General features: G+C 34.1%; 3 protein-coding genes and 1 long non-coding RNA gene across 4 annotated transcripts; 2 read left to right on the forward strand and 2 right to left on the reverse strand.

Moving 5' to 3' along the window:
• Nucleotides 1-7,796: 7,796 nt before the first annotated feature.
• Nucleotides 7,797-8,179, reverse strand: LOC110896477. The gene is made up of 2 exons (XR_002567932.2): nucleotides 8,114-8,179; nucleotides 7,797-8,031 (listed from the first exon to the last, which is right to left on the reverse strand). It is a non-coding gene; the product is annotated as an uncharacterized LOC110896477 (long non-coding RNA).
• Nucleotides 8,180-12,258: 4,079 nt separating this feature from the next.
• On the forward strand, nucleotides 12,259-14,125 carry LOC110894333 (NAC domain-containing protein 83). Its single transcript, XM_022141545.2, has 3 exons — nucleotides 12,259-12,632; nucleotides 13,147-13,409; nucleotides 13,726-14,125. Exons 1-3 carry the CDS (start codon nucleotides 12,452-12,454, stop codon nucleotides 14,026-14,028), a joined length of 747 nt encoding a protein of 248 aa, XP_021997237.1. The 5' UTR covers nucleotides 12,259-12,451; the 3' UTR covers nucleotides 14,029-14,125.
• A 17,687-nt stretch (nucleotides 14,126-31,812) lies between these two features.
• LOC110894330 (pyruvate dehydrogenase E1 component subunit beta-1, mitochondrial) lies at nucleotides 31,813-39,124 on the forward strand. The gene is made up of 15 exons (XM_022141541.2): nucleotides 31,813-31,968; nucleotides 32,759-32,835; nucleotides 32,921-32,995; nucleotides 33,690-33,770; nucleotides 33,847-33,873; nucleotides 34,347-34,409; nucleotides 34,498-34,584; nucleotides 34,743-34,868; nucleotides 35,194-35,327; nucleotides 35,747-35,819; nucleotides 35,900-35,965; nucleotides 36,214-36,252; nucleotides 36,346-36,470; nucleotides 36,827-36,941; nucleotides 38,796-39,124. Exons 2-15 carry the CDS (start codon nucleotides 32,782-32,784, stop codon nucleotides 38,862-38,864), a joined length of 1,134 nt encoding a protein of 377 aa, XP_021997233.1. The 5' UTR covers nucleotides 31,813-31,968; nucleotides 32,759-32,781; the 3' UTR covers nucleotides 38,865-39,124.
• A 250-nt stretch (nucleotides 39,125-39,374) lies between these two features.
• LOC110894331 (leucine-rich repeat protein 1) lies at nucleotides 39,375-43,332 on the reverse strand. The gene is made up of 7 exons (XM_022141543.2): nucleotides 43,169-43,332; nucleotides 42,322-42,454; nucleotides 42,177-42,248; nucleotides 41,234-41,377; nucleotides 40,600-40,671; nucleotides 40,452-40,523; nucleotides 39,375-39,696 (listed from the first exon to the last, which is right to left on the reverse strand). Exons 1-7 carry the CDS (start codon nucleotides 43,245-43,247, stop codon nucleotides 39,621-39,623), a joined length of 648 nt encoding a protein of 215 aa, XP_021997235.1. The 5' UTR covers nucleotides 43,248-43,332; the 3' UTR covers nucleotides 39,375-39,620.
• Nucleotides 43,333-72,089: the final 28,757 nt, after the last annotated feature.

Below are 72,089 nucleotides of genomic sequence, written 5' to 3' on the forward strand. Positions count from 1 at the left end.
TGTATAAAAGAAAAAACGGCAAATTTAGACCTTTTATTGACCCGTTTGTTAATTAAATACAATTTTAAAAAATTAAAAAAAACACCAAAACGCCCCGCTATGGCCAAAACGGAGCGTTTTGGGCCCAAAGCGCCGCGCTTTGGCCATAGCGGGGCGCTTTGGTCCCTCGTTATACCCTGAAGCGGGGCATCTCCCCCCTCACTTCACCCAAACAACATCACACACACAAACAGTGCGATTTCACACACTCGAGCCATTTTCGTTGATTTTCCGAGCTTTTCAGCGGCTAAAAGGTTAGATCTAAAGCCCTTAGTCTTCGTGTATCATTTAGTGTATATTTTAGAGCATGTTTGTGTTGATTTGAGGTTAGATTGCTGCTGTGTTCGCTGCTGTTCTTCAAAATGAAGAACCAAAGCGCCGCGCCGAGGCCATAGCGGGGCGCTTTGGTTCAAGTTTATTTTTTTTTTTTATTTAATTATCTATTTAATTATTATTATTTAATTATTATTTGTTTAATATTATTATTAGTTTATTATTATTAATAATTATTTGTTTATTTATAATTAATTGTTTAATAATTATTATTAGTTTATTAATATTAATAATTATTTGTTTATTTATTATGTTTATTAATATTTGTTTAATAATTATTATTTGTTTAATAATTATTATTAGTTTATTTATTATTATTTAATTATTATTTGTTTATTTATTATTATTTGTTTAATAATTATTATTTGTTTATTTATTATGTTTATTAATATTTGTTTAATAATTATTATTTGTTTAATAATTATTATTAGTTTATTTATTATTATTTAATTATTATTTGTTTAATATTATTATTAGTTTATTATTATTAATAATTATTTGTTTATTTATAATTATTTGTTTAATAATTATTATTTGTTTAATAATTATTAATATTATTATTAGTTTATTTATTATTATTTAGTTATTATTTGTTTAATAATTATTAATATTTGTTTAATTGATCAACGTGCAGGGATGGATTTATCCGATGAGGAGATTGAGCATATTGATGAGGGATTGGAGGGGGGCGAGGAGGAGCCGGAGTGTCCGTATCTTCAGTTTCCGGTGGGGTCACGAGCGAGGGGGAGATGCGCTAGGTTGCGCACTATACCGATTGGGGAGCACGTTGGGATAGACTGGGAGCTGCTAGCTACCGTGGGGGAGATCGAGCGGGCGCGAGATATAGTTGGGCTAGATACTCCTTGGTCGCGCCTATTTCAGATGGCGATGGAGGACTCGTACCCGGAGCTTACGTACGAGTTTTGCTCTACGTTTACATACGCGCCGCATCCGGCCGATTACGTGGAGGACCCTTTATTTCCGGTACACGAGGTTACATTCCGGCTGGCCGGTCAGCAGTTTGAGATGAGCGTGCGGGAGTTTGCTGTCCACACAGGTTTGTACACTGAGCCTGAGCTTGATACTGATTTATATACGCAGGCTGTTACGATGTTGGACAGGCAGACTCTTATTAGTTTCTGGAGGGCCATTTCCAGGGTTCCCTTTGGGAAATCCTGGCAAAAGGCCACCACCATCAGAGATCCCTTGTTCCGATACCTGCACCAGGTGATTGCGTCTACTATCGTGCCGCGAGGTTCCAGCAAGGAGAAGGTCAACCTTAGTGACCTTTTCTTTCTTTACTGCCTACTACGCGGCCAGCCCTGCGATCTAGCAGCCAGCCTGGCAGATTACTTTGCTACTGCATACCATCGGCAGCTCCGCGGGTTTCTTCACACTGGCTCGTTTATCACCGCCATTGCACGATCGCTAGGGATCGTGCCCGAGCTAGATCCGCTGCTGTCCGATCCGGTCCCGTCATCCAGGTTGGGCCGCGCGTCAGTATCCGCTATGCAGATCACCCGTACCTATGATGTCGGGCTCCGGTTCAGGGGTCCTGACGGGCTGATTTGGCAGCCAGAGGTGTTGCCGGAGGTCATCCCGGTTGTTATCGAGCTGAGGCCTGGGGTGTTAGCCCCTCCTGAGGTTCAGCGGGAGGCTCGGCGGGCTCAGCGACAGGCTCTGGGCATCGATGAGCCTGAGGATCAGCCTGAGGGTCAGCCTCAGCCTCAGGCTCAGGCTCAGGCTCAGGCTCAGGCTCAGGCTCAGGATGATCCGGCGCAGGAGGAGCCTGTCGAGGAGGTTCACGTACCACCAGTTCAGCCAGCTCCTGAGCCGCCACAGTACCCGCAGCACGTTTACGCTGACCTACCTCCGGTAGCGCGTGAGGTGGCTCGGGATTTCGACCGGCGCCTCAGACGTCAGGGCGCACGCATTGACTGGATCGTCCAGACGCTCGTTGAGCTACGAGAGCTCGCTGCGTTGCCTCCACTTCCCCTCCCACCGTCCCCACCGCACGAGGATTAGTACATTAGTTTGTTTGTTTAGTGTTTTGTTATGTATTATTATTGACTCAGTTGTACCTTTTTGTTGTGTATTGTATGTACAAACTGATATATATATATATATATTGCAGTTAATCTTTTATTTAAATCACGTTGGTTCTGGATTGTTTACGTTTAATGCTTTCTGTATATTTTATTTAACGTGTTCGCTTTATTTAACGCTCGTTCAACTTATTATATACACATTCTGTAAAAATAACGACGTAACGACGTAATTATAAAACAACGTTAATTTAATAAAATAACGACATTTTAATTCAAAAAAGGCAACATTCAATCATTCAAAAACAAATTCCCATTCATAACGGCAAATATCACATAAAAATTTTTTACTTCAAAAATATCTACCATACTATTTCAACCAAAAATCCCTACAAAACTAACCAAAATCAACCCAAATAATCCCCACCCCAAGCCCCAAGCCGTTTGTCTTTTTGCACTCTCAAAGCGCCCCGCTATGGCCAAAGCGGGGCGCTTTGGCTTAGTCAACAGACAAGGACTGACAGAAGTCAGTCCTTGTCTGTTGACCAAAGCCAAAGCGCCCCGCTTTGGCCATAGCGGGGCGCTTTGAGTGTGCAAAAAGACAAAGGCCGTGTGCGAATAGACCCAGCCTTTTCATCTAAGGTTTTGTCATAAAATTTGGCAACATATTGCAAATGGTGGTAAATGTTAATGAAGTACTAGAGGATGTGTCAAAATGTACGGATCAAGTACAAAGTACCGAGTAATACGACTAAAGAAAAAGAAAAACAAGTCGAGTTTGTTAGGTTGAACCGTCAACATTTTATCTATTTTTTAATAAAAATCACTATACTCTATTTTGGTGAAGGAAATAAAACAAAATGAAAATTACTTAGACTATATTAGAGAATGATAAGATCATAACCGTCTTTTAGGTGTGTTTACATATTACTTTTTCATATTCAACTAGTAAATTTTTCCCGCGCGTTAGTAGCATTGAAACATAAAGTAAAATGAAGTTATATTGTCTAATGAAAACATATTATATTTAACCCAACTTGTTTCTGAACAAAATTTACTTCAAAACGTATACCAACTGAAAACGTAAATAAAAATAAGCACGTAAACATTTTATATATCCAAAAAAATATAGTTGAAAGGTAAGAAAATAGTGTGTTTTTAAGTTAAAGAATGGTATCGTGTTATGGCGGCGGCGAAACGTAAAGTAACTCAAATTTATACCGTCTTATGAAAACATATTATATTTGACTCAACTTTACGAACAACATTTACGTAAAAACGTTGACTAACTGAAAACGTACATGAACATATGCATGAAAACGTATTTTATTTGACCTGACAAAATTTATGTCAAAAAGTAAACAACTTGAATTTATACCAACATGTACATATATAAAAATAAGCACTTAAAACTCAAGAGAGTTAAAATAATATTTCATGAAGTTTTTAGAAACTTAAGAGACTCTAAGTATAAAATCTAAAAGTTAAAAGAGCTAAAATATAATAAAAAAACAAATAATAGAAAGAAGAAAAAAATAATTACTGTAGCTTCAATGTAATGGACCTACAGTAACTCAACTTATGTTCTAATAATATTTATAATTATAATACTATATATAACCAAATATTACGTACTAACTTGAAATGCCGTTCTAAAAAAAGTAACCATCTGAAGTATGTGGACAAAAGGATTCAGGTGATTAAGTTGTGTACTACATAATCAAAGATTGAAAGATTGAATTTTGCATGTTGTGATGTATATATTATACAACCTCTAGCACTTGCTATTAAAACAAAGTAACCATTTGAAATACAACGTATAACTAAAACAAAGTAACCATTTGAAATACAACGTATAACAAACATTGTTTTTCTTTCAAGTTTGTATTTTTTTTTTTTTGTGAACTATTTCTTCGAGGATCTTGATGTTTCGTGTACAAGTGAAATACAACGTAAATCATGTTTATGTATTAAAATATACTTTATATTATGATAATTCAAAAATATACAATGGATATGCAAAAATATTCATATATTTAATGACCAAAAATAAAAATTAGAAAATGAGCAGGTATTTCAGATATGATATAGTGAATATAGTCATGATAGCATTAATTACGCGTATAGTCAGACATTATGTGACGTAACGGTCGCAAATTTGTTTTAACTCGTGCATTCAACTTTATTTTAACACATACATGTTTAAAAAGGATTACACGAATTACAGTGGATATGAAGCCATGTTGTCACATAACTGTTTTTTTTTTTTTTTTTTTTTTTGAAAAAAGGCGATTTTATTGAAAAGAAAAAGTAAAATAACCAACCGTAGCAAGGTGCTACGGCATAGTTACCAGTACATCACAGCAAACAAAAGGAAAACAGTGAAACTAAAAACATGCACATCATACGAAACATCTAAACTCGCCCCATTCTTTCCAATCTAGATCCTTTTTATCGGTCCGTGCTTTGACTCATAGAAACGAAAGCGCTTTGATGTCACCAACCGCCCTTGAAATCTGCGATGTTTTGCTTCTGAAATTCGCATCATTCCTGATTCGCCATATTGTCCAACATGTTGCCGCTATGATTAGATAAACCGCCTTTTTCCTGTTGTAAGTTATTATTAATATACGTGTTAGATGATGCAAAATTCTAGTTTCACGACTTTTAAGCATCATCCATCACGCACAATTATAAAATACACATAATATGCTAAGAGAATAAATAAAAATATGATTTCTCATAATTGAGTTCAAGAAGTGGTCAATTGGAATGATTGAATGGTTAGCGTTTGGATTTTTCGTATTTCATTGTAAAACTCAACCCAAGTGAAACATACCCAACCGCTAATCTCTCTTACAACTTTATTTTAAACTAACAACAATGTATAATCTAATAATCCGTAGTTTATTTGTTTCACTCAATATTATTTTATAAATTTTAATCCAATCAGCTAATAAACTTTCAAAGATATTATGTTTCAATCCTTTATTTGTTTCACTCATTAGTTTTGAAAAGAAGACTGAGATTCCTTGTTCGATATTAAAATTATGAATTTACATCGAGATAGATGGTAAATGAGCAACAAACTGCATCATTACCCCATTTTGAATGGTAAAATTAAGTCTTTTAAAAACTACGTCCATAGATCTCAGGGTCATAACATTACTATGCATGACCCTTTGAACTCGACTAAGTAGGTTCACAACATCTGACTGCAAAAGTACCAAAATAAAATGAAATAAATACGTGCCGATTGTCAAGACACACTTTCTTGTGTTTGAATCCTACGAAAGTTTACCAAATAAATAAGCTACAATGTAATTTGTTTCCCTCATTATTATTTTATACACTAACAAAATCAAATGTTAACAGTTTTAATATATTATTGATCAGTGTGAGTTATTGTTTCTTCTTTTCTTTTAATTTTAATTAACTAGGGGGAACACCCGTGTGATGCACGACATGCATAATAGTTATTGTTTTTTCCTGGAACGACGACTGATATAGATAGTGCGTGACACGGTACGAAAGTGCGAATATAGTATAGATTTTTAAAACAAAAACCGGTTTTTTTTTAAAGTTAGCCGTTTGACCGTGGTTATTTTGACCAAAGTCCACTCCTCGTTCGGCGCTTTGTGGTAGCACTACCAGTCAAAAAAAGGCCCAAAACGCCCGAGGGTACAGTGTTCCCCCGCGTTTTTAAGACGCTTTGAGAGAGGTTTGCGCCCCACCACATGTGGTCTCACAAAACTTCAATTCTATGGACGTGTGGTTTCTCAACCCTCTTCAAAAGACGTCACAGTTTTCAAATTTTTTTATTTTTATTTTTTCTTTTTCATTGTTTTAGATGGTGTAAAATAGATGTTAAATATATATATATTATACTACATACACATATACATATAAATTCAGTTTTGACATCTAAAAGTCAAATTGCAGGTTTTGTTCCCTTTTATAGATAAGAAAGCAGTTTATTATTTATTACTAAAATGTTGTATTAACTTTATTTTGCAACATATTCTTTATAAACTATGCTTACCTTGACATAACCTAATAGCTATATTTCCTTATTAGAAGTCTCTTATAATTGAAAATTAGTACATATTATTACCTTGCTGGTGAACACATTTACTCTATGTTTAGGGAACAATTTGATTAGGTTGCTGATATTGAATTGAATATCACACCAAATTACAATAGCAGTTTATATTGCTACTATTCACCCAAATCAAGCACCTTAAATAAGTCAGTGTTTCTCTATATTCAAAAAACGAACTATAACTGACGATTATTAAATTGCAACAGTCAATTCAATCCAAATACTGCAATCGAAACATAAAATCTACCACAATTCGTTGGTTAATCACGTATAGTTCTTAATCGATTAGAATCAGAAAAAAGGAAATTGACTCACCGTAACTTAAAATCAGGAAGAAGGCGAACAAAGGGGCGGAGTTTTTCGAAATCAATGACCCCCGTCTTTCATTGTTATTCCTTGAATGAGGTAAGCAAGACCCCATACTACACACTACATACACATACATAAAAATTGGGTTCTATATTATTTGTATAAACACCGATTGGAAACCCTCACATTGCATTTGATGAAACCCTAATCAATATAAACACACACACTAACACTCACGAATCGAATCGAATTTATAAAAGGAAAAATTCGGGCTGTTTTTACCTCTTGCTGCTCCAAATCTTCATTACCATACATTATCTTCATCTTAGATATATAGATATTGCACTTAAAGGTCTCAACCATCAAAATACGATCCAAGGGCTAAAAAGTGGTTCCTAATTATGCAATGGTTATCATTTGAACCTTATTCCATGAGACTTGAGGTAAGATGCAAAGAGCATTCTTTTGAGTTTTAAACCATCTGTAATTAAGTTCATTATTTAATCATTATTGTTGCAATTATTAGGTATTATAGATAATAATACCCCATGAAATTACCTTTTAGTAATTTTCGTTTCTAATTGGTTAGCATCTTTTAAGTTTTAAAACCATTTATAGTTATAATTAAATTCATAATAACGTTGATTAAGTTTTTTTATATTTAATTATTATTATTATTATTTTTATTTTTATTTCATATGATGTTCATCAACTATCTGATAAAATTGCAAAAAAGGTTGTAACCTTATTTGTATGATGTTTAGCAATTACTAAACCAAATAATAATGACTTAATTATAAAATTCAATCAAGTAATCGGTTACGGAGAACTTGAAATGGAAAAGCAATGTAAATATGAGGAAGGTGATGATGTTCAACTAAGTCAAATGATTTAATTCTTTATCAAGTATTTAACAATACTTAATTTATAAAGTTATCAATTTAATTGTATTTATCAATTTATACTCATGTAGAAAGACTAATTCCCTTTACTAACTTCATTGAGTTGTTGTACTATAAGCATAATATGTTGCAATTATTTAAATTTGGTTGGAACCCTTGTGAAATGCTTTATACGATAGTATAGATAAACGCAATCAATTTAAATCTTTTGCGCGGGTTGAAAACATCCGAGCCCTTAAAGTTTGCTGCCCAATCCTGTCAAACAATACCTCCTCAAATATTTCCTCTGCATCTATATTGCCTATATATAGTATCAATTAAATCACAAAAAAGCATCATATGTTTAAAAAAAATAGTAAAGTAGAAATTAAAAAAGGAAATACCAATAGGCCAAATAAATGTCTATCTCCAAATGAATAACTTTTCTCGTACCCACCCTTTTACACCTCTATATACATGAAGCTGCAAAAAGGAAAAAGACTATAAATTTATGAACAATTAAACAATACATTGGTAAATGGTTCCAGATACTATAGTCATGCAAGGGTACCTTGATGAAGTATGAAGTGTCTGTCTTTTTGTATCCAATAACCTGTGTGTATACTTTATATGTAATATAAAATCATAATTTGAAAAAAAAAACCACTAAATCACCAAAAAAATAATAAAACATCAATATAAACTCATAGATTATGTAAAAGAAAACTGTTATCCCATTTGAATATTTTAAGAAACAAACCAAAGTTTTTTCGAATAAATGTTGAAATGGGTATAAAAGAACACACCTTTCCACCAAGATAAATAAATTTCATATCAACTTATCTCTTTCTTATCTCTTTCTTTTCGACTCTAACTCGCACAATAGTAGACAAAGGAGTTGATGTTGAGTGAAATGGTGAATTTATAGCAATGATAGGAGATTCCTTAATCGGTCAAATTTATTACATATTGATTGAAATTGGACCTTTGGAGTGCTTTTGCGGTTTATCCCAATAGGTTTCGTTTATTAATTGCATTTAAGAACCGAACTTATTATTGTATTATTATAATTAATTGTGATTATATTCTGATTTAATTATTTTTTTATTTTTTAATATTAATGTAGAAAGATCATTTCGCCCCTTACTAACATCATTAAGTTGTTGTACCATAAGTATAAAAGATTGTAATAACTTAAATTTGGTTGGTATCCTTATGAAATGCTTTATAATATACTATAGATAGATAGATATAGATATAGATAATTATTTTTTTTTATTTTTTAATATTAATGTAGAAAGACCATTTCACCCCTTACTAACATCATTAAGTTGTTGTACCATAAGTATAAAAGATTGTAATTACTTAAATTTGGTTGGTATCCTTATGAAATGTTTTATAATATAGTATAGATTAGGTTCTAGCATTAATGTACTGTACTATATGTTAATATGGTGTTTCATGCATTGCTTTATTGCAAATTGTGTTGTTTTATTTGTAAATTATTATTATTATTTATAATAATCTAATTAATTTAGCCAAAATTTTGTTAATAATATATTAGAATATATATATATATATATAGTTATTTTAATACTTTTATTATTTTAATATTATAATAATAATTCCTTTTTTTTACTGTTTAACTTTAATTTAATGATTTTTTAGTATCACGGGGTGGGATAAGCTTGGTGTCAACCGGTACTGGTATCGAAAATACCGGTACGGTCTTGTTTGGTATCGGTACAAATAGTAATTTTAATATTTTAATAATATATATAGTTTTTTATATATTTTTATTATTTTAATATTATAATAATAATTCTTTTCTTTACTTTTTAACTTTAATTTAATGATATTTTTATGATACTTATGATCTTTCGGTTTAAATTTTATCTTAATCTATTAAATTCTGATACTAATATCATGGATAAGTTCTTAATATTTGATATCATTTGGATCCCTTTACCTATTTTTTTATTATATGTTTTCTTTGAAAATATATTGTTGTGTTTTTATTACGAATTATATTTGAGCTACTTTTAATATATTAGTTACTTCGAAATTTAAATTTATGGTTACCTTGTCAAAGATCATTTTATAGAATAATCATAAGTTTGGAATAATTATCTTTAAACCAATTATTAAAACAAATTAAGATCAAAGTTAACTTTAAACTAATCTACCTTTATCTATAATATATTATTTAGTATAATGTGTTATTGATGATATTAATTTTAATGATTATTGATATATAATTATTTTATTTTATTTTTTATCTTATCTCTTATTTATTTAATATAAATTAAATGCAATTAATAGGATTTTTATAGGATGATGCATTTAAAACAACCATAAATTTTGGTTTTAAAATAGAACATATAACTAAACTTTAGAATATATATAGATTTACATTTTTAACGTTGAACTTTAATAGACACCCTAAATTTAATATATTTATCTAAATTTAATATATTTATCATACGGAAGTTTAATGATAATTCTTTTTATATAAATGATTTACGTTTCGACCCACGAACTTTAATAGAGTTATTATATGACCCTTGAAGTTTAGTAGAGTTAATTATTTCTTTTTCTTTTTAACAAATATTTGTTTTTTTTTATCTTTTTTAAAAGTTAATTCTTTTTTATTTTACTTATTATACTTACAACTTACCTTTAATATAGATTAGTTATTTAATTGTGTTGCTTGCTTATTTTTACCGTCAATATACAATGCAACAGATTTTAATTATTAACCCTTCAATATACTATGTAACAAATTTAATTTTTTTTTCATTTACCTTATTATAGTTAAAACTTACTTTTAATTCTAGACATGTTTACTTAACCATGTTGATTGCTTATTATTGTCATCCTTTTAGATTAAAGTCTCCATCGTCTATCATAAGTCATCGATATATTATGTAATAAATAAATCCTCGGTAGCATTCTCGTACGACTCCACCGTGAAGCACGGGCTCCAATACTAGTTTTATAAATATTAGCTAATATACTTTCAAATATGTTATGTTTGAATCCTTAATTTATTATCACCAAATAAATAAGCTACAACGTAAAGTAAATGAATTTTTCTGAAACAAATAAAAAAATTCTCTCTATTTACACACAATTGTCACTTTATATTTTTCAAATGACAAACTCATACATCCATTTGATCAACTTCAAAATAACACACCAATGTCCATCACAGGCTAGAACCGCACTAATTAGGACATAATACCTTACTACACTCCTTGATACCATATATTGTTATTAAAAAAAATATATATATAATATAATTTTTACGATTATATTTTGAATGTTAATTAAAGTTTAGAGATCACTCAATTTAAATGTTAATGGATCTTTCTAACCCAAATGTCATCCATAACTCTAATTCTCAAAGTGTTTACGTGATCTTTCATCTTAAATATTAGAGAGCATTTGATTTAATTACTTGGAATTTGTAAAAAGAAAAATAGACTTGAAGAAATTACATTTACAATTGAAATTTTAAATAAAATGGAGCTTGAATAAATCATAATATGTTGAAATAAAAATTAATTTTATGAAGCATTCAATTAACAATATAAATTATATTTATTAAAGAAGATAGAATATGACGATGAAGAGGATGGTTTAGAGGCGTAAAAAACGGTTTTAGAACTGTAACCGAAAAAAAAACCGAAACCGTTTTTTAACCGGTTTTAGGACCCAACCGAACCGGCGGTTTGTGACCGATTACTATTCTTGATCTTTGCAACTGGTTTAAAACCGAAACCGGTTAAAAACCGGTCTTTTGGCAAAAACCAGTTAAAAACCGATCCAAACCGGTTACTGTTTTGGGTTTGAAAAACGGGTAATAACTGAAACCGGTTATAAAAACGATTTTTGATTTGGATAAAAAAAAACTGGTTCTGTTAAAAACCGGACCGATTAAAAAAACGATTTGTACACCTCTAGGGTGGTTGCATCTACGACAATGGCGTTGCTGTTAAAAAGATCGACGACCATGAGAATAGGAAACTTGAATTCTTACATCATTCAAAAGAAATAATGCATCCCTATACCAAAGAAAACTAACATATTACAATTACTATTCTTTCACTCTACAATCGTTTATTCATTTACCAGTCCTAATAAATTCTACAATCCAAACACGTAAAATTAACATTTAATTCCACCGTACCAAACCTCCTTAAAGCCATAAGTATAGGAAAATCAATTTCCATAACTCTCGAGTCAATTAATCGTAGAAGTAACGAAAAGAAACACCAAAAGACTTCCAACCTACTAGTATAAGTATACCGGTGTATAAAGTGTAAAATGATGTCATTTCCTACTAAGTTACCTCTTCAAATCTCACAATAAACACAAGTATAGAACCATAACTAATCTCAAAGGGTATACCACCTCTAATAACCACCATCTTATTAAAATACCATTACTATAACATTCAAAAAATAAATAAATAATTAAAAAAAAAAACAAAACAAAACAAAACATTTTCGTCAAAGGAGAGAAGGCTATTGAATCTTGTTTACGCCAAACACAGTTTTCGTCCTCATTCAAGTCTTCTTATACTATAAAACAACCCTTACTTTCCTTCAAACACCCCCACCTCTCCCCCACTACTCTTCCATCTTCATACAAATTTTTAAACATGAACTTGTAATAATTCCCATAAATCAACCGTTTCAAACAACCCCCCCTTGTTGAAAAAACTGAACAATTGGGATATGGAAAAACTCAATTTTGTCAAGAATGGTGTTCTGAGATTACCCCCTGGGTTCAGATTTCATCCAACCGATGAAGAATTGGTTGTACAATATTTAAAGCGGAAAGTACAAGCTTTCCCTTTGCCTGCATCTATTATCCCTGAAGTTGATGTTTGCAAGTCTGATCCGTGGGAGTTACCGGGTACGGTTTTTTATTCGCATTTGTTTAGTCTGGGTTGGACCGGTTAAATAGTTTTGGGTTAAAAGTTAAAAACGGTTGGATTGGTTAAATGGGTATGGGTTAAAAGTTGAAAAACGGTTGGATCGGGTAAATAAGTTCGGGTTAAAAGTTACGGGTTTGGGTTAAAAGTTAAAAGCGGTCAAAACTGACAGCTTTTATGGGTGTTCATTGAATTGGGTTTCGGGTCGTTTGGTTTTAAAATTTTAAAAGTTAATAAATTGAATTGGAATAAGGTTTAAATAAAGATTATTCGAATAAACCGAATTACAAAAAAATAATAAATAAAACTAAAATAGTTGTTATAGAAAAAGAAATAAGTATATTATATAAAAAAAAAGTAAAAAACAAATTACTACAAATTTTTCTGTTTTGGTTTATCCGAGTCACTTTGGAGATACATGAATTTGGTTTGAATTTTGGGTTATTGGAGTTTGATTCGTTGTAATAATTTTCATTTTTCTTTGTGTTGATTTAGGTGATTGTGGGCAAGAAAGGTTCTTTTTTAGCACAAAAGAAGTGAAATACCCGAATGGGAACCGATCGAATCGGGCTACTGTATCCGGGTATTGGAAAGCAACCGGGTTAGATAAACAAATTGTGACTTCAAAGAACAATCAAGTTGTGGGTATGAAGAAAACGCTCGTGTTTTATAGAGGAAAACCCCCAAACGGCTCGCGAACTGATTGGATCATGCACGAGTACCGACTCGCAACCCCACAACTCAACAACCCCGCCCAGGTTTCTTTCGATCTTTCAAATTTATACGATTTTAGAAGTGGTTGAAGGTTTTAGTCTCACGATAAACATTTGTGTAAATTTATAAGTTAGCAATTTTAAAAAGTAATTAGATAATGTATATTAGGTATTAGGGTGAAGCCCATTTGAGTTAAGCCCATTAGTTTTTTTTTTTTTTTTGGGTACAAGTGTTAGGTTTTTACTATTTATAGCCATGTGTATAATAGAATAAAGACACATAATTATAAGTTAAAATTAAACTCAAATTAAATTTAATTTTGCGAATCGATTTGGCTAACGATTCGATTTTGTTGAACAGGGTATGGAAAAATGGGTGATTTGCAGAATTTTCTTAAAGAAAAGAGGAAGTAATGCTAACAAGATCGACGACGAGAAAGAAAGAGAGACAATTGGGATTGTTAGCGATTGTAAACCGGTAAAATCAAAGCCAATTTTCTACGATTTCATGGCGGCAAGCAAGAAAAGAAGAACGGATCTGAATTTGATGCCGGTTTCATCATCTTCGGGCTCGAGTGGGATCACAGATGATGGTTCTTGTGAGGAACATGAGGAGGATAGCAGTAATGTGGATGATGTTTCAAATTTAAGGAAAAAACAGTAGTTATAAATTAATAATCTTTTTTCTTAATTAAATATTATTATTCTCTATTTAGTTATCTTATTTTAATCTCATTGGTAATCAATCATCTCTAATGCAATTAGTGTATTTCAAAAGTAGAAAATAATGAGATAATGACTAGGGGGTGTTTGGATGCCAGTTTAAACATCAATTTTGAGTGTTTCTTAAAGTTTAAATTATTTATGGTTAAAACTTAATATGATAAAATATCATGTGAAACGTTGGTTCAAAAATAGGAGTTTGATTGCGTAGGGTGTTTATCGTATCGAGTTTCAATTTTCTTTAATTGGAATTTCGGGTTGTTCGAGTTTGAAAATTTTCAAGCTTAATTTGAAAGTCTTGGTCAGATTTGTATACAAACTCTTAACCGAATTTGGTTTAACCGGTTTCAACCAATTTGATTAGGTTGGTTCAAAAGTCTAAGCTTAATTTTAACAAAGAAATTATGTGGTTTGTGTACCGTGTACGTACGTGCATGTACATTTTTTAACTCATGTTTAAGTTCTGGTCAATCTTAAAACAGAGATGGGAATGTTATTTTTTAGAGTAAGTTGCAATTTTGATTCATGAGGTTTTATTTAATTAGAACACATGTATAAATTTAACACAATAACTAGTTTAAATGTAACACAATAACTAGTTTAAATGTAACAAATAATAAGAGATCAGTTGAGTGGGAAGATGAATCGCCCCCCCCCCCCCCCCCAATTAAAGCATACCCTTATTCTATTGGAAGTTCGAAAACGGATGAATCGACTGAAGCAAAACCCTGACATCTTGGCGAGTGGCGCTGGAACTTGAGTATCAATGGGCGCTTCATATTCCAGTATTTGACATTTTGACTCAATTACTTAATAAAAAATAAATCGAGCCAAACGGGCCGAACCAAACCGATCTGAACCAAGTGCTTTTTTTCAATCGAGCTGAATCAAACGAACAAATTCCAAACATTTTTCGAGCGAGCATCAAACGAATTTCGAGCGTTGAGCAATTTGAACAACACTAGATATAATAGTGTTGGAGTTAAAAAAACAACATATTTAGTTTGAAGAAAAGAATTTATGAAAAAAATGTTATTTATTTATTTTTTAATTGCTAGAAGTTCTTTTAAGGAATATAAAACCTAACCCACGTTGTACTTTTGAAGTTATAAAAGGTTCATTTTACAGAAAGTCGATTTCAAGATTTTTCAAAAAAGCAGGTCAGATTTTGTAGGTCATATTTTATAGTTTTTAAAAAGAATTATGAGAAAATATCATGACCAATTTTCACGATATAAAGTTATACATATGTGTCGCTCATAATTATAGCATAATAACATGTTCATAAAAAAAACTAAATTTATGTTTATCTGAAACTCTGAAAGCAACCAAACATCAATTCTCGTAGAATATGACTGACTATGTTTTGATACTCAGTATCTATATAATAGAGAGAATCCTGGAGAAGATAACGTCTTTATTTAGTACATTTGCGCCATGAAATTGATGGCTTATGTGATTCCGAAAGGTTTATCCCTCCATGGAATATGAATTCATATGATTTAGTTTGAAATTGGTGATTAGTTGGTAAGTATACATGTTGGAAAAATGCAACCATCCATGGGCCATAGATTCCTAAAAGTCATACATAGATTCCTTCCAAAAGAATTAAAATAACCTTTGAGAAGAAATTCTAGAGACAATTAGAAGGGTTTCACCACCACCAAACCTTTTTCGACTTATTTAGACTTTAGAGATATGTTTTGTCTCTATAATAATTTGATTTGCATATAAATATATTTGATTTGCATATAAATATATTTGATTGAAATATGTAAGAATTGAGAAGGGTGGATAGAAACAAGTGAAAGGTGGAGTTTTCATAAATTAATATGAAATTTGCCGACCAAAGTTTCTTGTGGATTTAAAAATTGTGTATGGTTCTTGGAGTTTTTCACGTCACTCACTCTTTAAATATTGTGGTTGCTATATATACGTATCAATTATCAATTATATGAGTACACATGAGTTGAATTAGTTGTGAGCTAAATAATATTGGTCTTTAAAATTAGAATCGAGTTGAGCTTCAATGAACAAAAATTAGACTCCTTTAATGAACGAGCTCGAGCCCCCGAGCTCCGCATACTAAGCTCGACTAGGCTTATGAGCTTCATATATCAAGCTTGAGCTGGACTCGTTTACACTTAGAATACTAGGTAATTTTATGTACTCATACAATTTTACACCGATACGAGATTTATCTAGAATAAAACTTTAGTATAAAAATATACAAATTAAAACTAAAAAATTAATTGTGTATTCCTTTCATCGTATAAGATTTATCCTTATGACAATCATAAGGGGCGGACCCACTCCCAGCCTAAGGTGGGCGGGCGCACCCCCGAAAAAAAATTTAATGCTATTTTCCATCGAAAATCCCGTCTGCACCCCATGGAATTTTTCGTCCGCACACATTAAGTAAAAAATGTTATCGATTTATATTTTAAATTTTTTTAGTAAACTCGTTTTTTTTAAAAAACTACCTAAATTATATAAACTTATACTACCCAACTTAACCCAAATACCAATACCTTAACTCACTATTTCATTAAACACAACTAGCCCACTAATTCCTAGCCCATTAACCAAACCCAATCTAAGTTCAAACTATAATAATTAAAATAAGCCCAATAGTCCCTTAGAATTCCTCCCGCCCACCCTCTCTTGCGTCGTCTCCTGCCAGCGATCAACGAACACAACAGCACGTCATCAGCAACAGTGAACCACCGCCGTCCGACACCAAACCAACCGGAATCCGATAAAGGGTAAGTTTTTGTTTTGTTTTTTTGTTTTATGATTTTAGTTGATATTATAGGAGAAAAAAGGTAATAAAATTCTTAAATAGGTTTGAAATTTCGTGTGTTTTGACGTTGTTTAGATGATTTTTAGGGTGATTACTATGTTTAGATGATTTTTAGGTGATTACACACGATTTCTAGGGCTTGAATAGTTGAAAATTAAAATTGAAACATTATGTTATAGAGCGATCAACTTAGATTTTAAAAAATGAAAACCCGTAGCGCGAAGTTTTAATTATGTTTGTAACAAGGTTTGACGTGTTTTTGATGATTATATAAATATAATTTGATGTTCTTTTGTTTTACATGACCCGACCTGACCCGATACGAACCGTTTTTTTTTTACTTATATTTCTAGGAGCCTAAAATTTTGAAAAATATTCCGCACCCCAATAAAAAAATTCCTGAATCCACCACTGAAATCATACTATTATTTTTCTTCATTATGACAATTGTACTATTATTTTTCTCCATATTGATTTCCGTATAATAACATATATAGAGAGCACTTCAAAGTTCAAACCTTAAAATCATAACCCAATGGAAGATGTAACATTAACAGATTATTTAGTTTTTTTTTTCTTTTTAACTGTAAACTTCATTACGAAAACACTGGCCCAAGACGGACCGGCACGAACAAACAGACAGCAAAAAGATTACATATTCACAAACGAGCACCACTCCTTCCAATCTATACCTTTATATTTAGACCTATTCGAAAACCACAGGAAACCCAACGCCTTCACCTCGTTAGAGGGATAGAAAAGAGTATAACACCAGCCTATTAAACCATTTAAATTGCTAGTAGTATTAAATGTTACAGTTTTCCATTTTATAAGTTAAATTGCTACTAGTAACATTTAATATCAAACAAATATATACCTGGGTAACTGGGCTATGAAGAGGCATTCCGCTGAGCCTGAATACGCTGTCGTTTAAAAAATATGACTATAAAACTAACAACGCATACACCTTAAGTTCAAGAACCAATAAAATTACACACAGGACATGCAACTATCTACGATAGTTAAGTATAATAAAAATGGGGTATGTTTGATATTTTAGTTTTCATTAATAAATATGGTGTTATAGAAATTTTAATATTATTTATATGTAATTATTACTTTTCTAAAAGCATATTCTATAAAAATATTTCTCTCAATTTTATAACGAGTGTGAAAGCAAAGAAGAAAAACGGATGAACCATCTAAAATACATACGAAAATGAAAAATGTGAAGAAACGATGATGGTGTAATTAAATCACGTGGGAGGTCCCATTTGATGGGCCCCAAATATATATACACCAAATACGACCTCGTCTTATCAGGTCAAACACGCATACTCCACAAAATTCCAACCACGCCACCAAATATTATAAATACCTCCATTAATAAAAACAAATTCAACTCCTTTGTATAAACTTTTTCTCTATATAAATGAATTAATTGAGTAAAATATAAATCAATATATGTAGAATAGTAAAACGGGTAGAAATGTTATATGGATTCAAGACCAGTTTTTTAACAGAGAAATTCATGGTCACCTTTTTTTATGGTCTAAGGGGTTGTTTGGCAACCCATGCAGCAATAAACGTTCAACCATTAAGAAGTTAATTGGGTAAGAGACTTTGAAGCAATAACAATCTGAGTTGGCTCAGCCTTAATAGTTGGTAGTGGAGGATGTGGTGGTGGGTCAAGGAGTTGGTGCGTGAGTGGCTGATTGAGGGTTATGAACACATGTGAATAGATAAAGGGTAAAATTTTCATTCAACATCATTTTCGAACTTAATGGATAAGAGGCTTACTAACTGATTCATAGGTGTTTTATAAGTAAATCAAACACACTTAATGCTGCCTAATTCAAATGTAGTCTCTTAACAAAATTATTAAGAGAATATAAAACAACTCCTAACTCTATAAAATGTTATCGCTTGGTAGTTAATACAGATGTAAAAATTATCTATTATCTATTATCGCTTAACATAATTGACAGCTTTTGATTGTGTCACTATATAAGTTAGAACAAGTTTAACTTGTATTGAAATGTATACAAATATAAGCAGTGACGAAACTTGATCCGAATGACGAGTGGGTCGAAAACGTATATACCCAAAAAAATTTATAGAACCGGGGAGTCGAAAACGTATATACCAAAAATTTTCTATACTAAAACTACATATATAACACTACTAAGAGAAAAGTTCGGGGGCTTTCTATACTTCGCCCCTGAATATTGGTCATTAAATTATACACTGGTATGAGCCTATGAGGGGACAGTGAGTCATTGACGATACACGATGATGGTGGTGGGTGGTGCTCGTCCATTTGAATTGGTTAAATTCGCAACTTTTATAATATAAATTTATTTTGACTTGTATAATTTGAGTTAACTCAAAATGTCTGGTTGTATAAATTTGATAAGCACAAATAAACTCATAAGGAATTTTTATAACACAAATCAACCAATTTTTTTTTAATTCATAATTACCGGGTGTTGTCGGGTTTAGCTACACCCGCCCAATGTATATATATTTTTTTACATTAAGAGAAATTATACTCAATTTTAACACAAATAAAGTAAGACCTTCAACATAAATTCAAAGGTGGAAAGTTGGGTGATGAATTGATTTATAGAAAGTAACCCCGTAAGGTAATTGAGTAGGCTAAGTTCATAGCTAACTCATTAACCATCCATCTTAATTATTCCTTACTAGTCAAGTTTTAACAAACTTTTTTTCACCTTAATCCAACAACCACCCATCATCAAAGTAGTCCTTGCATCCATATCCACCAACTCGGCAACTCCCTTCTTTCTTCATCATCTTCAAATGTCCCAAGTCTTTTCGATGCATACACGTTGTAATCACTTCCCCTTTTTTTATATTTCCAACATAATCAAACCAGCTTATATACCAATAGACTTTATACATAAGATAAGATAAGTATTTGGTTTATTAATAAAGTAACTGGTTATATTTTTTTCGTAAAAGTGAGACCAGAGCCACCGAATAAGTGGTTTTGGCAAGAAAAACTCATGAGATCACACCCACTAACTAAGCGGGCACAAGAATATGAGACCTTTACACAGACACTTACCATTACACAACCTCTGATGAGATATAAGAGTAACTATACCAAAAATGACTCGAAGCATGATGCATGCCTGACATAATAATAAGAAGGTTTTGGGTTGATTAGTCTAGCCCGTTTAATAAGTAAATTGACTCTCGGTTGACCTATCTAACCAACTAATAAACATGTGTCGGGTTATGCTACAATTAAGCATGTCCACATGTTTATCCCTTTACTAGAATACAAAAGTACAATAAAACTTATTAACCCAATCAACCAACCATTTTACCACATGTTTACGACCGCTTATAACTTGGTTACAAACCATCAACTTGTTTAGAATTGCCACTTATTTGACCCCTTTCATGGTCCCCATTTATTACATAATTCTAACTATGGTCATGTTAGGGTTAATACATATAACACGATCAAACATATGATTCGTGTTTGGCCTTATAAATCCCAATCTGCCAACCTAACACAATTCCGCCAGTTATAAACTAACTGAATTTCATATATCTTTGTGGTAAGTGACAACACCTATGAAATCGTATAGATAATATACGTATGATATTCAAGTAACATGGTATATTCAAACCGTACTACAATAAAAATTGCTTTAACTTTAAGACAAAGTTAATGTCCAATCCAAAATGTAAAAATGGTAAAGAAAGTAAGCTCAAAAAAAATCATACAAGTCGTCCAATGTCATAACCAACCACCTTAAATGCTATTTATTGGGACATATTTATTTTTTTAATAGGATGGGTTGCTTATAATCTCTGCAACAGGGACATGACCCAATTGTATACTAGTTTCAAACAAAATGGGGTCTATGAATTAAATAAAATAACAAGCCTTTGGTTCTATTGAAAGAACTAAAACTAGCCATGACAAAGCCAATAAATGTACAAGCTTTAATGCATGATGTACACCTCACATAGCATGTTTGGTTTTTGTTGGCCTTTGGGGGTTAGTTGTTTATTATGTGGAGAGAACAATTTACGTAAGAAGGTATCAATTACTGGATATTTGTCGGGTATCACGAGCCCCACCTTTATCACCAACCTATCACATGCAATTTATTGAACTACATTTATATCCTCATTTAACCACTTTCTTCTTGTTCACAATGATCACGATACTAGTGATCGTTTCATATTATTTGATGTCACATATTCAACTCATATAACCTTAACATTTAGTCGATAACGTGCAATATCGTCCAAGACGTATTCATAATTTAATAAAATATTTAGCTACATAAGGAACAGTTTAACGCGTTAAAAGTCACTAAAAATACTATAAGTCTATAAGTCTACAACTGCCTATTTTTTTTAAATAAACTTTGTTATACAATTTTCTTTTTCTTAGTCATATGATCAAACTTAGTAAGTTCTTAAAAAATCTAAAAAAGTGACAAATATGTTTGCAAGTAAAGAGATCCGAATCATCCGGTTTGGCCCAAACCAATGCGTTCAGACATGTCCGTCTCGACTTTTGTAGGCTACAGGTATGATAGTATCCATAAAGGGGAGCGACAACCAACGAATGGTATACTTTTGGTTAGTAGTTCAACGAATAACATTGGACAATTTAATCACGCAAAGTCTTAACAACTTGAGAGGGGGGACCTTACTCTCCCACTTGGGGGCACAGAAGCAAAAAAACAAAAAATGATCAATCAAGTGTTAAAAGACTCCTAACTTTACAAGTAACTAACCTCCTGTCAATGAATTGTTAAGCACCGTTAGGTTTTACCTCGTAACCAAAAGATTCGGTTATTGGAAACGCCTAACCCTGTCGCGGTTCAGTTATAATCGGTTAAATACACAAAATGATTCGGTTAACCGATTTGACCACTTAGCGCCCCTTTCAGACATTAGTTTTAACACAGATTGTTAATTTTAGCGAAAATAAAATATTTCAACAAATTTATTCAATTTTGGACTTTGTCAAAATTTCCTCCCTTGGTTGTTGTATCTTAATTTTTTACCAAGTCTGTTGTTTAATACTTTTGTTCAATTAATTCGGTTTTGTGGATGTTTGTATCTACAACTAGTGTTGTAGTAATCACTAGTCGCTAGTCAGGTAGTGAGGTGGGGGCTAGCGATTAATCAGAGATTAATCGGAATTAATTGAATTAATCAGGATTAATTGTGATTAGTCAGCAACTCTACAACTGAGTCATCAATCATTCATGTGATTCGTTTTATTATTAATTCTTTAATAGTTTTGTTTTTTTTTCTTCTTATGGTTCCGTTAATTAGTTTTTATGCTCACCCCTTACGACTTATGTTGACGTTTGTTTGTCGTGTTATATTCCAACAAATCTAAGACGGATCTTCATTATCTTGTTTCGATATTTAGAATCACACCCTTTTCTGATTTATTACTAGCACCAATAGATTTTTGATGTTATTTCATAGGAACCCGATCCTGATTTTTCTCAAAAGAGTGGCATTGAATGAATACAATGACGGGCCACCCAATCAACAGTTTACAAACCAACCAAACCTCATGTCACACAAAAGCAATTTATGAACCATGACATATGTGAATATGACCTGATTATAACATATTATCTTCACTATTTTTTGATGCCACTATCGTAAAGATATATACAGGATTCGGTTAAGGATACATACGTTATTGTAACATCCCAAATGTGATGGTCATAAATGGTAGAGATTCTTAATGTGTGACATATGTGATTTGTAACATCCCAAATGTGATGATCTAAATGGTAGAAATTCGTGTGACATACATGACAACTGGCAGTGGCGGATCTAGAAAAAATGGCGGATACATACGTCAAATTTTTCCAAAATTTACACCACTGCTGGAACGTCAAGGGGTAATAGGGGCTACCCCCTGTCTCAAACTATATCCGCCCCTGACAACTGGCAAACTTGTAAGTATTTACGAGCCCTCAAAGGAAAACGTGTCGAATAAATGAAAGTTTACTGTAGTCTATTTTAGTGCATACGACCTTAGTCTATTTTACTGTAGCCTATTTTGGTGTATACAACCTTCTAAGCCGTTTTTTTTTTAAGATTTAGTTTGCTATGATTTTAAATCAGATGGTATTTATTGGTAAGAGGGATTAGATATTACAAATATTGTCAACAAAAAGATTCTTAATTGAGGATAGGTGGAAGGAAATTGACATGGGGTAATAAAAGAAATTTTATAATATCCTTTTTGGAATAGTATGGGGATGATAGCAATAATGTTGGAGAAGCAAAAGCAAAGTTAAAAAGCTATGAAATCATGTATAATGTGGGGCCTAAAGTATTGAAAACGAACTTGACTAATTGTTGTTGCTACTATAAACAAAATCTAGAAAAGATACTGCAATATTAATACTTGGGTCAACAAAATTAATATATATTTTTGTTAAATGCAAATATAAAAGTAAAACATCACTTTTGAGAGGATAAACTGGTTAGATGGTGTGAATGTTGAAGCCTACCTTCACAAAGACAGCATATATTAAAAAGTACAAAACTCATCTGATAAGACATGCGGAGGTTAAATGCGTTGTTGTTTAGCAGGGTATTGGTGGGGTTTCGTAAGTCTATTGTTCACGAGTTCTTGCGATGAAAAAAAACATCATGAAGAAATAGTTTAGAGAATTTTGTATAGTCAAACATTTTAAACATCCCTATTACTCAAGTTGTTAGTATTATTTATTACACGGATATGTAACGTAACTTTAGAGAATCCTAGTTCTATATAGAAAGTAAGGTATGCTTACAACTTTGTTTCAACACACATATATGTACAAAGAGAGAGAAGCGTAACAATTAAAAAGTACAAAGCATGCGCCTAGACGCCCAGGCGATGCCATTGCCCCTCACGTAGATGTAAACAAGGTTCTTTTTGCATGCGTGAGGGAGGCACATGCCTCCGACCAGTCGCATGAGGCGAGATCCAGGTTTTTTTAGGTTTGAAATGTTTGGTCAGTTACGATGAACAATGAATGTTGATGAATTTTGTGAATTATTATTGGTTATGTACTTTTTGTTTTTGTTGCATGATTCTAATTGCTAATCTCATTATGTTTTATGATATTTGTGGAATGATATTGTTGCGCCTTAAATATGCGTGGACAAGGTTTGCACCTTGAGGCTTGAGTGGATCCCCACTACCATGTATAGAAATTAACGTTAATTAGAAAAGGCAAAGAACGTACTTCTAAATACTCATGTACTCGTACCTTGCAGGATTAAACACTCCATCTCTTTAATAGAGTGGAGGCACTTTACCACTACACCATGTCCCTTAACTATTCTAACAATACTTGACTCCTAACTTTGTGAAATAGCAATTTTATCATTGAAAAGATATTGATAATACATTACTACACACTAATCTTTTTGAACAACAAAATGTGGGGACAAGCACTATATCACTAAACTACTAGGTCTTGGGTTAATTACTAATACATTGCATCTTATACATCCTACCAATAATGTCCGGATTCATGTTTAAGGGTGTTATAATAATGGATGGCATCATCTTTGTTTTATTGTCATGGTTCATGTGTATCTATCAGGAAACCTCCAAGGCTCCAAAGTCCAAACAGCTATTGGGCCATGGATACAATACAAGTGGGCTGCAATTCAAAGTGTTGCGAAGGAATGAATTGTTTCTTGGGCCCAGATTGGGACATGGGGTGTTTAGTGTTAGCCTGTTGGGAATTTCTTATAGTTTATAGTAAGGATTCACTGTGGTTAATTAGTAACTCGTTAAATTGTTTAGGATCCCGCTTAAAATTGGTAAAACTGAAACCAAATTTGATTCTCGGACAGGTTTAAAAACAAGTTGGTATCAAATCACATTATTCAACTGATTGTATCAACGTAACAAAATCAATAATATGTTATAATTTATGCATTAAAATACAAAGGATAAAATAAATAAGAAGAGTAAGAAGATTCTAGTCCACTAATCTTAGATTTGAAGGGTTGAGAATAGTTTTAGAGAAAAGAAGATAATTGAAGAGAATAAAGGGATTCCTACAATTATGGATTTTCTCTCTGCACATGCAAAGTCACATGCCAATTCCCCCGTCTATTTAAAATTTCCATAACTTCATACGACATTTTTTTTAAATTTCACCATAATAACGAGTGTTTTTTATTTTTAATATGAAAGAGAGAGAGTGATAGAGATCTGGTGATGAGATGTGTTGAATATTTCCAGTTCCAGATCTGAATTTGTCTAGATCAGAATATATGGGTTGGGGTTGGGGGATGGCGGTGGTGGGGGTTGTGCAACGGTTGTCGGCTGACGGTGATGGAGGTGCAGGGGTGGTAGGGGTTGTGCAGCAGGGTTGGAGGTGTTTACAGTGGTGGCGGAGGTGCAATAGTGAGGTGTTGGGGCGGTGATGGTGGTGGTGTGGTGGGAAGAAAGAGAGATTTGAAGGAGAGAGAAAAACTAATCAGAAAAACTAATTTATTTTCTTTGTTTATTAAAATACTTAAAATAAATGAGTAAAATACTGATTTGCTCTCAGATGGGCCCTACTTGTTTAGATTTAACCATGAAAACTAACTGAGTTAGGGTTAAAGGACAGAACTTTAAGGATTTGCAAACATCGAGTACACCTTTTTGTACTTTTAAAGACAAAAGACATAGTTTGCAATTTGGTGTCAAACATAAAGGACGATTTTTATAATTTACTCTAACTAAAATTCAAGATTGATGATTGATGAATAAAAAAGGGTTATTGGATTTTATCACCCTTAACTATTGGCCATTGGCCGCTGCCACCCCCAACTATCACTTTGACTCCCCTCACCCCCAACTTAACACTTAGTGTGTTCTGTCACCAGATCACTAACTTTTGATCATGTTATTATACTTTTGGGGTGTTCTAAGATCCCTAAAACCTTGCCAAGATCCCTATCACACCCCAAAAAGTGTAGTAACAGGTTCAAAAGTTAGGGATCGGTTAACGACGTGGTGACAGAACACATTAAGTGTTAAGTTGGGGGTGACGGGCGTCAAAGTGATAGTTGTGTGTGGCAACGGCCAATAGACAATAGTTGAGGGTGATAAAATCTAATAACCCAATAAAAAAATACTTAAAGTTTTCATTAAAAGAATACTTCTAACTTTTTTCTAAAACTATTTTGTAAACAGTAATTATCTATAATTTTAAAAGCTATGATCTTAATACTTTTTAAAATGATTAATTATGCATAAGTTTTTCATATGGTTTCATATTCTACATATTAGTTGTGGTTTCCGATGTACTCTTGTATTTCACAATAATTTATACTTAAGGTGAATATTATGAACTACTCAGGCCAATCACATATTTGTAAGACCATGTGTAGTCGTTTAGTGAATAATGGCCCCACCCTTGGCCATTTTTCGCCATGTGGCAGTCCAGTCAACAAGGGGACGTTATTGGACGTTTTTACAAAATGGACGTAGTGAAATAATGCCAAATAATGCCCAAAAGAATCATTACACCATTATTATTTTTTTTAAAATTAAAAACTAATAATATTTAACTAAATAAAAAAATTACAATACTAGTATTAAAAAATAAAAACGATCATACTTAAAAAAAACACATTAATTTTCAAGTTTTTAGTTTTGTAACTCTTCAATTTCAAGTTTTTAGTATTAAACTTATTTTAGAAATAACTAAAAACCACAGGGGCATAATGTAACAACCGACCAAACTTTCAAATCAAACCAACCCGCCTCCCAACCCCTTCTTCTTCGTTTGACCGGCGCCAATTCTGACAAAAAAACCTGCTAACCACAAAACCCAAACCCACTCCAATTATTATTTTCTTGTTTTTTTTAATTTAAAATTAATTGTATTTGACATGGAATAACCTCATTGGCCAAACAAATTGAAGATAGCGTGTTTCAAATCACGCTGGATGGGGGTTTATTGCGAAATAACGCCGGAAAACGCCGGCGGGGGTGGTGATCGGGCGTTTTCAGGCGTGATGGGGGGGGGGGACGTTGAGATCATGCCTACTACGCATGGTCTAATAGGATTTTTGTTTTTTAATGGGAAGTGTTTGAATTTATCCTTCTTTTCCAGGTTGTAATGGTTTCATGTCAAAACTAGGGACGACAATGGGTCGGGTTTGGGACGGGTTTAGGTAATCCCAACCCCAAACCCGATTAGATATGCTTGTCCTAAACCCGTCTCAAAACCCGTCGGGTTTCTAGCGGGTAAATACCCATCGGGTATCGGGTATACCCACGGGTTTCGGGTAACCCGTTAATTTTAAAAAGTTTACCCGTTGGGTATACCCGTCCCAAAACCCATCGAGTAACTACTAATCAATCACATTTAGTATTATCACTAAAGAAATATATCAAATAACTATAATATATACGAGATAAAATACCTATGTGTATAGAAAAAAGATGTATTATATATTTACATATTTAAAAATATAAAAGAAATTATATCGAGTGTACAATCGGGTAAACGGGTTTACTTTATCGGGTAATTGGGTCGGGTAAACGGGTATATCACCAAATCCCAAACCCGCGAAAAAAATAAAAACTAGTCTCAAACCCGATTAACCAACCCCAAACCCGTCCCAGATGTGTCGGGATTCGGGTTTACCCATCGGGTTCGGGTTCGATTGCCATCCGTAGTCAAAACGGGTGATTTTTTACGGGTCAAAAGGATTTGAGTTATGTTAGGCCAACGTTTCAACACCTTTTGTGCATTTTTTATATATATACATTTTGTAATCTTAGATGTATTTTTTTATGAGCAGGGAAAATATATTATCAAAAGTATGATATAAGATTTATTTTTAATAAAATGATTAAGAACATTTTAAGCATTCAAATACTTTTGACACATTTCGTCATTTCACTTTTTTGCATTTTTAAAAATGAAACATGTTATTTAGTTGAATCTTTCCGATAAAATACGACTTTAATTGATCGTTTCCACTATCATATGTAAAAATGTAATTTCAGTCCTATGATGTATTATACACACACACACACAACCCGTGTACTACGCGGGTCTATAACCTAATTGGGTTATAAAATGAAAGCTTGACGTTTAATACGTGATATTTAATATATTAAGACAATATGATATCTTGGTTATAAAGTGAAACCGTCATTCTAGCCTAAAGATCAATCACATCCTTCCCTTCAATAGCCGATGTTTAACTTCCTAATAACCCACTCATTCATCTTGTTTTTTTTTTTTTTTTCATTTTTTGAACCTTATTTAAATCCCTTCAATAGCGGATGTTTAACATCCTGATAACTTAGCTGACACATTCGTCTTATTTTTTTCATTTTTTATTATTGTAGTAAAATTGACCACACCGCCGCATCGCACGGGTTCCCTCTATTATTGTCAAATGATGTTTGAATTTTGATAATTTTTTTTAGTAGCAATATAAATTTTAATGACATTTTGTAAGAAAAAAAACATTTTTTTTTTCATTTTACATCTAAACCCAAAAACCGAACAACTCGAACCCGAGTCCCAACTAACCCAAACTTTAAATGGATCGGTTATCGAGTCATTTTTAACCAAAAACACGAAACCCTAAAAAGTACCCGAAGAACACCCCTATACACACTATATATGAATACCGACATAGATCCATAAAAGTACCCGAAGAACACCCCTATACACGACTATATATGAATACCGACATAGATCCATACATGTTACCATCGCAGATAAGATTATTTTCGTAAACAAAAACACTATTTTGTAAATTGTTCATAAAACACTTTTTTAGTGTGCTAGATTTAAGTGGAACATGAATCACTTATCACTGGAAACATAATTTTGCTTGCATAAAAAGTGATCAATGAAAAGGCCCATTTTGCATCCCTAAAATCATGGGTGGTACAGTTGGGGTTTTGAATGGAATAATTTTATTCCTAACAAGGTCAATGTGTTCGGGTGGTGCTTGGTCTTGAATAAACTGCCGAGGACGGGACGACGAGGTATCTCTTTACGGCCTGCTACCAAATCCAAGCCTCAATTGTTTGGCAACATGTTAGCATTTGGTGCAAAGTGCAGCCCATTTTTGTGTTTTCAATTCAAGATGTTTTTTGACTTCCACAAACAAATAAATGGGAGTGAAAGCAATAGGAAACGTGTGAATATGATTATGGTGTTAGCTTGCTGGAGCATATGGAAAGAGCAAGGAATAAAGCGTGTTGAGCCGATGAATCTGGAGAAAATTCTAGGGGAGAAAAAGTCTTTAAGCTTTCTGTGGGTTAAAAACCGCTCAAAGATCGGCGCCATTGATTGGAAGAAATGGTTGTCTTTTAATGTGTAATGTTTTGTTTTAAACGAAGTAGTCATGTTAATCAATTTACGATCCGCTTGTATGACTATTGCTATTGATGTCCATAACTATAAACAACTCCGGACATTTCATAAAACTAAATTTGTACACTAATTAAAAAGGGTGGGTTTGTGTTCGTTGTGAGTGCATGAACAAGCTGTCATAAACTAAAAAACAAGCACATCTAATTACTAAGAGGCTAATTTCTAAAAGTTTTAAACAACAACATACATAATACATTCCATATCTTCAATATGCTTGATTGCTTTCTATAATGTTCGCTAATAATTCTATCAAACTAGTTCATTTTCTAACCCGAAACCCGAACACCGAAGAACCCGAACCTAGAATAATTTGGTTATCGGGTTAAATATTTAGCTTTGAAAACCCGAAGAACACCCCTACTTATGAGCTCTATATGTGAATAATAACATCATATTTTGATACATTTTGGTAGTTATGGACTTATGGTAGTTATATGGTCTTAACACAATTTATTATTTCAATAGTAGATGAACGTAACCATATTCTTCTATTAGTTATTTAAAATATCAACGCATATATGATAGCGACATAATATGAGTTTCTAAGAATCATAACTAACATTGTTTGAATTTTTCTTGCAGTTTTTAATACGACTGTTTGAATTTTTCTTACAATTTTTAATACGAGTCACTTATATTATTTCTTGCAGTTTTTAATATGATAGAATCGGTCACTTATTTTATAGCTATTTTTTGAACCTTAATTCATGTAGTTACTATTTAGTATTTTAGTGTCTTAAATATCAAAATCTATCAAATGAAACATGTTAACATATCATAACATAAAACAAAACAAACAAACATATCTAAATATCTAGTACTAACATAACATAATATTTAAAAACTTAATACATCAAATCTTTACATATACCAATGGGGTGGTGGTCCATTGACAAAGGCAAAGTCTTTAAAACACCTAGGTTGAGAAGGGGAAGGTCTTGGGTTCAAGTCCCATAGACGACAGGGATTAAAGAAATTAACCGTTCAAAAAAAATCAAATCTTTACATATATATATATAAATAACAAAATACAATGTTGGTCTTCCCTTTTAAAAATTAGTAAGAACGTTTTTAATCAAACTTAACACAAACAGAAAATAATACATATGTGAAAAAATATGGTTCATATGTGAAATAATACATTTCACAAACACCATCCATATTTTTTTAGAAATCACACACCAAAAATGGATTAATTATTACATCTAATATAAAATCAAATGACACTTATGAAATGTGTATACATTCGTGTTCAGCATGTTCACAAGTGTAGGAAGTAAATTTTCAATTTGTTTTTAGGCCATGTGTACTCGAGCACTTTGAGGGGTGAAGACAGCCTATAGTGTCCCATAACATCCAAAACATCGTCCCTCTAGGCGTTATGAGGGTTATGTTTTAGGGGGGGGGGGGGAGTTATGGGTTGCGCGTTATGGTGACCAGTGGCGAAGCTTGAAGTTTTCGACGGGGGGGTCGAAAACGTATATACCCAAATATTTCTATAGAACCGGGGGGTCAAAAACGTATATACCCAAAAATTTCTATACGAAAACTACATGTACAACACTACTGAGCGAAAAGTTCGGGGGGTCGGGCGCCCCTCCCGGCCCCTTAAATGCTACGCCCCTGATGGTGACAACCGGGGTTTTGTTTTGTTTTCTCTCTCAAACCTATACATACCTATTATATATATATATATATATATATATATATATAAAATTGAAGGGGGGTTATGTGAGGTTATCCACAACACACACATATGTTATGGGAGGTTATGTTAGTATAAAGGGGGTTATAAGTACACAAGGGTTTGTAACATATTATCATTACATATTTGAGCGCATTTGCATGTATATATTCCGGTGTGTTCACACGTGTTTTATTAGATTTGAGCGTACTTGGCTGATAATTTTATGATGAAGGGTAACATGATTTATTGAAAAAAAAACTCTTATTTAAATTTTGTAACATGTGATAAATGTGTAACATATGATTTAAAAAAAAACTCTTGTGTAAAATTCGTAACATGTGATAAATGTGTAACATGTGACAAGTGTTTATTTCATTATACTAAACACTAAATTCAAAATCATAACTATAAACTTATTTTTAGATTTTTTTTTTTCAGAATCATCCTTAATTTTATAACAAGAAAACTATATTAAAGACGCAGGTGTTCGTGTTCGGACTTTTTATTTTGAATTTCACCTTTTATATAATAAATAATACACGCCTTTAATTTTTATATATATTTTTATTTAGTTTGATTTTTTTATAAAAGATTATGTTCGTTTACTTCTTTAAGAAAGCTAAATACATAACTACTCTAAGGGTGTCCGTGCGATGCGGCGGAAAACACAAACATTGTCAAGATGTACATGGTTCTATCAGTTCGGTTATTGTTTTAGATGAGTTTGTTAACCAGCACCGGTTCCGTATCAATACCGTAACAATCAAACAGATACCGATCAAATTTTCTAGGAATTTTAGTAGCTTATTATTTTATTTCGCTAAGCTTGTTTTCCACAACAAAGTTGGGCCACCATACACAAAACACACATGAACTAAACAACACCTTTACATCACCAACCGTTCCTTCTCAACCATCGTATCCTTCAACCTTCTCCGCCGGTGATCGGAACTTGTAAGCACCGATTATTATTCTCACTGTTATCCTCAATCAACTCAAATCAATATTCATCTGATTATATTAATCAATCATCTGTTAATCGCTCAGCATCTCATATGCTATAATTAGGTTTTTCTCGCCTATAGATTTCGATGTATAACTGTTATAGATCCGATCTCGTAACGATCCGGTTGTTGATTATTCGGTTGTTAGCGTTATAAATTGCTTATTCGTGTTTTGTAATTGTGTATTTATGTCTTATGAATTTTGTAATTAGGTTATTGTTTCTAGAAACTGTGATTATTCCTTTGTTAGTATCATAATTTCTTCTTCGTGCTTTGTAATTGTGTTATTATGGATTTTGAAATTAGGTTATTGTTTTTAGGAACTGTGATTGAATCATTTCTTAGTGTCATAAATTGCTTCTTCGTGTTTTGTAATTGTGTTATTATGTGTTATGGATTTTGAAATTAGGTTATTGTTTAGGAACTGTGATTATTCGTTTGTTAGTGTTAAAAATTGCTTATTCGTGCTTTGTAATTGTGTTCTTATGTGTTTGGACTTTGAAATCTAGGTTATTGTTTGTAGGAACTGCTAATCATATTTACGTTTCGGTATTTGTTTAACTTGAAGGTTTTGATGTAAAAGAAGAAAAGGTGTGTGTTGATTATTCGTTTGTTGGTGTCATTAATTGCTTCTTAGTGCTTTGTAATGACGATCTTATGTGTTTGAATTTTGAAATCTAGGTTATTGTTTTTAGTAACTGTTTATCATACTTTCGTTTTGATATCTGTTGAATTTGAAGGTTTTGACGTAAAATAAGAAAAGATGTGGGGGATTTTAAGGCAAAAAGCCGGAGGAGTTACCGGATTATCCTCTCAGGTAAGTGAATTGGTGTAGCATCTGTTTTAATAAATAAAAATGTCGTTAGCATGAAAACTGTGGTTGATGTTTTATGTTTATGTAGGGTTTGGGGAATCAGATGTTGAGGTTAAGGCCTGTAGCATCAGCTATGAGAAGTTATTCATCTGCAACCAAAGAGGTGATTGGAGTTATGATTTGTATGCTTGTTTGTTATCTTAATCTGTGTTATTTTATGCTACACAAGTACCCTAGAGGATGTCTGACTGTTGGTCAATTAATGAGCTAAGGTTGATACGGATAGCGCTTTGTGAACGATGTTATTTTGATTAGCAAATTTTGACACTTATGAGAAAAAAATATTCAAGAAAAAGTTCAGAATTGTAGTTCACTTTCAATATATCGGTGGTAGAAATAAAAATTACAAGTACATGATATAGATGTATTTTAGCAAGTTCAAGAACCTCTGGCTTATATATCTAGAGACAGTTTAAAATTCAAAAGGATCACCGAATCAGGAAACTAGGGACTGGTTGAAAGTTGAAACCCACATGATATTTGTTAGGATTCATAACGTTCTCGTCTCATATCAAGTGTATACGCACACACACACATGTCCGCAGGAGTTACTTGGTTTTAGGCTTTAGTCTCATATGTATTGTGTATATCAACATAGAGCTTCATATCTGATTTAGTGACTGAAATCTAAGAGAATTTGGCGAGCTTCATTAAAGATAAATATTATACCCAAGTTTGAGAGCTCATTCGTGAAAAAAGCTTAATTACGTCAAGCAGAGTTTTTTTTTTTAATTGTGGTGACTTACAAATATATCTTAAGAAATTTGGATTTTAGATTTACTTTTCAAGTTTTACAGATGACAGTACGAGATGCTCTAAACTCTGCTCTCGATGAGGAAATGGCTGCTGATCCCAATGTTTTTGTTATGGGCGAAGAGGTAAAATTATTTTAATAAAAGGGTGCTGAGAACTCTTTTTTTATTAATTTGATGCTCATCTTATTATAATGTGCAGGTAGGAGAATACCAAGGTGCATACAAGGTAAGATTTTATGCTTCTCAGCTCTCTCAGATTCTACAAATCAAATAACTAAAAGTGGCAACTGGCAAAACAGGCAGGTCAACGGGTTTGGGTGTTACCGTAACGGGTCAAAATTAGTAATTTGTTACTGGTTAAAATGGGCTGGGTCGACCCAAACTGGTTGTCTCAGTTTTTGGGTCTTTAAAGTATTTATTCAGTGTCTCAAATATTATTATAAACATTGTAATATTTCAATAAATTTCTATATCTTTGATACAACGATTCAGGAGCTTTTATGCATTAAAAATACACGTTGGCGACTTTCAATCGGTTATACCTATTCAAACTGTTTTCCTTTCAGCGCTTATTTTTAGTTTGAACTGTTAGAGATAAAGATAACCCAAATCGCTCTCTTTCATAAATAACCACCTTTACTTTTAACATATACATTTATATATTCTTGTTTTGCTGTATATTTTTTTTATATTTTCCAGATAACCAAGGGATTATTGGACAAATATGGTCCAGAAAGGGTTGTTGATACCCCTATCACAGAGGTTTGCAAGTTATTCCCATCAGTTTTAGTATATACTTTAACCGTTATCGTCTTCTAGATTTCAAATATACGTTCATATTTTTTTTCAGGCTGGGTTTGCTGGGATAGGAGTTGGTTCTGCGTATCACGGTTTGAGGCCCGTGATTGAGTTTATGACTTTCAACTTCTCTATGCAGGTTCTATTTTACCCATAGATGATATAGTATTATTATGCACAATTTGTGTTCAAATTAATTACATTGATTTTTTGAACTGTTAACATCTGAAGGTTTTATACTTTCTTGCAGTTTTAGGCAAATAAACTTAGTTTTCAACTGTTGGTGATTTTTTGCAGGCGATTGATCATGTCATCAATTCTGCAGCAAAGTCAAACTACATGTCTGCTGGGCAGATTAATGTACCCATTGTTTTTCGCGGACCAAATGGGCCCGCTGCTGGTGTCGGTGCTCAACATTCGCAGGTTGGGTTGTTTGACTTGACTCTTTTTCTTTTAAGTTCTCACCAATTGCCACATGTGGTCCCCCACAGAGTGACATCATCAAGTTTATTCAGGCTTATTAGTTAACTGGCATTGAAATTGGATAGACTATAGAGTGTTCATGGACATCTTATATTGCCAAATGTCAATCTTGTTTGAAATGAGATACATAGCATAATGAGAAAAGAGAAGGCTTCTACATTTGTACTTTGTACTAGCATTATATTAGGTTCTTCACTCACCATCAAACATTTAAAAAAAAATAATTAAAAGTTTACACTCATTTACTATTTGCAATGTTATGCAGTGTTATGGTGCATGGTTTGGGGCTGTCCCTGGTTTGAAAGTGCTTGTACCTTACTCCTCTGAAGATGCTCGTGGGCTTCTAAAAGCTGCAATTAGAGACCCTGATCCCGTTGTTTTTCTTGAAAATGAATTGCTGTGAGTAAACAGTCACTTACCATTTTAGAGGTGGCAATTACGACCTATTTATTCATGAAAAGGTCAATTCATGTAAACGTTTACTTGTAATGCATAAAACCTCTCATATCATTTTATTGAAAAAGTTGGATAGTTATAGAAAATAGTGAAGTTTTGTATAGGACGCTAATTATTTACAAAGAATTTAAAATTTTGGACAAAAAGTATTTTCGGTATACAAGACCTCTCTATTCTTAACGTGTAGAGGTAAGGCTGTCTACATCTTACCCTCCTCAGACCCTACATTAGGTTTGGTATTGGTGGCATTTACTGAGTATGATGATGACCTGCACATTTTTGCCACCTCTACTTAACATTTGATAATTGATGCTCATCATTGTCATTACAATTCATTTTATCTTTTATTTTGTACTTGTTAGATATGGTGAATCTTTCCCTGTTTCTGCTGAAGTTCTTGATTCAAGTTTCTGTCTTCCTATTGGAAAAGCAAAGGTTTTTCACCAAAACAGATTTAATTTTCCTCTTTATTGTTAATTTTATTGGATTTGGCTTACCATATTTACTGGTCACAGATTGAAAGAGAAGGGAAAGACGTCACAATTACAGCTTTCTCGAAGATGGTTGGCTATGCTCTTAAGGTTTGTTGGAACAGTTACTCTAGCCCATAAGGCGTATTTTATATATATGTATATATTCCAAAGCATAACTACCATACACACAATTAGGAAAAAGAAAAACTTTTAACCTGTAAATAGAAAATGAAAAAGTTTCCTTGATTGAGCATATATCATGGAATAAATGTACCATGTAAGTTTGTTTTTAGATAACCTTTATATCAAGCGTTATTATTCTTTGCGAATCTGATGCAAATGTCTTCTGCAACTAGGCTGCTGAAATACTTGAAAAGGACGGAATAAATGCAGAGGTAAGGTTTCTATGTGACCAAAAGCTTATTTTTTTTTAATATTTAATAGAAAAGTATAATGCTTATTTAAGTGAAAGCTGCACAATGTTACAGGTTATAAACCTGCGTTCTATTCGACCACTAGATAGAGCTACAATCAATGCTTCAGTTAGAAAAACTAACCGTCTGGTCACCGTTGAGGAGGGGTTCCCTCAACATGGCATTGGTGCTGAGATCTGGTATCACCTACTTTCCAATTTAACTTCTTTTAATAGTTAGTGTGCTAAGTATGATTACAACATTAGGCAGTGTTCGTTTCACCGAATGGATTGGAATCTTGATGGAATTGGAATGTTAATTTTACTCCTTATTTTGTTGGTTTCAACAAGAAAATGAATTGGAATTGAACAACAACATAAGGGAATCTACATTCCAATTCCATCCAAATTGTGCAAAACAAACACATCTAAATTACAAATCAAATTTCAATTTCTGCGCGAATTCCCGTTCCAATTCCATTACAATCCATGAAACGAACACTACCTAAGTTATTTTATGAGTACTAACAGGAGTATTGTTTGTTTGTTGGTTGCAGTGCATCGGTTGTTGAAGATAGCTTTGGTTATCTCGATGCACCAGTCGAGAGGATTGCAGGGGCCGATGTTCCCACACCTTACGCTGCCAATCTCGAGAGAATGGCTTTCCCTCAGGTAAAAGATCGTGCTTTTAGTTTACTAAACTAGTGGGTTACATCCGCGCTCTGCGGCGGGGTGACCCAAACACTCAATATAAAAGTATAGTGACTAAACATGTATAGTAGCGTAGTCAAAGTAGAAGGGCTATATATATATATATATATATATATATATATATATATAAAGTTAACTAATGAAGGAAAATACTTTATTAAAGTAGAGGGACTAAACATGTATATTAGTTAACTTTGTGTATATATATTAATATATTATATATAGTATACACACACAAAGTTAACTAATGAAGGAAAATACTTTATTAAAGTAGAGGGACTAAACATGTATATTATGAAAGTTAAAGTAGAAGGAACGTATGGTAAATGTGAAAGAACAGGGATTAAAAAGATAAACCCTTAGCAAGTTAAAGTACAAGGACTAAACATGTATATATACAAAGTTAACCAATGAGGAAAAATACTTTATTAAAGTCGAGGGACTAAACATGTATATCATGAAAGTTAAAGTAGAAGGACCGTATGGTAAATATAGTAAAGAATAGAGGCAAGAAAGATAAAAGCCGAAACTTGAAAAAGTAAAAAAAAAAGAAAGAAAAGAAAGAAAATTCACTAAAAGACAAAACCCATAGCACTATAGCTAAGGGTTTGTGTTTTAGTATTTAATATTTAATATTTAATAATATTATAATATAATTATTATTATTATACATATTAATATAAAGTGTGGATGAATAGTACTAAGAGTTTTTTTTAACATTTCTAACTATTTATTATTATATTATAGATATTAATATAAAGTGCGGATGAACAGTAGTTTAAGAGTTTTTTTTTAATATTTCTAAGTATTTATTATTTTATTGTTTTACTACATTAATTAGTTTTAAACATATATTTTTTCTAATATAATTTTTATGATACAATCCAAGTATTCATTATCAAAAGAAAACATAAAAATTAATGCATATCGATACTGATATTGTTCGGTTCAGTTTGATACAATACGTTAGTGATACAGTGTCCGTTTATCGAAAACAAAAACATTATATAAATACTGGTAACGATACAGATGTAGCTCAATCGGTTTCGATTTGGTCTGGTACGATACCAACACAGTATCCATTAAAAAAGATATATATTGCAATGTTAAAATAAAATAAACATAGAATATAAAAGAATCAGATTGATATCAACTTAACAATATTGGTACTGATATAGATATTCGTTTTTATTGTTTTCGATGGATGTAATGTTTTCCTTTTCGAATATTGTAGCGAGTGCTGATATCGTAACGAACCGAACTGATAGCGATTGAATTCCCGCCGCAAAGCGCGGGGGAATCACTCTAGTTATGATTACAATATAATTATGATTATAAGGTCAGGATCATTTCAGAACCATAAATATTTACAGAACTCGCAGAACTCCTACTAAACAATCTTTTTATTTATATATTTTTATGTTTAGGATAATTTTATCATTTATTATGTGTATTTTTACGATTACATACATGTTAAGAGTAATTTTATCATTTTTTATATGTAATTTTATAATTACACATATGTAAACTAGTTTTTTTACATATATGTAATTAGTTATGACACATATATATAATTTTGGCAATTAAACATATGTAAAGTACTTTTAACATGTATGTAATCAAAGAAATACATATAATAGATGATAAAAAGATCCTAAATACAAAAACTTATATATAAAATGATTGTTTATTAGGAGTTCTGAAAGTTCTGTAGCTATTTAGAGTTCTGAAATGAACTCAACCCATGATTATAATTGTATAATTATGATTATAATTGATGAATTCTTGCTAGTTGATTAATTTTACTTTTGGCAGATCGAGGATATTGTCCGGGCGGCTAAGAGAGCATGCTACAGGTCACCTATGGCCGCAAATGCATCATGAAAGGTATCTAATGGCTGACTCTTTTTTGCTTGGAGAATGCACCTTGTGATTTTTGAGGGGAGTAGAAGTGGGAAGCTTCAATTTTTTCCTTCGTGGTGTAGTGTGTGAATGAAATTTGTAGAATGCTGTCTCTGCGCATGGATTATTATTATTTAATAAGGTTGGATGTAAATCGCAATGCGAGAGATGCGATTTCTTTAATAAACGAAAATTTACAAACAAAACCAAGAATATGAAGCCTTAGACGATGGGCATAATTAGATCGTGCGATGAGAAGATCCTTGCTCAGGGAATTCAGAAAAAAGCAATAGGAACCGAATGAAACATTAAAGAGATCAAGAATAACATCGTCGTTAAGACGTTAACAATTTACTTGTTTCATGTACAATATTGTCACTCAAGATGCAATCATGTGTAGTTACTCAAGTAATGAGTAAACAAAACAACAAATGTGAACTAAAAGATGGCGTCTCCTAACTTGTACGAAATAAGCTCGATCGGATTTCAGGCTAAGTTAAAAACTCGAATGCCGAACATACAAATAATAACAAGTTACAAATAGGTTTCAGTTCAAATCACCTTTATCCATTTGTAAAGGTTTTATCACAAATTTATATAAATTACAAGCGACAAAAACTATATAGCATCATAACACAGCACACTGTTACACTACACAAGTACTAGTCCACTAGTACTTACTTTGACCACCATTAGTTATTATTTGCTATTCAGTTGTGGTTTTCACTCCAAATATGATCAGTTCCCATCACTATCATCGTACCTAACAGAACCCATAAGCTCTGGTCCTTCCAATCTTGGATTATTCTTGAAACTGTATTCAAAAACACCTTTCATGTCATATTTATTACAAGGCTCACTTTTTAGCAGTGTAGTAAAAATCGCAACTAGACTAGTAGGCGATTAATCGCTAGTTGACTGTAACTGAGTAATTTTTCCGTTAATCAGTCCATTAATCGCTAGTCGGACCTAGTCGGGCTAGGTCGGACTTAGTCGGGCCTAGTCGGACCAAGTCGGACCTAGTCAGCCAGCCAAAAATTGGCGATTCCAGCCAGATTCTGGCAAAAAACATGTATATTCCAGCCAAAACCTCTAAATTCCAGCCAGTTTCCAACCAAACCATGTGAATTCTAACAATTAATCTTGTATACTTAAAAAAATGAGTTGAATAAGAGTTAAAACCTAGCTACTTAAAATATTTACCTATAAAAATGTGTATATGTATACATAAAACTGAAAATTACATATAAAAACCCCGATCCGATTAATCTCGATTAATCTCGAGTAATCCCGAGTAGTTGCTAGTCCTCACCTCACCGGCTGACTAGCAACTAGCGAGTTCTTCAACCTTGCTTTTTAGTACACACCCAGTTTTAAGTAAGAATTGCGGGACCGTATAAACACTTGCGCGTGATACAAGGAAAATAATCGCATGTAGTGAGAGGGAAAATGATGCGGTTAAAAAGCTGTGTGATATCTCACATTTAAAGCAAAGGTTATAACTTTCATTGGCCGTTCAAAAAAAAGTATAAATGTAAAGAACTCAAAATCTATATCAGGAAGACTCACCTTTCTTCTGTCAACTTAGAGAAAGAACCCCATGTCGGAAACGTGCCACATAAATCGTTACTCGATACATCACTGCGATGAAAGTTATAACTTTTAAATGGAAGATATTATAAATCCAAATAAAAGTTGTAGAGAATTGTGAGCTCACAAAATCTTAAGGTTAGGAAGCTTTGTAAGATCTCTTGGAATTCTTCCAGTCAATCTATTGCCATTGAGTCGCCTGCATTTATCGATAACGGGTTTCTGTTCATTTCAGTTGTAACGGACCTAGTCAAAGTTTTAGCTAAAAATGAAATGGGTCAAACGGTTCAGAAGTTACCCAGTGTACACTTTCAACGCATAGACTAGTTACGCGTTTTATTTAAATGTTGTAATCGAAAGTAGTCAAGTAAATGTATATTTTATTTAAGTTGAGCAAAAAGTATTAATGGGTTAACTCAACCCGTTTCGAGCGTATGCTAAAAAATACGTGTCAAAAACCCTTGTTTTTATTACCAAGTCTGTCATTTGACCATCTGCCTTGCCAGTCTACTAGTCGGGCCAGTTTCAAAAGACTTACGTCGTATGAAGCCTCGAGTAGTAAATCATATTTTGGAAAGAAAATAAATTTTCTTTTTTAAAAGTCTTGTCCGGCCCATAACCAGAAGACCCAAATAAAAGTGTTTAGCGAGTTCCCGGTAGAATTCTGAGAACAGTGGTTTTGCCATGTTACCCCACCCGACTTGTTCCCAAACCCCGCCTCTATAATATATTGTATACATGATATACAAGTAAAAACATACATGAATCTAAGACGGGAAAGCTTGGAAAGTGAAGGGGGAATGAAACCGGTGAGGTTATTATGGAAGAGATCTAAGCTTATAAGATTCTTAAGTCCTCCAAGTTCAGATGGTATTGTCCCCACAAAATTGTTCATGTACAATTCCCTGCATACAAACACACCACTTGAAGTCTATGTTATATGGTAAACCCTTAGGAAAACAAGCATAATTGGTTAGCTTGTGACACATGGTCAGCTTAGGCGTGTCACGTCATTTGTGCTTATGAAGTTTTGGCATTCGTCAGCGATCTAAAGCTGATCTTATTATGGAAGCTTGACTCTCTACGCTAACGAATAAACACTAGTGGATAAAAACTAGAATTATGGGTTTGGAACGTATGGAATTTTAAGCCCGGTTCTTCACTTGTTTGCTCACACTAGAGGAATAAGTTGTTAACCTTTATCCGACTGGGGGAGGGTTCTAGGCGGACCACAATTTTTTGCGAGAACAAAAAAGACAAAATAAATCATTCATCTTTTCTATCTTAAAAATTATAGAAAATAGTTGAAATGCAATCTTTATTTACCTGTCTTAAAATTTAGAAAAAAAACTATGAAATGATTTCATTTATTTATATAACCTACGCATGTGCTAGTCACATGTACATTATATTACCTACACATGTGTAGGTAAACGTTTAAAAGTAAAAAAAAAAACATATGAACAAATTAGTTTAATAACTTTTATGTAGGTATCGAGCACATTTATATGTAAAACTGTAAATGTAATTTAAAAAAAAACCCGAATCATTATTAAAAAAAGGTTAACAGTTTTGATCTGTTCTTTTTGTTCACGTAATAATTATGTGTTCTAAAATGAAAGTATCAACTATATATAAATCGTAACTGTGTCCCAACTTCTTAAACTAATTTTAGGCATTAATCTACAGAATAATATTACTTACAAGTACTCAAGACGCTCAAGCTTCCCCAACTCAGGAACAAGATTGCCCGACAGCTTTGCATTTCCAAGATCACTACAACCGAAATAAATAAATAAATGATCAACCATTAAATAAAAAAAAAACCTTTAAACGGGTCTACACTTACAGTCGGGTAACCCGGTTTTCAGAATCACAAGTAACATGAAACCAAGTACATGGATCAACCAAAGTAGGATCCCAGCTTTGAAGAACATTGGTGGGGTCCTTCACTGCTCTTCTCAAAGCATACAAAGCATCCCCTGTTTCAATGTTCAGAAATGTTTTCATAACAGAACCGGACATCAAACTGGTCGTCTTACTCGTCCATTAGTCAAATCAGAATTAATAACCGGATAACGTCATTATTAATTTATATAAATTAAAAGATTTTTATAATACTAACATTTTAATTTATTTTTATTTTTTAAATCTTTTTATATGTTATTGATATTTTCAAAAACCAAAAAGTTATTTGCACCTCCCAATATATATGAAACTCATAAGCTATATGTATACATTAGTAGCAAATATAAGTAACTCTATATACGTATACAAGGGAGGGACAGAAAGAAAACCCATATTAGTTAATAAATCTAAGAAATCCAAAATGAATTGACCTCATTTTGCCACATGTTACACCTTTTTGCAGACTGTGTTACTTGTAACAACCAGAGGTTGTCACGTGTTACGTGTAACAACTTTTGCAGACTTTCAACTTTTTCTGAAAAAGTAAAAGCTTGTAACGTAACACATAGCAGCCTCTGGTTGTTACACGTAACACGACTGCAAAAAGGTGTAACACGTGACGAAAGAGTTTTCTTCCTATAATTGCATACAATAGTTATACATATAAACTCAATATTATATATACACATACATAGATATTCACACACATATACAGAAGTTCTATAATAAATACAAACAATAATACTTAAAACCAAAGGGGGACATGATTGAGGTCAGAGATAGCTTACCTTCGGTGTTTGCATATGCAGATATGGATATTTGAAGAAGATGAAGAAGCATGAAAGAGAGAGGAAGAAAAGTCGCCATTTTTAGCAAGTTTTAAAAGCTTAGAGTTGTGTGTGTGTGTACTTAAAGAAGCTTAAAAGGTGAGGGGGGAAAATGAAGAATCTTGAGAGTGGGTTGGTGCGGTGGGAATTTATGGAGACGAAAACCAAATAAACCCAACAAAATATATTAAATTTAAATCAAGAAAAAGATTGCTTTGCTTTATGAGTTATACCCAAATCCAATACAATGGCCGTCCAATATAAATTCAAAAGGAATGAATGTGTTGTATATCATGGGTTTTAGAATGATGCTAATATGCTATGTTGTTTAATGAATTTTTGCGTGTACGACTTTCTATTGTTTAAGTTTACAAGTCGAGTTCGGTTTCACGTTTACCTCTTTTATTTAAACACGCTAATATGTCTACCTATAAGCCATATATTACAAGCCTCCAACCTAGGTGGCTAAACCAACTTCCGGCCCTAAAATGGAACCGAAACTTGAGACTTTTTTTTTTATTTAATTAAACTTCTAACTAACAATTGTCATTCTTTATTTCCAGTTGAAACGAATAACGATTAACTAAAAGTTAATAGTTTGCAAAGTTTTAAAAACTATACTTTAGTTTTTATGTGCGTGTGACTTAAGAATATATAACTTATAGTATTAGATAAAGAGTTAACTAATTATAAAAAAAAAGTTTAAAATAGTTGTGGCCTCTAAAAACGAGGATCTAAAGCAATTACCTCAAAACTATTAACATGAGCTCCGCCCTCTCACCCATAGCAGTGGCGAAGATTGAAAATTTTCACCGGGGGTTGGAAGTCATCGGACTTAACGGGGGGTTGAAAATGTATATACCTAAAAAATTCTATACGAAACGTACATACATAACACTACTGAGAGAAAAGTTCCGGAGGGCCTCCCCCCCCCCCCCCCCAAAGCTACGCCCCTAACCCATAGACCATATTTGCAACTTGTTTTTAACGTTTGAAACAAGCCAACAACTTGAGTCGTTTATTTTCTTGAGTTAAATGAACACTATTGAAATATAGTAACTTTGAAAACAATACACAAGTGAGTAGGATTTACTTGGTTGGTATGATTACTAATATACTTTGTCGTCTCCTTTTAGTGATCGGCAACTACTGGTCTACCTAACTTCAATTGCTTTCCTTACAACTTTTTAAAAGGAAAAATAACAATTAATATATTCAAAGTGCATATGTTTAGAGAGAGAAAAGAAGGTTTGACTTCCAATATTTTATAAAGAAACTCTATAAATTGAGAATATCTTTAACATCCTAGTATTTTATAATTAATTTTCTTACATTATTTAAGTTATTTTATCGATTATAATTTTTATGGGTCAAACTATAAGACACGATGAAGAATTAGTAATGATAAACCTAGTATTAATAGAAATTTAGTGGAGAACACTTTAGTATACGTAGGTAATGTACATTTAGAATCGAAAATTAGGGTGTAAGGAGTGGTTAAACACTTTGAAGTGGCAAACCAAAAAACCGATCAATTAGAGCGTGCCATGTCAATCAGTCAAAAGTGTTTAAACTTTGGTGAAATGTGTTGGCAATGGTTTAAACACTTGCTGAAGTGGTAAACTATTTTTTTTTTAAAAAAAGGAAAAAGTTGTGATTGGTTGAGATAGGAATGGACCCCACCCACAATACCCCCTCTCTCTCACTACCCCCTCTCTCTCTCTCTCTCATGTTCCCGATTCGGCATGCTGTCCCCGATTGCTTTGCTTTGTCGCGTCGCCAAAAGGACGGCGCCGGTGTTTGCCGATCGGCAAACTGGTTTGCCGCACGTTACCGAGTCCCACACCGTACACCCTTAGCTTCTCCTCAAAAGACGCAATGGGTTTTCATCATCACAAGGTCAAACATGTTATCTTGACCTCTTTTGTACTTGTTGGGTCGGGAACACCCATCATATAAAGGTTTATATATGTTCACGTGCATTGTTCTCACATGTTTACTTCATATTCTCATTTGGTGTCCGATTGCGGTGATGATCGGGCCCCTGGTCCGGATGGGTTTAACTTCAGATTCATTAAACACTTCTGGGAGATATTCAAAGAGGATTTTATTAGAATTTTTGATTGGTTTCACAATCACGGTGTGATTAATGATGGATGTGGTGCGTCTTTTATTGCTTTCATCGCCAAAATCCCGGATCCGGTTTCGCTTAACAATTATAGACCAATTAACTTGATCGGAGTGATAAGTAAGGTGATAAAGCTTTGGCGAACAGGATGAGATTGGTTTTGGATGGTATTATTTCGGATTCTCAATCGGCTTTCCTTAAAGGCAGATTCATCCTAGATGGTCCTCTTATTATCAACGAGATTATTTCTTGGATTAAAAAGAGTAAGAAGAAAGCGTTTTTTCTAAAGATTGATTTCGAAAAAGCTTACGACAACGTTAATTGGAACTTTGTGATTAGTATCTTATCCCAGATGGGATTTCCTGAGCGGTGGTGTAAGTGGATTATGGGCATTCTTAAATCCGCGTCTTCGTCAGTTCTTGTTAACGGGGCTCCTACGTTTCTATTCAGATGTGGTAAGGGTATGAGGCAGGGAGATCCGCTCTCGCCTTTCCTTTTTCTGGTTGTTATGGAGGCTTTGTCGTGTATGATCAACAGTGCTAAAAATGCTGAATTAATTAATGGCATTGTCACCCCCAATGATGGGTCGTCTTTGTCGCATCTTCTGTACGCGGACGATTCTATTGTTATGGGGGAATGGGCCAAGCCTGAAGTGGTTAATATTGTGAGAGTGCTTCGTTATTTTTACATATGTTCAGGCCTTAAAATCAACCTTGACAAGTCCAACCTTTATGGAATCGGAGTGGGAGCGGATGAAGTCTTAGAGATGGCTAGTGTGGTGGGTTGTAAGTCGGATTTCTTCCCTTTTAAGTACCTGGGCCTAACGGTTGGGGCGAATATGAATCGGATTAATAATTGGCAACCTGTGTACGACACTTTTCGTAATCGGTTGGCTAGTTGGAAGTCTCAGTTGCTTTCGATTGGTGGAAGGGTTGTTATTAATAAATCTGTGTTGGAAAGCTTGTCGTGTTACTACTTTTCTTTGTACAAAGCCCCGAAGAAGGTAATTTCAGATTTAGAGTCTATGGTGAAGAAGTTTTTATGGGGAGGATCGACCGACGAAAAAAAGATGCACTGGGTTAATTGGGATCTGGTGTCGAGTCCTAAAAAAGAGGGAGGATTGGGTCTCAACAAGCTTTCGGATATTAATTTATCGCTTCTGACCAAATGGGGATGGCGGTTTAAAACGGAGAGCAATAGTTTATGGCGGAAAGTTATTGATGCTTTGCATGCCACTCGGGTTGGTTGGGAAGGATATCCGGTTAAGAAATCCTTGAATGGTGTATGGAAGAATATTGTTAAGGTTCTGAATTGTGTTAAAGTTGGTGGTCTCGTTCTTAAAAATTATATTAAAGGAGTCATAGGGAATGGAAACAGCATATCATTCTGGTTGGATTCTTGGATCTCTGATCAGCCGCTCAAGGTCATATTCCCTGATCTCTTTCGTTTAGAGGCTGCTAAAAAATGTTCGGTAGCTGACCGAGTCAGAAGCAACGGGTCGGATGTTGTCTTCACGTGGAACTGGAAAGAGGTCTCGGCGGTTTTGGGTTTATCCGACCGTCTACTGCAGCTTTGTGATTTGCTGGCTCAGGTTCGGCTCTTTGACAGAGCAGATAAGTGGTATTGGTCTCCCCAGACTGACGGTATTTTTTCTGTTATATCGGTAAAAACGCTGCTTTGCTCGGTCAGGAACTCGAACAACAGTTTCGTCATGGAATGGTGTGAGTGGCTTCCGGATAAGTGCAACATCCATATGTGGAGAGCGGAAAAAGAAAAATCCCGACTAGGCTCGCTTTAAGGAGAAGGAACGCTTTTATTGAAGACCCGAGCTGCCCGCTGTGCTCATCGGCTGAACATTTATTCACTACTTGTGCAGTATCCGCGGTTGTTTGGAACGGTATTAGTACATGGTGCAAAATCCCACATATTTACGCCTTCTCGATTCAAGACCTCCTCGGACTCCATAAGTCTCTTACTGTCTCGGTTAAAAAAAGGAGGCTATTCACGGAATCATCATCTTAGTTTGTTGGAGTTTATGGCGCGCAAGGAACAAGAAGATTTTTGCCAATACCCCGGTCAGGATCGATAGGATTTTAAGTGAAGTGAAAGCGTTAGGATATCTTTGGTTTTCTAATAGATCTAAACATAAAGGAATTAGTTGGGAAGATTGGAAGTCCTTTGTAAATATGTAATTTGTTTTTGTTTGTAGTTTGGGGTCGGCCCGGTTTGGGCCGGCTTGGTGTGAATGAAGTTTACTTCTCAAAAAAAAAAAAAAAAAAGAGAAAGACAAAGTTTGGATGATAGGGCCCTGCCCTTTTCTTAAATCAACAAGGGAAAATGTGGTTGAATATGAAGCGAAGTGGCAATCAACGATCGTGATATATATAGAGATTGTGAATGTATAGAGACGTCAATAATGTAGCCCGAAGTCTATAGGACATAGTAAATTATTTTTAGTCTAATATAAGTTTGTAAGACCTACTAGGAGGTTTAGGTTTGAACGAGGGTTGTTTATCTTGCTAATATCCTTATAATACCTTATGTTTACCGTGAAAAACTATTCTTAAGACTTTTAGCAACATACGGTTTTATGTATGTATGTTCTTTCTAATGCATATCTTAATGGTTTTCACGGTTTAATCGCGTGTGGGTACATTTTAAGTCATATATTATTTTGGACAGATTACATAAGTTATATTTTCTGTATAAATAGTGGTTTCAGGATATAAGACATGTATGTACCCATGGTGCCTATATTGTGTGTAATTTCCTTATTAAGCAAAATAAGCTTATTAATGGGTCGAGTATCGTTACCTAGTGATAGGGTGCACTTTATGGACGTTTGAGAGCTTCAAAGGAGTCCAAGAAGAACTTCTGTGAAGAACGTGGATGCAAAGACATTGTGCGTGTTAAAGAATCTAGGTGCGAAAATGGTGAAAATGTCAAGCTTAATGTCTTACCGAGTTGGAATAGTTCACAGGTCCGATTCGGGGCTGGTTAGTGATCGTGTAAGGTATGAAACAAACAAGCAATCTACTGCCAAGAAGGATAGGGATATATGGGTATATGAGTAACTGGACCATATATAATATATTTAATATATGTTGTATGTATGTTATTGTCAAAAAAATCACATTTAATATATGCGATGTACTCTCATTTGCCATATTTTGTTCAAAACATTGTTGGAAATTTAAATAAAGTTATAATGATTTTCTGCTATAAATTTTTCGAGTCTAAATTAAGATGACCATAACATAAGGTCATAACCCCTCATACAGTGTCGTGATACAAAATCTGACTTCATGTAGTAGGGGATTTTTTTTCTTTCAAATATACTTGAAATCAATGTAATAAAATACTTTTGTGAAACTAGCCTAATAGCAACCAATAGAAGGAGAAAGAAAAGAATAACATAGGGAGAAAGGATTTGGTATTTCATTGATTGATGTGTATATTACAAGAGATACAAGAGAGTATATATAATATAGGAAAACTTGTGTAACAAGCCAAATCTATTTTAGGTGTTGAATAGATTGATCAGTAATGCATCTACTGTATTTACCAAGCGATACACTATTAATATACACATTTATAATTTGATCAACATTGATTTGATTATTTTTGTTCAATTTTTATTTTCACATACATAAAACTATATGTATCAGAAAGCAAATATGTAACACCCGTTCTTATAAATTAAGGTTTAACGTATCATTTACGAAAAACAGTCATGTAATTAAGATTACATATGCATTGGAAATTACGGGTTTATTAAAACCTTTTACAATTTAAAATTTTACAACATTATCATGTATGCGTTCGCCGTTTAACATAATAACGATACATAGTGCGGAAGCTTATTTCGTGATCGTGTTCGGTTCTTGCTCGTCGCTTGATCTTCATCCGGGCACTCTTGGCGATCACCTATGATCAAAACCAACTTAAAAGTTAGTTTTGATAGTCAAATATTAAGTTCAAACAAGTACAGGGGGTTAAAATGACAAAAATTAAAAATTTTCCGGAGTTAGGGGCGTCGCGTGACGCTAGGCCCCCTTTTTCACAGACTGTTGCCTTCAGCTGTTGCTGTACATTCCCAGCTCAACCCGATTTCACGGAAACGGCCATAACTTCTTCGTTATTGATCCGTTTTACCCGATTCTTTTTCCTACGCGTCCGTAATTTAATTCTCCATCTTATGGAGTTAAAATCCAACATCCAACATAATAAAAATTTCAGACCTTTAACTCTTCGGCTTATTACCCTTTTTACCAACTTTTGACCCGTTCGTGATTTCATCATCAAACGTGTTTATTTGATCCTTTTATCACATACACTTCTTCAATAAATGTTATCTACCGTATTAGATTCTAATCACCGGTTTATTACACAATTTAAACCCTTTTTCACTTATATGCTTATTTTGACCCGTTAAGGGTATTTAAGCACTTTAAAGCTTGAAATCGCTTTCATTCTTTTCTAGCATCTTATTCCTACATTTCTTATCAAGAAATCTTCCACTACAACTATATGTGTGATGGATTTAATGTGGATATCAATATGTTCCAAGTTTTACCCCTCGGATTATTATTTTACGGCAAAGACTCAATTAGAGCCATTTGACTAACTTATTACATCTTTCAACTTCTATACTTATTCTAAGTATTCTTCTAATCATGGAATTCGTTTCCAAACAACCTTTAAGGGTTGTTTGTTCAATTTAGCCTACAAGGGCATTTTGGTCGATTTTGGTCCTTCTTTTACGACGAAGGACTCTCACCAATTATTTGACCAAAATAGCACTTTCAACTACAACATAATTATGCGTACCTGGCTCGGATCAACGTATTGACCCATTTTAATACCTTGCCTTAGTAGCCGCTAAGTAATAGCGATGTCAACATTCAATCGATAGTTATTCCTGTAATCATGAAACTCGACAAAACATTAGCCGATATTGTCAAAGGGTGATATTTTCACCTTTTGACCCGTTTGGTCTATATGACCATTTACTTTTGCGAGATGGATTTATTATTATCTCGTCTACATGACTTGTACCGGTCTACACCGTACGGTCAATTTTACTTATAAATCTATTTCTTGATTATTTTGACCCCTTTATATCTTACGCCATAAAGTGTCCTTCAAAACTAAAGGTTATCGTCAACGAATGACCACATTGCCGTTTTACCCTTATTAATTGTATTGATTTACCTTATAAGGTAATCATTCAAAACTCGTTATTTATTAGTCATTGCATGACTAAATGACCTTATTAGCTCTTTTTAACTATTCAACATGGTTTATCATTGTTATCTTTTGTTCCGAACCGCGCATGTCGGGTCGAAACATCATAAGTCAAATATGACTTTTGATTATTCATAATCTATAAAACCAATAGATATTAAATAAAAAGGTGTAAGCTTTAACTTACCTCGCATCCCGAATACGCCTTTCTTCTCATGCTTGATTCGTTTGACCGCTTCTTTCCCAAGCCTCCACCTAGCTCGTTAGGTGTCAAACTATTGTCAACATTTACGAGGTGGTTAAATTAGTCATTAAGAATCACGACTATTCCACCTCACTTATTTTCTATGTCTAAACTTCTATTCGACTTTTTCATTAGTTAACTTAACTTATCAAAAGTTAACTACTTTGATCATTTACACAATTAAGTCTAGATTAACTTTACGCTTTGAATCCTTATCGGTTCATACTTCGCATAATTTGTCATATAATTCAAATATGTGTTTCACCCAAAATTTCCACATTTTAGCATTCATTTAGGCATTTTATCAAACACCTAATGGGCATACTTTTACACATTTACAAACTAGTTCATAACTAGTTATTTTTACCAAGGTTAACATCAAAATTCAAACCTCCATGTCTAGTGTTCATGAACTACGCCTAGTACTAGTATCATAACATCAATATTCATCAATTCCCCCTTATGACTAATACCCACTTAGCCTAGTGTGGGAATTCATTCAATCATTCAATTCATAGCATGTTATGTATAATTTTCACTTAGGGTTTCGTTCCTAAGCAAGTATACATAACTTATCTAGCCATAGCTTCTCTAATTCATGCCTAATTCGCGATTAGGATGATTATCAAATTTTTACAACTTCACGAATGTTAGAAATTCAACATACCTCACGATCCCCTTGACTTGGTGATCACGAATTTGTGTTTATGCATTGATTTGGCTCTTGATTTGGGCTTCAATTTGATCAGTTTGTTAAAGTTTGGGGTTGAGCTCTCCTGAGCTTTCTCCTGGTCGACCAGAACACGCACACACACCTTGTGTGTGTGTTGTGTTTAATTTTAATAAATCAAGTTTCAATTCTTCCCTTTTTAGCCCCTCTAGTTTGTAGCTTTATAATATGGTTATTTCCCAAGTTTCCTTCTTTGTTTTAAGGCACATATTTAACTAGGTTGATATTCCTAGTTAATTGGTTGGTTCGGGGAAATTATAACCCGTTTTATTTTTAAGTCCCGTTACTCGGGCCTTTTATAAACTTATTTCCTTAAAAGTATTCATTCATGTTTTTATTAAATATTAGGTTTATTTATATAAATCCTAATATTTACCGGGTTACGTCTACCGCTAACGGTACTTTACCCGTCTTTTAGTATTAACGGGGTTTGATTACCAAACCCATTTTCGGGGTGTTACAAGTCTACCCCCCTTAAAGAGGTTTCGTCCCCGAAACCTTTCTTACGTACTTTACTAGTTTATATCATCCGAACCTTAGCTTTGGTGATCACTTAAGCATTGCTCGCACATAATACTCCTACCAGGAAAGTATGATAATGTGCTTTTGGTTTCAAAGCGTATACGCCTTTTATGTGTATGGTCTCACAGGCCGATACTTTCACTTTGTATTTCTTATTCTTGTCATTTAATTGACCGAGTTGCCATCTGATCGCTCGATTATATTTATTTTCATTATGTTTACTTCAAGTTAGTCTTATTTTAACATGCGCTTTATATAAGTGATGAGTCGTAACGCTACTCCGACTTTGAAGGGTTTTACCGGCCAGACTGATTTGTCGCCGTCATTATACTCCCCGTCATTAGGGTATATTTTATTGCCCACCCGGCCTTTTAAGATCTCTTCGCTTTTAACCCATTTACTTAACTTAGCGAAACCCATCGCCTTTATACGAACGTTATCGCCGTCATTATACTCCCCGTTATCTCCCATCGCCTTTATACGAACGTTATCTCCCGTTATCTCCCGTTATTATGTAAAATACTCATAACCTATTCAAATATGAATATGTATAAATGATCACACTGTTCTCGAGAACTTACTTTACATGACCTACATAATTCAATCCTTCGGGACTTTCATGTAAGCTTTCAGTATCAAGTGATACATAACATTCATAAGACGAATATCAATTCTCTCTTCATATTACAGACTAATAAGATATTGGAAAGTCAATGAATCCACCACTAGAGAATGTGTCTCCTCATCATCAATCATGGGTCTTTGCAAATATTTTGTGCCACCAATTTTGTCTTATATCGCTTTATTTGATTTCAATTCATGATTCACATAAAAGGCCCATTTGTATCCAATATGTTTTACAACTTCAGTTGTACGGACTATTGGTCTGAAAACTTTTCATTTTTAATAGAGAATTCAACTCTGCCTCATTTGCATATTTCCATTTTGGCCAATCATTTCTCATATGCAGATCTTAAATTTTGATTCTCATCATTTCAAGCGTTATATTATATACAAAAGTATAACGACGTCGATTTTGTTTCGATTCCATATATTTCATAGACAATATAACGAGATCTCTTTATTTTCAGGTACCTGAGGTTCTTCTAGAACCATCATGTCTAATGTCACTTCAGGAGACCCTGTTAATATAACCCCGACTTGACCATCTTAATTACTTGCTCCAACTTTCGAGGAATTTTATTATTGGAATCGATTAGTCTACCACGCATTAGACGTGCAATAGACCCATCACAAACATGTGGTTGTCCTACTGGGACACTCATCTTAATTGGAGCATTAGCAGTTGGCATATGTGATATAAATCACCTCTTTAAGGTCAGTGAACGTGTCTGGTATTAGATTTGCTAATCTTTATAAATGAGTTATTATCTGAACTTCTGGTTCACACTTTTAGTTTTTGAGGATCAATGATAATTCCTTCCAACTCATTTCTTTTCCAACTGCTTTTTATCTCCCCCTGGTGTTGGGAATGTTAATCCCTTGATATGGATATCAAATAATTGAGTCATAATTAAATATCTCGTCAATGGCTCTACTCGTTATCATATATTCCCAACCACTTTTTAAGGTCCCATCTTTGTGCGTAGTGGTGGATCAATTTCAACATATACCGCACAACCAAAATCTTAGAAGGGATATCTTTGGTTCCTGACCAAAAACCAACTGTAATGGGGAGAAACTATTACAACTTGTTGGCTTGATGTGAATTAATTTTATTGCATGTAAAATTACATTGTACTCATATATAAACATGAACTTGCTCTCATGATTATTGGCTTTGCTATCAATCGTAGACGTTTAGTGATCGTCTTAATAAAAGCAATTTGTGTATGAACATAATCTACAGAAAGTTCAACACTTATTCTGTTGATCACTAATAGCTTGGAAAATAAACTTATCATCACTACTAATAAATAAATACATGCAATATGGAATATTGTGCTTGCTATCTTATTAGCTAAGCATAAATTACACAAACATCAGGTTGTGAATTTGATAACCATTTAGACGATCCATCGATCTAAAAACTAAAAGGTATCATGTAAAGATCCATATAAATTCTTTTATCATTTCCAGATATTTAGGGGTTCACACCCTATTTTAATTAACAAATAATTAATTTTCAATGGGAGCAAAGATTGCATGTTGATTACCAACTTGAAAGATCTTCCAATTCTTCAAAACATTTTCACATCATTATTGACTTGGTGTGGTCTAACCGGTCATGCCAATTAATTAGATAATCATGATCCATAAACTTCTTGTTTACGGTCGTATATGTATTACTTGCACGTATGTAATACAAATCGTAAAATATGAGAGAATGTACTAAAACTTCAAAGTTTTGCTCTCTTTATTTGCCACTTGTGTTGGCAATCTCATTATTAACATGATCATCATTGCATTCTGATGGTCGACTTCATTATTAATATGACTATTACAATTTTCTCAATTATGTCCATGATCACAATGATCAATATATATTCACTTCATGGAATGTATCATAATCAAAATAAGATTCTTATCTTTCCTTTTTTAAAATTGAGTTATTCACTTTATATTATAGGGGCCCATTTTCTTATACTCATCCAGGGCCAAAAATTTTTGAAGGATTTTTGGAGACGACCCTAAATGCTACTTCATAAGCATATCTCAGGTGTGACAAATGAAATCTTGTATCAACTTTTTCATTATGAACAATATTCTTCTCATATAATATAAAAAATGAGATGTATATTAGGATTACCGAGCCATATAAGATTTATCAGTCTAAAATCTTATGACCTTCGCTAAACTGATAATGAGATTTTGGGAGTATAACACTTCAAGTGTCATTTTCTTTCTTGAGAGTAATAACAAAACATAACTTTATGTTTTATACGATGCACTGAATACTACATATATTACATATAATGAATAAATGATAGCATATAAAATATATGATGTACCATAAGGTCAAGTTATATAATACGTATGCCATTATAGTATGTCATCACAAAATCATATAATCATATAAAATGAATGTTTATTATTACTTTAAAACATAAACAAATATCTTCATAAAATTTCCATGATAAAAATATGATTAAAAGGCTCTGTTTGTATGATACAAAAAAAAAAAAAAAAAATCGTTGTCCAACATAATATAAACGTATCCAAAGGACCTTAACTCTTTACAAATATATCTTTTCCACACAAATATTTCAAATATAAACATTGATACAATAATATCTACAAATATCATATCATGGTAAATAAAAGAAGGATACCATCAGTTGATTTAAAACTACTTTATGGATAATCAAAGTATATATTCAGTTTCTTTTATGCCACAATCAATGAATTTATAAAATTATATGATTTGATTAATTATGATATATTCCATTAGAGTAACATGTAACTAATCAAAGTTCATCAGAGTATATATTCAACAAAATAACTAATAATAATTATGTCTTATAATATATGATATATGGTAGAAGCAAATACACATCTCGTTATACAAGATAATGCTAAATTATTTAATAATAAAAAGATTATTAAAATTAACTATTCACCGTATGAATTATCATAGCCACAAATATAGAATAAATTGCAATTCCTGTGCAATAAAATAATAAAAAATTCTATGCAGTAAATCAATAACAAAATTATACCAATGTGTATTGTATCTCTTATTTCAAAAATATATATAAAAAATAGGATGCAACTTTCGAATAATATTAAATTCTTAGCATAATTCATACCATATATAATTTCAAATTTAAAAAATCTATTATTTTTCCAAATAAAAAAAATCCATGATAACCGTAGATCATGAAATAAAGTCTTTATTTATTTTAATTTATGATAAAAAAAATCTTTTAGATCAACTAGCAAGCCAAATATTTCTAAAGAAAAAGAAAAGTTACAGTTGACGTAATCAAATGAGTGATTTTAACTTACAAAATCATATACTTTTGTTCATAAATGCTTTCTTTAACTTTTTTAAGCTAACAAACGAATCCATAATCTATAAGGTTTAGATGTGCACAAAAGAAAATATATATATGTTCCCAAGAAAGGTTTAAAATTGAATAGAACATAATAACTACATAATAACTGAATTGAGATGAATATGAAATATTAATTAGATGTGGAACTACGGAAATGTTGAACTCATGTTCATGTCTTATAAAGAACATATTTCATTTTTGTATTAATTAAGCGTAATTCAATATTAACTAGGAGCATTGTTATGCTTTAAAATTAAAATATGTTTAAATATCTCTAAAATATGCACGCCTAAAATAGCAATTTAATATTAAATAAGAGGAAGAATTATATGCAGAAATACAAATATGGTTTTTAAAATTGTATGCATTTAAATAAGGTCATAAAATTGCGTGCATTAAGTAGGAATAAAATAACACAAAATAGAGTTTCACATGGATGTTTTGTTTAGCTTGTCATGGATTTATTACTCATGTTATGATGCATCAATAAAGTACAGACTATAAAAGCAGATAGTTTACTTCATGTTAGTTTTGATTTTTCCCGTTCTGAATCGAGAGTCGATCTCGTCCACGCAACCAACATCCTCAAAAGATGAAATCTGAAAGCATGGAGGAAGAGGTTGAAGGTGCCAGCTCGTTATCGTAAGAGAACACTTTCGTGCTGATAACGTGTTGTGAAACTAGCCTAATAGCAACCAATAGAAGGAGAAAGAAAAGAATAACATAGGGAGAAAGGATTTGGTATTTCATTGATTGAGGTGTATATTACAAAAGATACAAGAGACTATATATAATATAGAAAAACTTGTGGAACAAACCTAATCTATTTTAGGTGTTGATAACCACATTAATAATAAATATATTCATAACAAATACAAAATAATTCTTAATCTTAACCCAATTTGGGCTTAACTTGAAGTTGGTTTTTTACTTAAAGGGCCTTGTGTTTCTTTTTGTGGGCTAGATCACTATGTAACTATTATCAAAACAATTCGAATAAATGACTATGGTTTAAAAGGAAATGACTTGGGTGAAAACTAGTCATATTATTTTACCATCATAACATTTTTATATGTTATTCTGTATTTCATTTTCTATAGTTATTTTAAACATGCTATTAGCAAGAAACTCTAAGGAAGGATATCCGAAATAAAAGAGAGATTAGTGTTGGGGGATAGTGCACGGTCCTCCCAACCGCCGGAGTGATCTCACAATGTTGATTGTTCATCTTCTGAATTACCAATCATATGGCATTCATATACTCCTTGTTATGCATGAACTTCTTTCTCGAACGAGCTCTTAGGGTGTACGGGGTGGGTGCGGCAAACCATGGGGTGAATGAGTTTGCCGCGCGGGGAACACCCCCGCCATCAAACTTTACCGCGGTGATGAAGATGATTTCGGTGATTATTCACCACACAAGGAAGAAGAGAATGATGTGGTTAATGGTACCAAGGTGTTGGAATGGTGCCCTTCTGAAGAAGAGATATAGTCCCGGACCCCCTGTGGGTCCAAGACTAAGCTCATCTCTAAACCAAAAAATAACCAACTTGTCATAATAAACCACCCGCAGGCGCCACCCACCGCGTGGTACTATGCCAACGCGGAGGAAACAAATAGTACAAGGTGAAAGTGACTAGAAGCCAGTTACCGTCCGCCAGCACTATACCAAGTGCTCTCCCCTAAAGAGGTAACAAGAGGTACAGGAGACAACAACAGTTAGCCAATCACACGACGCAATTCATACACACTTAAACCTCCACTAACGAGTAACAACAAGCGAGACAATAAGCACATCCAAAAAGTGACGTGCGACCAATCAAAGCCCGCGGATGCACTCCCACCTCTGCGGACACTAACTGTCACGACAGAGGAGACTATACGGATATTTTTTGACAGTGACGTCTCGTCCAATCCTTCTCCAACCTCTCGGCTACAAATACCACTCTTCTCCAAGGTGAAATTCATCTTGCATACTATACTCTCACTCTACTTATACATTCTCTCTAAAAAGAACAATACTTATTCTCATGTCGGAGGTGGTTACGAGAAGAACCCACACCTCTTCTTCTTGTTACAAGCTCACAGTTTTGTTAGTTTTGCAGATTCACTATCGAATTAGAGCTTGTGAAGATCAGACAATTCTCCACCCGATTAAGCATTAGGACAATCCCTGCGGATTGGACTTATGAGCAAATGGTATAGAATTATGTTGTTAAAAAACTCTTAATTTTATGAATTAATTGGACACTAGGGTTGTGTGGAGGTTTTATAATGAAACTACATGGTTTCTATATTTAAACGACTGTTTCGTACAATAATCATATTTGAATTACGCGAGTTTATTATTTTAACGTATTTACGGAAGTTGCAGTTTCATAATAAGGTTCTTACGTCTTAAACTAAAAGCTTTCTTTGCTAGGGCATGCTTCCTTCCCAAGGATATGACCTATATTTATTAATTTATATGTTGTTTGAGACGACCCAGACAATATGCAGGGTGAGGTGAGTCTAGTGTTCCGAAGACCCAAAATTTTAGTTTTTAAATATGTGTTAAAAACAAAACCTCAAAATTAAATTAAAAACCCAAGAAAGATTATGTATATATAGACCGACTAAAAGCCGTTATACTCAGCGAAGACTAAACCTCATTGTAAATGAATTCATCTAATTCGGTTTCGATCAATATTTGTATGGTAATCTTTATAGTTTAGATGCCAATTCTAAATATATATCTGTTTTCAATAAAATTTATATAACATAATAAGTTTTTTTTTTTAAATTAACGAACATAAATTATTTAGAGAAAAATCAAATTAAATGAAAATTACACGAGTTAAAGGTGTATATTATTTATAGTATAAACTGAAATGTAAAAAAAGGTCACTATTCACACTGATCTACGAGGCGGGAATTCGTTCGGTATTTGTTCGGTTCGTTAGGTATCAGTACCATAAGAAACAACTCGTGATATGACCAAAAGGATATGACACACATTTTACATTGATAAAAAAACTATAAAAACGAATAGTGGTATCGATACTAGTAATATCCGTATCGATATTGGTAGCGATACAAATCATCATGGTATCGACACTCTTATAGATTACGATAACAAAAGAATACTCTATTTTAAACACCTTTTTAACAAAAAGTATATCAGAATGTTGAGGAAAAAAATATTTATACATGAATAATATATATACATGACGAGTGAGCATAAATTTTATTGGTAATGAATCTACTACACGTCTTAAACATATTAGACCAATCAATTCATGTGTAGGTTGTAATCAAAAGTTTAGCATGTCAACTAGACAATGACCACTACTACTAACCTGTAAACCTTTTTGGTAAAGGTTCTAAGTAAAAGTTGAGTTGTTAGTATTTTAGAAGACCCTATTTAAAAAGATCCTCACTAAAGCTTATCTTAAAAAGGATTATTGAAAGCTTAACCATTAATTAAGAAAAGTAAAAGGTTTAGATGGATCATAAAAGCAACATAACATAACGTATTGAAAGCTTAACCATTGATTAAGAATAGTAAAGATGGATTACAAAAGCAACACAACATAAGGTACTCAAAAGCAGTGAACATAACACATCTTAAAATTAAGGGTGGTAGGGGAGTTCTCATGTGAAGAAGTTAATCTTGAATTAGGAGATAAAGATAAAGACGGGCTATAGATAATTATACTGAATTGTTTATTGAGTCTTTATATGGATAATTGTTAGGTTTATTAGATAGGTTTATCTAGTTTGTAGGCTTTGAATTATGGTAGGTTTAGGATGTCATGCAAGTAAATTAATTCTAGTATGGGTAGGATAGGATGTTTTGTTTATTTTATTAATAGAGTTTGAGTCGGGTTAGGACTAGAATAAGTTTAGTATAAATAGATGGTTAGGGTCATTGTAATTAGTGTGCTTTCATTGATAAATTAATAAAAGAGTCGAACAAGTTTGTTCATATTGCGTGTTTGTTTATTCGATCAAGGGCCTGATTTTCAACAATTGGTATCAGAGCGCGGTTTTGAGAGTCGTTTTCCGATAAGGGGGTGCCTCCCCTCGCGGGGTTTCACTGGCAGCAAACCAGCGGAGTAGTTGAAGACGAAGCTGGAGAGAAAAAATAGGAATGAAAGCAGTTAGGTCGGCAATTAGAGATCACGGCAAAGTAACAAGTTTTGTTGAATGAAAAGTTGTTTTATTCAACAAGATAAGGTTCAAGTTTGAGATTGCTTGAAGATGTTTATTCAGAAGTGGCATCCATAAAGAAAAAGGTCGGTGAAATTTGTTTCATATTGATCATATTTGCGTGGAACCAAGAGAATCATCATGGGCTCACATGGAACCTTTAGTGGGCTGATGATCATTAAGTTGTGGAATGGTTTCATTAAAATTAATTCAAGGATGCTGTCAAGATAGAGCAAAGTTTTCGTTGGTTGTTTTGATAGCAAGGTGAACAATAAAAGAAAAATTTGGGCAGTGCCTTGGAGGATAGTAACAGAAACATAAGCGAGTTTATGTAAGATTCTCGCAAGAAAGAAGAAAGAAAGAAGCAGATTCAGATCAGCAAAGAAAGAAGAAAGATAGTGCAACCTGCGTGAGAAAGAAGAAAGAAGAAAGAGAGGTGCCGTGAGAAAGAGAAAGAAGAAAGTTCGGTGCCGTAAGAAAGAAAGAAAAAAAACGCAGGTGCAACTCAGGAAGAAAGAGACCGAGAAAGAAGAAATCGACAAAGAAAGAAAGAAAGGTCAGTCGATTCAAAGAAGAAAGAAAGAAAGATGGTGTTGCAAGAAAGTAAGAAAGTAGCAAGCCACAAGAAAGAAAGAACGGAAGTCGATCAGAAAGAAGAAAGATAATCGATAACCGAAAGAAAGAAAGAAGCGAACTTGTGTGGTTCGTAAAGAAGAACGAGAAAGACCGAACCGCATGGTTCGAATAGCAAGTTAGAAAGAAAGTTGATTCGAAGCAAGCAAGCAAGAACGAATTAGCAAGTAGCAAGAAGCGAGGTCAAGGGATTGGAGTAGTCGATAACGATGCGGATATGAAGTGAGTCCAATTCAAGATTAAGGGGGAGAATGAAGAAGTTAATCTTGAATTAGGAGATAAAGATAAAGACGGGCTATAGATAATTATACTGAATTGTTTATTGAGTCTTTATATGGATAATTGTTAGGTTTATTAGATAGGTTTATCTAGTTTGTAGGCTTTGAATTATGGTAGGTTTAGGATGTCATGCAAGTAAATTAATTCTAGTATGGGTAGGATAGGATGTTTTGTTTATTTTATTAATAGAGTTTGAGTCGGGTTAGGACTAGAATAAGTTTAGTATAAATAGATGGTTAGGGTCATTGTAATTAGTGTGCTTTCATTGATAAATTAATAAAAGAGTCGAACAAGTTTGTTCATATTGCGTGTTTGTTTATTCGATCAAGGGCCTGATTTTCAACATCATGTACCCAAATTGGGTATGCTTATCTATGTGGGAACATTGCCGCCATCTATTTTGGGTACTCCAAATCGTTGAGTAGTTATTAATCCCATTAACCCTTTTGTGATCGTTGTTTTTGGCCAACTTTTAACAATGTATTACCAAGGGGAACACATGTCGTTGGGTATGGTTATCGATTTGTTAACACCGTCACCACGTATTAAGATGTTTAAAGGTAGTTGAAGGTAAAAATGAGGTTGCAGTGTAAGATTGGTGTAATCCGAGATAGTCTCATTGAGCACCCCTCCCGGCTCCCACCCTAAGGTATCAACTACACTTTCTTTTTATTATTATTATTGAACAAGAATTTCTAGATTTGAAGACAAATATGTCATAACATGTATTCTGTAGGATTTAAATTCCTAACCTCCTTAAGACATTCATCAACTATACATACTAAAGTAACAAGCATTCTAAATCTTACATAACTAAAGAATAAGGAAATCCTTAATCTAAGGGCTAATATTGGTTCTTAATAATACGGATTAAATAAAACAATAATTGGATTTAATAAAACAGTATAATCCTTATCTAAGGGATAGAGATATGTACCTTATGATGAAAACAAGTAATTTATAAATGTTGAATGTGTTGACCTTATATTTTGCTTTGCCGATATTGTACTCAAACTTTTCGACTTTATGGTTGAACTTGTCAATCCTGTATAGAACTATAGATGGACTTGTCAATGACTCAATCTTATATGTAGTGGAGTTTTAGTGAAAAAAGTTCATTTCATATAAGCGTCACGTAGATTTTTTTTGAACAACCAACGACAATATTTTATTGCCAAAAGGAGTGGCCAGCTAGACACTAGAAGTCCCGAAAAACAGAGAAAAGAAAAACATTACATAATCAAATCCCTAATATTGAAATCACACCAACGATCCCAGTTTAAATTCCCGACCTTTGACCTATGTTTAATCCACACAAAAGAATCTTCTGTATTTCTATCTAACATTTTGGGGACCACCTCCCATCTCCCTTCAAAAATCTTAGAATTTCTAAATTTCCAAATTTTCCACATCGTAGAAATAGCACAACTTCAACCAATCGTTTCCATTTATTTGAGTCACTAAGAGATTTAACAGCGTCACGTAGAATTGACTTTTAATTTTCCCATCTTTTACACCACCAAGAGGGTGATGTGGAGGGGCTCCGTTGTTGGGCTTATCGATCTTTATTTAATTATTAGTTATTTTTAGTTGTATATTTATTTACTCTTATAAAGTGTAATTAAATATTAAAATACATCTAGTTCATTACATAAACCACTTAGTGTTATTTAAAATATTACCACATAACTAATTCAAATCAAAGCCTAAGTCACGGGATGATATGATCAAATATGCACCACCAAATCCATACGAAGGATGTCGTGCATGTTTGTAGATTGTATTTCCGCATGATTGTCAAGTCTCTATTCATTGCTCATCACGACAAAAGGATGCAGAACATCAACTTTGTAGCTTTGCCGAATCTCCAACTATTTGTATAAAAAGTCGTTGACTTATTATGCGAAAACATCACTTAAAAGGAGTTCTACAATAAACATGATTTTCAAAAAAATAGTCACCTCTTAGACCTTCACTAGAGTAGTGTAGAAAAATTAGAGAGTAAGTTGTGTAGAAAAATTGTAAAATAGAATGTAGTGCGTGTAGTGTAACACCCCAACCCGGAAGGGCTGACGTGTCACAATAACGGTAACATAAACAAAAGTCATAATTCCATTTATTTATTTGATAAGGGTACAACCACACGACTATTAAAATTAAGATTAATATACAAGCGGAGACATTCATCTTAATTAACTAACATCTTCAGATTTATTCCTAGGCTTTATTCTTCTCTCTTTTCCCCTCCCAAAGTAACCTGTGGACCTGTATATACAAAAAGTTTACGGAATGAGCCGAATGCTCAGTACGGAATTTTAGGCTCAAATAACAAATAATGCTTCATATGAAATCTTATCCGGATGGAACTTTAGGCGAAAATGATACGATGCAAGAACAAAATTTCATAATCAGATCTTACGGATGTACCCATGAGCAAACTTAAAATGTGACAATACACAGGTAGCTACTCCTGCATAATTATCACATGAGATGGCGAATTGGCATACCCGTTATCCACCTCCTTATACTTAAATCCTAGGATCGATCCATACGCCTCCTAATAGCCTTATGTACCACACTTGTACTTAAGAGACGCCGTGAACTGATCTCTCCGTCACGGATGGAGCACATGATGTTGATGCCACAACAACATGCTCGTGGGACACTCCACGAGAAGCGATACTCAGGGTATCAGAGTACAAATGGTCTTATTCACATAACTTATAAAACTTATTTTCATAACAAAACGGAACATATATTGGAACATGCGATAATGAGTATAACATAATACTATCGCATGACATGAAAGCTAAATCAAATGTTTAGGATAAGAATCGAACGGACTGTCAAATGAATCGATAATCAAAGACGTGAGGAGTTTTAACAGATATAGTAATTTTAGTGGTTTTATAACAATTTGAATATGAAGCAATAAAGAGTGGGGTAAGGATCCGTACCTTAATAATTCCAAAGTGAAGCTACCCTGTGCTAATATTTTAGATTTATACGGGCAGAGTTTAGACTACTGATTAATCTTTTAACCTAATTTAAATAACATGCACACAAACTAGGTTAGTAACTTAATACAGCATTTACGTCAATTCACGAGATTAAACCTTCCCAACAATTAACAAGTGCAATACTTCAACTCATTTATCGAATTATCGACAAACGACAAAGTATAATACTTAATAATTTGATCGGATTCACAACGAATAACAGAGCATAGTCCGAATTCGAACAGCACTCAAATATTCAAGTCGAAATCACGATGAACAATAAAGTATAAGCTTAATTTGAGCAGCACTCGGACAATCGTCGGATAGTTATAATCGATCGGATGTTGAATCGTAATAGCGATCGAGTTATTACCCTGATTGCGGCAGCGTTTCGAGATTAGTGTGTGTTTGTGTAGTAATTGAACTATAACTCAGCGTATATTGTGAGTTTTTCCGTCGATTTTGTGCCAGAAATCAAGTCCCAGACCCGACTATTTATAGCTGGAAAATAGTCTCCTTCGCGCCACGCGAAAGAGACTTGTGTACCCGTCGCGTGGCGCGACGGGTCTACTTTCTAGCCTAGGTTGCTTCGTGTCTAAGGTGCTGTTTGTTTTTTCTGCACGAAAACCTCTTCTGCTGCAGGCCACATCTGCAGACATCTGCAGGAGAAGAGGTGGACCAAATGTCTGCAGTCTGCAAGGAGAAGAGGGTTTGTTTTTTTTTATATAAAACCTCTTCACCAACATACACACACAACACACTGATCTCTCTCTACTCTCTCTCTACAATCTGCACCACCGCCATCATCATCACCGCCACCACTTCACCACCGCCACCACTTCACCACCGTCATCATCACCACCGCCATCATCACCACCACTCTCTCTCTACTCTCTCTCTAACAGATCTGTCTCGGCGGAGGTGGGGGTTTCGGAGGTGGAGGTGGGGGTTTCGGAGGTGGAGGCGGAGGTGGGGGTTTCGTTTCTGATCGTTTTGGGGTGTTTCGATTTAGGGTTTCGGCGGAGGTGGGGGTTTCGGAGGTGGAGGTGGGGGTTTCGGAGGTGGAGGCGGAGGTGGGGGTTTCGGAGGTGGTGGCGGAGCAGTGGTGGTGGTGGCGGAGCAGGGGTGGTGATGATGATGATGACGGTGGCGGAGCAGGGGTGGTGGTGGCGGAGCAGTGGTGGTGGTGGCAGAGCAGGGGTGGTGATGATGATGATGATGATGATGGTGGCGGAGCAGTGGTGGTGGTGGCGGAGCAGGGGCGGAGCAGGGGTGGAGGTGGAGGTGGTGCCAAGAAGAGGTAAACCTCTGCTTGGAGAAGCTTACCTCTCATCTCTTCCCCAAAAAGAGGTTGGGGAGAGGTTAAAAGCACTTCTCGAAAAAAAAAAACAAACACTCTTCTGAGGCTAAACCTCTTCCCGCGTCTGCACGGTGCAGACAGAAGAGGCCAGGAAGCTCTTCTTCCAAAAAACAAACACCACCTAAGTAGCTTAGCTGAGTCAAAATCTGGTCTAATTGAATTTAAACAACGTTTTTAAGTAGATAAACATCCAGCCGGGTTTAACCCCCCTGAGTTTTAGGGGCCCTGATCCTGATTCCGATTGTTTCGAAAATTTTAGGGTTAGTGCAGAATTACTTGGGTGTCTTAATTAGGGTGTTCTTAGTGGTTAATGATTTTTAAATTTATGGGCATTACAACTATTACCCCCTTAAAAGAAATTTCGTCCTCGAAATTTTTCAAATAAGAATATAACCTAGTGCATAAGTAACAGAAATGAAACTTTCCTAGCAGAGTTACTAACTTATATAATCAGAATCTCCTAACCACACATGTGTATCTGAAATTCATAACTAAGGTCATGACTATACTTGTCAATTACCTTATATATGTGCCCTAATGGTCCTTCTTAAAATATCTTACCGTATGAGAAGTTAATAGAGACTTACAGATACTTAGAGTGACTATTGGTACTGCCATTTCCTACATAGATATACTTAGTCATAGCTAAAATATCTTCTCATAAGGTAAAGCATAAATGACCGTAAACAGAAACAAATGAATATATATCCGATAGCAAGATTTACCGTTACTTGACTAAAATTTTATTGCGAGAATAGATTAGGGTATAGAGAACGAATTGATTCTTCAGATTCCCATGTTGCTTCGTGTTCAGAGTGATTTTTCCAAAGGACTTTAACAAACGGAATTACTTTCCTACGCAAAACCCTTTCTTGTCGATCTAAGATGGCTTCTGGTTCCTCTTCGTAGGACAAATCTTCGTGAATCGTGAGTAACGGATAACTAATGACATGGAGTGGATGATAATTATATCCTCTTAAAGAGGATACATGAAAAACGTTATGAACGTGAGAGAGTTGAGGCGGTAAAGCCAGTCGATATGACACTTCTCCAATTCTTTCAAGGATTTCAAATGGACCGATGAAACGGGGACTAAGTTTCCCTTTAATTCCAAATCTACGAACACCACGCCAAGGTGATACCTTTAAGAATACGTGGTCACCAATTTTAAATTCGAGGGGTCGTCTATCTTGATCTGCATAGCTCTTTTGTCTACTCTGAGCTTCTTTCCGTTTTTCTCGGGCCATAGTCACTTTTTCATTTGTAATCTGAACTAATTCTGGCCCTTCAATAATCTTTTCTCCGACTTCATCCCAGCATAATGGTGCGCGACATTTCCGACCGTACAAAAGCTCAAAAGGTGCCATGCCAATACTTGCTTGCCAACTATTGTTGTAAGCGAACTCAACAAGACATAAATATTCATCCCAGTTTCCAGACCATTCGAGTGCGCATGCTCGGAGCATGTCTTCCAAGGTCTGAATCGTGCGTTCTGACTGCCCATCTGTTTGTGGATGGAAAGCCGTACTAAACTTTAGTCGTGTCCCCCAAGCTGCCTGAAAACCTTTCCAAAATCGTGAGGTGAAACGTGGGTCTCTATCGGAAACAATGGAAGATGGTGTGCCATGGAGTCGAATAATTTCTTGAAGAAATATTTCGGATAACTTATTAACCGAAAATCCTTGCTGAATTGGTAGAAAATGTGCTGACTTTGATAATCTATCGACAACAACCCATATAACATCATTTTTCTTGAATGTTTTAGGTAAACCAGTAACAAAATCCATTGTGATCTCATCCCACTTCCATATGGGAATATCCAATGGCTGCAACAGACCGCTTGCTCGTTTGTGTTCAATTTTCACTTGTTGGCAAGTGAGACATTTACTTACGTATCGAGCAACGTCTTCCTTCATGCCATTCCACCAGAAGTTCTGTCTTAAATCTCTATACATCTTGGTAGATCCTGGGTGAATCGAAAATGGTGAGCTGTGAGCTTCGGCTAACAATGACTCACGAAGGGTGGAGTCATCGGGTACACAAAGTCTTTTGCCGCACCAAATCACCCCCTGATGATCTATACTAAATTCAGATTGCTTACCTACCTCGAGATTTTGCACAATTGCCCATAGTTCTCCATCTTGCTTTTGTGCATCTTTGATCCGGGATATGAGGTCGGGTTCAATCTGCATTCTAGCTAGATATCCATCAGATTTACTAACCTGAAGCCAAATGTCCATCCTTTCGAGATCCCTCCTAATATGAGGTTGAATTTGTAGGCAAGATATAGTCCCGGAGTTCTTTCGGCTTAATGCGTCAGCTACAACATTGGCTCTGCCTGGATGGTATTGAATATTTGCGTCATAATCTTTTAAAAGTTCTAACCACCTTCTTTGCCTCATATTTAGCTCCTTCTGCGTAAATATATACTTGAGGCTCTTGTGGTCAGTGAAGATGTCACAACTTTCACCATACAGATAATGTCGCCAAATCTTAAGTGCAAAGACGACTGCGGCTAGTTCTAAATCATGTGTAGGATAGTTAACTTCATAAGGCTTCAACTGACGGGAGGCATAAGCGATAACCTTCCCATGTTGCATTAGCACACAACCTAATCCTTTCTTTGAGGCATCACTGTAGACTTGGTAACCTCCTGATCCAGAAGGGAGAGCGAGTATCGGAGAGGATACAAGTCGTTTCTTTAATTCTTCAAAGCTTTTCTCTTGTTCCTCATTCCATGAGTACTTCACCCCTTTCCTTAGGAGTTTTGTGAGTGGTAAAGCAATTACCGAGAATCTTTCAACAAATCTTCGGTAATAGCCAGCAAGACCCAAGAAACTTCGTATTTCGGTAACAGAAGTGGGTCTTGGCCATTTTGTAATAGCTTCAACCTTTGTTGGGTCTACCATAATTCCCTCTGCTAATATGACATGACCTAGAAATGACACTTGGCTAAGCCAAAAGTCACATTTGGAGAACTTCGCGTACAACTTCTCATGCCGCAAGGTTCCAAGTACTTCATGTAGATGTGCTTCATGCTCTTTGCGACTCTTAGAATACACCAGAATGTCATCGATAAAGACAATAACGAATTTGTCTAGGAATTTGTGAAATACGCGATTCATCAAATCCATAAAGACTGCGGGTGCATTAGTTAGCCCAAAGGGCATAACCAAAAATTCGTAATGACCATATCGAGTACGAAAAGCGGTCTTGGGAACATCATCATTCTTAACCTTTAGCTGATGGTACCCAGACCTCAGGTCGATTTTTGAGAAGAACTGAGCCCCTTGAAGTTGATCAAAGAGATCATCAATGCGAGGCAGAGGATACTGATTACGAATAGTAATCTTGTTCAGCTCTCGGTAGTCAATACATAAACGCATACTACCGTCTTTCTTCTTTACAAATAAGACCGGAGCACCCCAAGGTGAAACACTGGGTCTTATGAATCCTAAATCTAACAATTCTTGCAATTGTTCCTTCAACTCCTTCAGTTCCATCGGGGCCATACGGTGTGGAGCTTTAGAAATAGGTTCGGCACCAGGGATCAAGTCGATGGTGAATTCCAACTGACGGTCGGGTGGTAATCCCGGGAGTTCATCTGGAAATACATCAGGATATTCACGAACAACGGGGTGGCTATCGATACTCTTAACACTAGCAGAAGTATCCTTAATCGATGCTAGGAATCCAGCACAGCCGTTTGATATGGATTTTCGAGCCTTAAGTGCAGAGATAATTTTAAGAGATTTATGGGCTTAAGTTCCCTGATATATAATATCAGGATGATGAAGATCACCGAAAATAACTCGGCGAGAATGACAATCTATAGTTACACGATGTCTAGACAACCAATCTATTCCTAGAATAACATCAAAGTCACACATGTGTATTGGAAATAGGTCTGCCTTACACACAATAGATTCAATACGGATCGGACAATCTTTATATACGTAAGTGATTACGGATGAAGTTCCTATGGGAGTGGAAATGGTGAAAGTGTGATCTAAGAGAGTTGGTCTTATCGGAAGATACTTAGTAAACGAGTGGGATACTAAAGAATGGGTCGCTCCTGTATCGAATAACACATAGATACTACGTTCACCAATCTGAAGGGTTCCAGATACAGTACCTGGAATATTAGCAGCGTCAGTAGCAGAAAGTGCGAAAATTCTTCCTCCAACATTGGGTTGATTATTCTTCTTAGTATCTTTCTTAGGACATTCCTTGATCATGTGTCCAGTTTGGCCACATCTAAAGCATGCTCCTGTACTTCGGTGACATACGCCCTGATGTCTTTTACCACAAGTATTACATAGAGGATATGTAATCTGATTCGGGTTTACTTGTTGATTCAGTGGTTGAGCTCTAATAGGTTCTGCATACAACTGAATCTGGTTTTGAGCAGGCCTCGGGTTTTGAAGTCTAGGTTGCCATGGACGTGCTTGATTTCCAAAGTTTTGATTTCCTTGCACTTTACGATCTTGATGCTGTGGCGTAGTGGATGATTGGCCGATTTCTTGCTTAAATTGGCCTTCCCTATTTCTCTTCTTATTATCCCCAGTTTGATATAGGAATTCTTTCCTTTCGAATTCAAAATTTTTGATTGCATCAGCAACTTCGGTGATATCCTTAAATTTCATGTACATGATCGATTTCCGAATTCGATCATTAACTGCCCACTTGCATTTTTCTGCCTGGACTTCTGCTGATCCTGCAATATCTCCTACAATACTAGCCAACCTTGAAAATCGAGTAATGAACTCAGAGGCTGGTTCATCATTCCCCTGTCGAATTATTGCATACTCCCTGATATAAGCTTCTTTATCAGCGGTCGAAAAATACTTATCGTAAAAGATATTACGAAAGTCGACCCATGAAAGATTAGCGTCAAAATCATCCCCTCCTTTGACTTGCTTATATCCTTCCCACCAAGTTTGTGCGTCATCTTCCAATTTGTAGGTAGCTAGTCTAACTTTGTATTGCTCCGGAACTCCAAGAACTCCGAAGATCTTTTCAACATGAGCTATCCAGTTTCTTGCTTCGACTGGATTAGTAGCGTGACTAAAGGATTTCGGCTTTTGTTTTTGGAATTTACTAATCCATATGTCTATACTATAAGTAATATTGTTAGTGGTATTCTCACGAGTTTCACCACCAGAGATTGGATTAGTGTTAGTGCGTTCTGGATGAAGAGTTTGTTAAATAACGGCCTCAGCTGTTTGAGCAACCAGGTTTGGAAGCAACCCAGCAACAGCCTGGTTGATAGCATTAATTATGTTTGGATCAACTGGAGTCTCATTCGAAGAAGTGTTGTTACGTTCATGGTTAGTACGAGTATTCCTACTAATTAAATATTAAAATACATCTAGTTCATTACATAAACCACTTAGTGTTATTTAAAATATTACCACATAACTAATTCAAATCAAAGCCTAAGTCACGGGATGATATGATCAAATATGCACCACCAAATCCATACGAAGGATGTCGTGCATGTTTGTAGATTGTATTTCCGCATGATTGTCAAGTCTCTATTCATTGCTCATCACGACAAAAGGATGCAGAACATCAACTTTGTAGCTTTGCCGAATCTCCAACTATTTGTATAAAAAGTCGTTGACTTATTATGCGAAAACATCACTTAAAAGGAGTTCTACAATAAACATGATTTTCAAAAAAATAGTCACCTCTTAGACCTTCACTAGAGTAGTGTAGAAAAATTAGAGAGTAAGTTGTGTAGAAAAATTGTAAAATAGAATGTAGTGCGTGTAGTGTAACACCCCAACCCGGAAGGGCTGACGTGTCACAATAACGGTAACATAAACAAAAGTCATAATTCCATTTATTTATTTGATAAGGGTACAACCACACGACTATTAAAATTAAGATTAATATACAAGCGGAGACATTCATCTTAATTAACTAACATCTTCAGATTTATTCCTAGGCTTTATTCTTCTCTCTTTTCCCCTCCCAAAGTAACCTGTGGACCTGTATATACAAAAAGTTTACGGAATGAGCCGAATGCTCAGTACGGAATTTTAGGCTCAAATAACAAATAATGCTTCATATGAAATCTTATCCGGATGGAACTTTAGGCGAAAATGATACGATGCAAGAACAAAATTTCATAATCAGATCTTACGGATGTACCCATGAGCAAACTTAAAATGTGACAATACACAGGTAGCTACTCCTGCATAATTATCACATGAGATGGCGAATTGGCATACCCGTTATCCACCTCCTTATACTTAAATCCTAGGATCGATCCATACGCCTCCTAATAGCCTTATGTACCACACTTGTACTTAAGAGACGCCGTGAACTGATCTCTCCGTCACGGATGGAGCACATGATGTTGATGCCACAACAACATGCTCGTGGGACACTCCACGAGAAGCGATACTCAGGGTATCAGAGTACAAATGGTCTTATTCACATAACTTATAAAACTTATTTTCATAACAAAACGGAACATATATTGGAACATGCGATAATGAGTATAACATAATACTATCGCA

Source organism: Helianthus annuus, chromosome 12 (genome assembly GCF_002127325.2).
Source record: "Helianthus annuus cultivar XRQ/B chromosome 12, HanXRQr2.0-SUNRISE, whole genome shotgun sequence".
Lineage (NCBI taxonomy): Eukaryota > Viridiplantae > Streptophyta > Magnoliopsida > Asterales > Asteraceae > Helianthus > Helianthus annuus.

Coding starts and splice junctions, on each gene's coding strand:
- LOC110894333 (XM_022141545.2), top strand. CDS start 12,452: ATGGAAAAACTCAATTTTGTCAAGAATGGTGTTCTGAGATTACCCCCT. Junction 12,633..13,146: donor TGATCCGTGGGAGTTACCGG/GTACGGTTTTTT, acceptor GTGTTGATTTAG/GTGATTGTGGGCAAGAAAGG. Junction 13,410..13,725: donor AACTCAACAACCCCGCCCAG/GTTTCTTTCGAT, acceptor TTTGTTGAACAG/GGTATGGAAAAATGGGTGAT.
- LOC110894330 (XM_022141541.2), top strand. CDS start 32,782: ATGTGGGGGATTTTAAGGCAAAAAGCCGGAGGAGTTACCGGATTATCC. Junction 34,869..35,193: donor TCGGTGCTCAACATTCGCAG/GTTGGGTTGTTT, acceptor AATGTTATGCAG/TGTTATGGTGCATGGTTTGG. Junction 36,942..38,795: donor AGAGAATGGCTTTCCCTCAG/GTAAAAGATCGT, acceptor TACTTTTGGCAG/ATCGAGGATATTGTCCGGGC.
- LOC110894331 (XM_022141543.2), bottom strand. CDS start 43,247: ATGGCGACTTTTCTTCCTCTCTCTTTCATGCTTCTTCATCTTCTTCAA. Junction 42,455..43,168: donor TGCATATGCAAACACCGAAG/GTAAGCTATCTC, acceptor ACATTGAAACAG/GGGATGCTTTGTATGCTTTG. Junction 40,524..40,599: donor CTTCCTAACCTTAAGATTTT/GTGAGCTCACAA, acceptor CTTTCATCGCAG/TGATGTATCGAGTAACGATT.